This window comes from Engystomops pustulosus, chromosome 3, assembly GCF_040894005.1.
Source record: "Engystomops pustulosus chromosome 3, aEngPut4.maternal, whole genome shotgun sequence".
Classification (NCBI taxonomy): Eukaryota; Metazoa; Chordata; class Amphibia; order Anura; family Leptodactylidae; genus Engystomops; species Engystomops pustulosus.
This window is the reverse complement of record NC_092413.1, coordinates 102,049,170-102,121,258: the sequence shown is the minus strand read 5'-3', so window position 1 is coordinate 102,121,258 and position 72,089 is coordinate 102,049,170. Positions and strand designations below refer to the sequence as shown.

The 72,089-nt window shown below is 41.0% G+C and overlaps 2 protein-coding genes across 7 annotated transcripts; both read left to right on the top strand.

Annotated features, from left to right (window-relative positions):
* The first annotated feature begins 21,290 nt into the window (after positions 1-21,290).
* On the top strand, positions 21,291-43,302 carry LOC140121705 (uncharacterized). Of its 3 annotated transcripts, XR_011854162.1 has the most exons (13): positions 21,294-21,562; positions 24,303-24,411; positions 28,893-29,065; positions 31,628-31,761; positions 34,211-34,274; positions 35,675-35,724; positions 36,744-36,816; positions 37,202-37,326; positions 37,878-38,006; positions 39,547-39,598; positions 39,927-39,996; positions 40,419-40,523; positions 42,298-42,435. XR_011854162.1 is itself a non-coding variant. In XM_072141676.1 (12 exons), the coding sequence occupies exons 1-12, from the start codon at positions 21,470-21,472 to the stop codon at positions 42,600-42,602; spliced, it is 1,332 nt and encodes a 443-aa protein (XP_071997777.1). In that variant the 5' UTR covers positions 21,291-21,469; the 3' UTR covers positions 42,603-43,302. The 3 variants fall into 3 exon arrangements, 2 of the variants coding, with proteins under 2 accessions (XP_071997777.1, XP_071997776.1); XM_072141676.1 differs by lacking the exon at positions 40,419-40,523 and having other exon boundaries at positions 21,291-21,562; positions 28,893-29,020; positions 42,298-43,302; XM_072141675.1 differs by lacking the exon at positions 40,419-40,523 and having other exon boundaries at positions 21,293-21,562; positions 42,298-43,302.
* Positions 43,303-46,767: 3,465 nt separating this feature from the next.
* HSF2 (heat shock transcription factor 2) lies at positions 46,768-71,686 on the top strand. Of its 4 annotated transcripts, none has more exons than XM_072141672.1 (13): positions 46,768-47,006; positions 49,332-49,440; positions 50,552-50,679; positions 52,987-53,111; positions 53,875-53,950; positions 56,641-56,702; positions 56,789-56,873; positions 58,498-58,643; positions 58,763-59,020; positions 62,300-62,399; positions 65,624-65,677; positions 69,814-69,898; positions 70,821-71,686. In XM_072141672.1, exons 1-13 carry the CDS (start codon positions 46,914-46,916, stop codon positions 71,084-71,086), a joined length of 1,587 nt encoding a protein of 528 aa, XP_071997773.1. In that variant the 5' UTR covers positions 46,768-46,913; the 3' UTR covers positions 71,087-71,686. The 4 variants fall into 4 exon arrangements, with proteins under 4 accessions (XP_071997773.1, XP_071997772.1, XP_071997775.1 ...); XM_072141671.1 differs by having other exon boundaries at positions 62,300-62,405; XM_072141674.1 differs by lacking the exon at positions 65,624-65,677 and having other exon boundaries at positions 46,769-47,006.
* The last annotated feature ends 403 nt before the right edge of the window (positions 71,687-72,089 follow it).

Genomic DNA, 72,089 nt, shown 5'->3' with positions numbered 1-72,089 from the left:
CCCTCAAACGTTGTGTTTTTCTCTCAGTGCTTCATTTGTATCCATGCCTGAAGAAGGGGCCTGTGTGCCCTGAAAGCTTGGACCAAATATAATTTTTCTGGTTAGTCATTAATGTTATCATTCCTTAAGCACTTTTGTAGTTTTTACACAAAATTATTTACATCAGATTTTTGACAAATGCCATTGAGATGTTACACTAGTATGGTACAAAGTGTGCCAGAACAGGAGCTGTTTTCACACATCTAAATTCTGTTGAGCCTCAGAGAATGGATTCTAGGCATTTGACCCCACTCTATGACATCTGTATGCCATAATGTGACCAGAACCCCTTTACATACCTGTCCTCTGATTCCAGTTGCTGTTTGCCACATAAATGATTCCACATCCTTCACTAATTCATACCTATCTTTTTAACAATGGCACCATCTAGTGTTAAGCAGGGTAACTTCTAACTAACATGATAGAAACTCCTGTATTTCATCTGACATATAAGGTTACACTTACAGTGGTCATGGCATGGTATGATGCCAAACTGAGATTTGTTTTATTAGGAACTGATACATTTTTGATTTTCTTTGAGGTCCCTCTGTTTCAGCCATATAAAAACATGAGCTTAAAGAGGTCTATTCACCAGACATATTTTACTGAACATTCCATAGGGGCTTGCAAGTGGGTTTGGGGGCATTTTAAATTTTCTTTCTAGCCCCCACTATCATATCAGCTGCAGTATCCGACAATTGTATTGATGTCTACTGCCACAGAGGAGGTGCTGTAGCAGTAGAGTGGGCATGCATTTATGCAGCCATTGTGTGTGATCTTGATATGCTACAGCTTGTGAGACCACTCTGCCTCCACTGCTGCACACTCCCTGGGGGCAGCAGCATCACTGCATGCTGTATTCCACCTGATGCTGACAGGAGTGTGCAGCAGAGAGTAGAGAGACACCAATGAGGAGAGAAGGAGCTGTGAAGAGCAATGTGTAAAACCTCTCTGCAACAAGAAAGTTCTTCACAGTAATGTGACACAGCATTAGCGACCCTAGGGAATGAGCATTTGAAAGAGTTGAGCCCGAGCGACAAGCATTTTATATTGGCAACAAGCATGTTACACAGTATTACCCCCCAGAAACAAATATTTTCCACTGGCAACAAACATGTTACATAATATTATCCCTTAACCTCCTGGCAACAAGAATTTTACCTTGGCAACAAGCATATCACTTACTATTAGACCCCTGGCAACAAGCATTTTCTCTTGGCAAATGAGCATTTGCCCGTAGGCAGAAAAATTTTGCCTTGGTAAGCATGTAATATATTATATGCTCGTTTTTAATAGGCAATCCTGGCAATGAGCAGTTTCCATTGACAACAAACCTGTTACACAGTATTGGCCCCCTGGTAATGAGCATTTTCCCTTGGTAACAATCATTTTCCCTTAGCAATAAGCATGTAACATAGCATTTTCCCTTGTTACATAGTACTACCCTGCTAGAAACAAGAATGTTGGTTACTATAAGCTCCCTGGCAATGAAAATTTTAAATAGATCTAGCCCCTAGGCAACAAGCAGGCTATTTTTCCCCCTACAACAGATCTGTGTATGCAGTGGATTCCTTCAGATTCGGTGAACTCGATGGTGGGGATTTATTTTTTAAATAAAATGGTTAACAAAGATGTTTTCAGGAGTATTTATTTAAACAACATATTTTAAAAAGTTGTGTGTTTTTATTTTAATTAAAATTTTACCTTAGTAATGGTCAGGGGTGTAAATAGGAGAGACAGCAGGGGTGTACCAAGCCTGTCTGCTGCCTGAGGCGAGCCATAGAGAGACGCCCCCCGCCCATATATGTAATATATCAGGGAGTGTCAGGACCAGATGCATCATATTGGTTTGATGTGAAAATAAAGCAATGCAAAATGCATACAGCGTAACACCATGTAGTATAAAATGCATACAGTGTACCGCCATGTAGTATAAAATGCATACAGTGTGCCACCATGTAGTATAAAATGCATACAGCATACCGCCATGTAGTATAAAATTCATACAGTGTGCCACCATGTAGTATAAAATGCATACAGTGTGCCACCATCTAGTATAAAATCCATACAGCGTGCCACGTAGTATAAAATGCATACAGCATCCCCCCATGTAGTATAAAATACATACAGCGTCCCCCCATGTAGTATAAAATGCATACAGCATATCGGAATGTAGTATAAAATACATACAGCATATCACCGTGTAGTATAAAATGCATATAGCATATCGCCATGTAGTACAAAATGCATATAGCATACCGCCATGTAGTATAAAATGCATACAGTGTACCGCCATGTAGTATAAAATGCATACAGCGTGCCACGTAGTATAAAATGCATACAGCATCCCCCATGTAGTATAAAATACATACAGCGTCCCCCCATGTAGTATAAAATGCATACAGCATATCGGAATGTAGTATAAAATACATACAGCATATCACCGTGTAGTATAAAATGCATATAGCATGTCGCCATGTAGTACAAAATGCATATAGCATACCGCCATGTAGTATAAAATGCATACGGCGTAACGCCATGTAGTATAAAATGCATACAGTGTAGTGCCATGTAGTATAAAATGCATACAGTGTACCACCATGTAGTATAAAATGCATACAGTGTGCCGCCATGTAGTATACAATACATACAGTGTGCCATCCATATACACATACACACATCACATCCATATACACATACACACATCATATCCATATACACATACACACATCACATCATATCCATATACACCTACACACATCATATCCATATACACATACAAACATCACATCCACATACACATACAAACATCATATACATATACACATACACACATCACATCCATTTACACATACACACATCATATACACATACACACATCACATACATATGTTTTTTTATTTATTTCCAGACCCTCTTCAGTTGTCAGTAGTCAATGCTATTTTGGACACCAAATTAGTCCTTAAATGTTCATCCTGCTCTTCCTGAACCTATGGTATTTCCAGGTAAAACTTTAAGGCCACATGTAGAGTATTTATAAAATTAGGTAAGAAGACAGCTACCTTTGCCAGGCTGTGAGCATCTCCTGTGGAACGATATCGAACCAACCATCTTAATTGTTTTGGCCGTTGCTGAGTTCCAAAAAACAAACTGGAAGTTGAATGCTCTACAAACTCTGCCTCTGAGGGATCCCTTTGCAAGGCGGTTACCACAAAGGGCGCCCCATTCACCATTACCACATCCACATTGGGGCTGCCCGAGGGAGAAACCTACATCTTCAGCCTCTCCCTCCATTTCTTGCACTTCTCCCTGCAAGACACCTGCCATGCTATGAACGAAGCCTCTGTTCCCTAGTACCCAGCACTGAGCACTAGGCCACGCTCAGCCAGCCACTCAGGTACCTAGGGATCCACTGCCCCCGGGTCACAGGGGGGGGGGGGGGATTGTTGCACCATGCCATCATGGCTACCATAAGGGGTGGAATACTGGGACTCACAGTATCCCCCTCTCCATTCGACTTGGGAGAAGCTGGGCCCTGGACCACACTACATTTTAGTTTATATTTCAGATCCCGGTTTTCCATCTCACAAGCCACATGATGTTGGCCTGTGAGTTGCAGGAAATGCAGAACAGGTGACGTTAAATGACACAGGTCACAGGCTTCTTAGGGCTTTGGCCGGAGCAGACCCGGTGCCGGCAAGTGCATGATGAGAAGAGATAAAAATTAGGTACATATTTTTCTCTTAAACTCTGTAGATACTGCGTGGGACTTGCCTAATGTGGAGAGAACTCGGATTGGCGTAATGTAGGTGGGAACTGGGACTTGGCTACTGTGGGGGGAGACTGGGACTATTGGCTACTGTGGGGTGTAGTGAATAAATATATCAATGGTAATACAATACAAAAATAATTGTGGTACCACAAGAACCAGTACGGTAGGTCACAAAAGTGTTGGGGGCTTAAAGGGGTTGGCCACTTTACCTCATGTTTTTGTAATGTGTGTGTAACTGTGGGGGGCAGAATATTAGGTAATTTATCAATACATATCTATTAAAAGTTCTGCTCTGCTTTCTTGATATGTGAAGTGAAGCCTCCTGTCTTTTACCTCATCAGCCAGACATTCCTGATCATAAAATGGCTGCAGATGGAGGATCATGTGATCAACTGTCCATGAACACTTGCCAGTTAGAGATCACATGACATTCCATATGTTGCCATTTTATGGTCAGGTGTGTCTGGCTAATGAGGTTTGTTGACTTGAGCTCAAAGCTTGAGAATCTAGAAAGGTGGCGCTTGGAGAATCAAGAGGAATGCCACTTGGAACAGGAAATTTGGAGTGCCTGGAACCGGTTACCAGACACTTTTAGCACCCTGAAAAATATAGCAGTGGCTTTACTTAGTATTTTATCCTCTACATACTTTTGTGAGACCTTATTCTCAGCATTAAATAATATCAAAACCAACAAAAGAAACAGATTGACGGATGAACTTAATAGCGCTTGCCTGGGCTTGAAGTGTACAAAATACCAACCTTCAATTGAAGATTTAACAAATGAAATTCAGCAACAAAGAAGTCACTAGGACTCATTATACGTACAGAATAGCTGCATATAGACTACTGATGGCGAACCTGTGGCAGTCCAGCTGTCACTGGACTGCCACAGGTTCGCCATCACTGGAAGAATTCCCCCTCCACCTCACTTTTTTTAGTTCATGTCACCCCACACAAGTTAACCCCTTAACGACTTGGCCTTTTTTTAGTTTTTTCACTTCCATTTTTCACTCCCCACCTTCAAAAATCTATAGCTTTTTTTATTTTTCCACACAAAGAGCTCTGTTATGGCTTATTTTCTGCGTAACAAATTGCACTTCGTAGTGACGGTATTTAATATTCCATGTCGCGTACTGGGAAGCGGGAAAAAAAATTCAAATGCAGTGAAAATGGTGAAAAAACGCATTTGCAATGTTTTCTTGTGGGCTTGGATTTTACAGCTTTCACTGTGTGCCCCAAATGACATGTCTACTTTATTCTTTGGGTTGCTACGATTACGTGGTTACCAAATTTGTATAGGTTTTATAATGTTTTCATACATTTAAAAAAATTAAAACCTCCTGTACACATTTTTTTTTTTATTTTGCCATCTTCTGGCGGCAATAACTTTTTCATACTTTGGTGTACGGAGCTGTGGGTGGTGTAATTTTTTGCGACTTTTGATGATGTTTTCATTTTTAGGACTGTTCAACCTTTTGATCACTTTTTATAAATTTTTTAATATTTTCCAAAATGGCAAAAAATGTCATTTTTGACTTTGGACGCTATTTTCCGTTACGGGGTTAAACGCAGTGAAAAACCGTTATTATATTCTGATAGATCGGACATTTTCGGACGCGGCGATACCTAATGTGTTTATGATTTTTACTGTTTATTAATATTATTATCAGTTCTAGGGAAAGGGGTGTGATTTGAATTTTTAGGTTTTTTTATTATAATTTTGTTTTTTTAAACTTTTTTTTACTTTTACTATTTTTCAGACTCCCTAGGGTACTTTAACCCTAGGTTGTCTGATCGATCCTACCATATACTGCCATACTGCAATATGGCAGTATATGGGGATTTTACTCCTCATTCATTACAATGTGCTGATAGCACATTGTAATGAATGGGTTAAAACGAGACAGCTTCGGGCCTTCGTGAGACACGAAGCTGTCATGGCAACGGATCACTGCTCCCCGTGACCTCATCTTTTTGAAGCCTCCGGCAGCATTGCCGGCGGAGATCGGTGCTAGCACCGATCGCGGGTGTTACAAGTAAGCCTCGGCCTGCGAGCCCTCTCCATGCACCGGGACCCATCGTGCCCGCCATACTAATACAGCGCGCGTCGGGAAGGGGTTAAATAACAGCAAGACCAACAAAAGAAACCAACTGACAGATTAACAAAGAAGTCACTAGGCAGGTAAGTTACATAATTATACATATTTGTTATTTAAACTCTAAATATCACAAAATTAGTTTTTTTTCTAAAGGTGACACATCACCCGAGTTATGCTCGGTTTTTTGGTGAATTTTCACACGCCAAGCTCAAAAGGTTGCCCATCACTGCCTTAATTCAAAAGTCTATAACATGTATTATTTTTCCATTTAAAGAGCTGTGTTTTTTTTTTCTGTGTAACAAATTGCAACTCGCAGAGAAAAGCCAGTGGCTCATTGTAATGATTGAGCTGCAAAAATGCCATATATTGCAATACAGAAGTATTGCAGTATATGGTAGGAACGATCTGACCATCTAGGGTTAATGTACCCTAGATCAGTGATTTTCAACCTGTGGGCCACGGGGAAAGTTCCCCAAACTAAGCTGCCCCTGTGTCGAGCTGCCGCCGCGCCCCCGTATTTCTGCGCCCATACTTACCTCCAAGCCCTGCGTCGGCGATCCGCCCATCTTCTGTAGCTCCTGCACCGCGCGGCCCATGTCACGTGACTGACACGACCTGACGTCAGGTCGCGTAAGTCACGTGACCAGAGGCGCGCGGTACAGGAGCTACAGAAGGTGGGCGGATCGCCATTAGGAGTGAAGGTACGTGGAAGAAGACATCAAGGGTAAGTATATAAAGTTATTATTTGTATAGGGAAGGCAGCTAGGGTCTTTTTTTTATTAGTAAAGGTAGGCTGGGGCTTTTTATTTGTTAAGGGAGGCCTCTAGGGCCTTTTAATTAGTAAGGGAGGCCTCTAGGGCCTTTTAATTAGTAAGGGAGGCCTCTAGGGCCTTTTAATTAGTAAAGGGAGGCCGCTAGGGGCTTTTAACTAGTAAAGAGAGGCCGCTAGGGGCTCTTAATTAGTAAAGGGAGGCCGCTGGGGTCTTTTAATTAGTAAAGGGAGGCCGCTAGAGGTTTTTATTAGTAAAGGGAGGCAGCTAGGGCCTTTTTATTAGTAAAGGGAGGCAGCTAGGGCCTTTTTATTAGTAAAGGGAGGCCGCTAGGGGCTTTTTATTAGTAAAGGGAGGCCGCTAGGGGCTTTTAATTAGTAAAGGGAGGCCGCCAGGGGCTTTTTATTAGTAAAGGGAGGCAGCTAGGGCCTTTTTATTAGTAAAGGGAGGCCGCTAGGGGCTTTTTATTAGTAAAGGGAGGCAGCAGGGGGCTTTTTATTAGTAAAGGGAGGCCGCCAGGGGCTTTTTATTAGTAAAGGGAGGCCGCTAGGGGCTTTTTATTAGTAAAGGGAGGCAGCAGGGGGCTTTTTATTAGTAAAGGGAGGCCGCCAGGGGCTTTTTATTAGTAAAGGGAGGCCGCTAGGGGCTTTTTATTAGTAAAGGGAGGCCGCTAGGGGCTTTTTATTAGTAAAGGGAGGCCGCAGGGGGCTTTTTATTAGTAAAGGGAGGCCGCCAGGGGCTTTTTATTAGTAAAGGGAGGCCGCTAGGGGCTTTTTATTAGTAAAGGGAGGCCGCCAAGGGCTTTTTATTAGTAAAGGGAGGCAGCTAGGGCCTTTTTATTAGTAAAGGGAGGCAGCTAGGGCCTTTTTATTAGTAAAGGGAGGCCGCTAGGGACTTTTTATTAGTAAAGGGAGGCCGCTAGGGGCTTTTTATTAGTAAAGGGAGGCCGCTAGGGGCTTTTTATCAGTAAAGGGAGGCCGCTAGGGGCATTTTATTAGTAAAGTGAGGCAGCTAGGGACTTTTTATTAGTAAAGGGAGGTCGCTAGGGACTTTTTATTAGTAAAGGGAGGCCGCTAGGGGCATTTTATTAGTAAAGTGAGGCAGCTAGGGACTTTTTATTAGTAAAGGGAGGCCGCTAGGGACTTTTTATTAGAAAAGGGAGGCAGCTAGGGGCATTTTATTAGTGAAAGGAGGCCACTGCTGGGACATGTTATTAGTGAAGGGAGGCTGCTGCTGGGCAAGTTTTCAGTGAGGGGTCTCCCCTCACTAATAACATATATATATATATATATATATATATATATATATATATATATATATATATAATTATCTGATGCCTTTTCTTTCTTTATTTTTTTCAGATCTGGGTATGCTGATTCATACTTCGCCTGATTCGGTGGACTACATCAATGACCTGGATTATTTTTTTTTAATAAAATGGTTAACAAGGGTTGTTGGGGAGTTTTCATTTTAATAAAATATATTTCTTTTAAAAAAAATTGTGTGTTTTTTTTTTCTACTCAAAATTTGCCTTAGTAATGGTGCTGTCTAATAGACGGCACCCATTACTAAGAGCGGGGCCTAGTGTTAGCCGGTAAAAAAGGCTTAACAGTAACCCCCTAATCATTACCCTGGTACCCACCGCCACCAGGGGTGCCAGGAAGAGCTGGGTACAATCCAGAACCTGACCGTCTATAGATGGTCAGGTGCTGGGGCGGCTGCAGGCTAGTATTATTGGGCTGTGATGGCCCTATATCAATGGGCACTCACACCCCAGTAATGTCAGGGTGCTGCTGCTGTATTGTATCTGGCTGGTTATGAAAATGAGGGGGGACCCCACATCATTTTTTTTTTAATTATTTGACAAAAACGGTACGGAGACCCTCATTTTCTATAACCAGCCAGATATAATACAGCTGCAGCACCCTGATATTACTCGAATTTGAGCACCCACTGTTTCTGGCCAGAGCCCAATACCAGCCTGCAACCGCCCTAGTACCTGATCATCTGTAGACGGTCAGGTACTGGATTGTATCAAGCACTTCTGTTGGTGGTGGGTACCTGGGTAATAATTAGGGGGTTCATATCAGCCTTTTTTACCAGCTAACACAAGGCCCCAGTCCAGCACCATTACTGAGGCAAGTTTTGAGTTAAAAAAAAAAAGCATTTTTTAAGAAATATTTTTTATTAAAATAAAACCTCCTCGAAACACGCTTGTCAACCATTTTATTAAAACAAACTATCCACATAACTAAAGTAATCCACTTAATAAGAAGATGTATAAAGCATTCACAGATCTGAAAAACATTTTATAAAAAAGGTTAATAAAAAGAAGTATACGGGCAGTCCCCGGGTTACATACAAGATAGGTTCCTTGGGTTTGTACTTTTGTGCTATGTCACTAATGTCAATTCAAGCAGGAAATGCAGACCATAGTAATATAAGTTATTATCACACACATACAGCTCTCACGAAGTTCACTCTTGGGGGGTTTAAATCATCTTCTTGTCGCCACAAGAGCTGCTTTTTAAGCCCTCAGGAATGAAATATGCCTAGCAGAGGTCCTTTTAAGTGTGGCAGATAATGTAATACTCCTCTATTTTAGTGTGTGGCTGCGCACACTATCTCAGGAGTGATGGAGAAGTATTTGAGAATGGAAAAGGCAAATGCCGAACAGGACCCTGGACACAATTCTAACCCAAATGAAGGCCCTAGTCTGAGAGTTGGACAAAAGAAAAAAGACAAGACGGTGAGCTCAAGGCAATACAGTGAAAGCTATCTTTCATTTGGATTTACTTCCACTGGGGATGCGACAGCACCAACACCACTGTCCACCACCAACATCTCCAAACGAAACACCCTTCCGTTCAAAATAAACCGATGGAGTATTTTGTACGCTTACGTACAAAAAATGAGAAAGGAGCAACTTTTTTGAGAAAAAGCACAAAGGTAAATAAGAGAGCCCTCAAAGCTAGCTACCTTGTTGATGAACGCATAGCTAAATCAAAAAAAGTCCCACACTGTGGCAGAAACATTAATACTACCAGCTTGTAAAGATATTGTAAATGAGATGCTTGGCCCTGAAGCAGCTAAAGAGATCGCTAAAGTGCCTCTTTCTGATAACACAATTGCCAGACGGATTAATGACATGTCTGCGGACATTGAAACAGTTGTTTTGGAAAAGGTGCGCATCAGTAAGAAATTTGCCTTGCAACTTGATGAGTCAACGGATATCAGTGGACATTGTCAGTTGTTGGCCAATGTGCGATTTGTGGATGGTGAAGCCATTAGAGAAAACTTCCTATTTTGCAAGGCACTGCCAGAAAAATCAACAGGAGAGGCAATATTCCAAGTCACATCGGAATATCTTGATAAAAGTGGACTTACATGGGAAAACTGCATAGGTGTCTGCACTGATGGAGCCTCAGCCATGGTCGGGCGCATCAAAGGCTTTGTAAGTAGGGTTAAAGAAAGAAACCCAGATGTTCTTGCTACCCACTGTTTCTTGCACCGTGAGGCCCTCGTTGCAAAGACCTTACCAGCAGATCTAGCTCCTGTGTTGGATGATGTTGTGCGCATAGGGAACTTTGTGAAGACGCGACCTTTGAGATGTCGCTTATTTGCGTCTTTGTGTACAGAAATGGGAGCGGAACATAAAATCCTATTGCTCCACACGGAGGTCAGGTAGCTATCACGCGGCAAAGTGCTGGCTCGTGTGTATGAGTTGCGAGAGGAGCTTAAAATATTTCTTACAAACGAGAGGTCCGATTATTCAAAGCTGCTTGCAAGTGATGAGTGGTGTGCAAAGCTGGCATACCTGGCTGATATATTTCAACATCTGAATGAACTAAACACGCGGATGCAAGGTCGAAATGGAAACCTGCTTACAAGCACTGATAAAATGAACGGATTCCGTTTAAAGGTGCAGCTCTGGCAACAACATGTGCAGGGTGGCAACCTTCACATGTTCCCACTCACCGAGAAACTGCATGATGACAATACTGCTGCAATGTGCGAAGCGATTGGCAGACATTTGAAAACTCTTGAGGAGAAGTTATCGTTCTATTTCTCTTCAGCCTTCACAGAATGCCTTGACTGGGTTAGGGACCCATACAGCTCATTATCCGTTGCTGGAAAGGACATGACTTTAAAGGAGCAAGAGGAACTCATTGAACTGAAGCAAGATCGCGGTTTAAAGCTAAAGTTTGCTGATCTTCCTTTGGACAGTTTTTGGTTATCTGTTGCCAAGGAGTTCCCCATTCTGGCCAACAAAGCTATTTTGACATTGCTCCCATTTTCAACCACATATCTATGTGAGCTGGGCTTCTCAAGCTTGACTGCGATAAAAACTAAAAACAGGGAGAAACTGAGAACTGTTGAGGAAGAGCTTTGTGTGTGTCTTTCCACCATTCCTGCCAGGATATCCCTTTTGTGTTCATTGAAACAGGCCCAGGGTTCACACTGAGTGAGTAAAATAAATTTAGAATCTATATTATTAACTACAGGCAGTCCCCGGGTTACATACAAGATAGGGTCTGGAGGTTTGTTCTTAAGTTGAATTTGTATGGAAGTCGAAACTGTATATTTTATAATGGAAGTTCTAGACAATTTTTTTTCTTTTGCCCCAGTGACAATTGGAGTTTCAAAATTTTTGGTGTAATTGGACCAAGAATTATCAATAAAGCTTCATTACAGACATCTTACAGCTGATCATTGCAGTCTGGGACTATAGTAAAGCATCAAGAGAGCTTCACCAGAGGTCAGAGGGGTCTGTCTGTAACTATGGGTTGTCTGTAAGTCGGGTGTCCTTAAGTAGGGGACCGCCTGTATATGTATAATATGACTGTTTTAGTGTCATTTTGTGCTATTTTGGTTGGTGGTGTGCCCCAGGATTTTCTAAGTATAAAAAGTGTGCCGCGGCTCAAAAAAGGTTGAAAATCACTGCCCTAGATGGTCTAAGAATTAATGAAAAAAAAAAAAAGTTAAAAAAAAAAAATTAATAAAATATTAAAATTAAAATCACCCCCCTTGCGCTAGAACTGATATAAAAACATAATAAACAGTAAAAATCACAGACACATTAGGTATCACCCCGTCCCAAAATGCCTGATCTATCAAAATATAAAAACGGTTACGGCCGGCGGTGACCTCCGAGACGGGAAATGGCGCCCAAATGTCCGAAATGCGACGTTTACACCTTTTTACATCACATAAAAAATGGAATAAAAAATTATCAAAATGTCGCACAGACCTCTAAATGATAGCAATGCAAACATCGGCTCATTTCGCAAAAAATTACACCTCACACAGCTCCGTGCGCCAAAGTATGAAAAAGTTATTAGCTTCAGAAAATGGCAAAATTTTTTTTTTCTTTTTTGTACACATTCGTTTAATTTTTGAAAATGTATTAAAACACAATAAAACCTATATAAATTTGGTATCACCGCGATCGCACCAAACCAAAGAATAAAGTAGGAGTGTTATTTGGAGCGAAGAGTGAAAGTCGTAAAAACTGAGCCCACAAGAACGTTTTTTTAAAAAGATTTTTCCATATTTGGAATTTTTTTTCAGCTTCGCAGTACACGGCATGTTAAAATAAATAACATTACTGGAAAGTAAAATTTGTTATGCAACAAATAAGCCCTCACACAGGTCTGTACACGTAAAAATGAAAAAGTTATGGATTTTTGAAGGTGGAGAGCGAGAAATGAGCGAAAAAAACCCTGCGTCCTTAAGGGGTTAAAGTCACCTTTCAGTATTAGGACCTTTAAATCCTCCTCGCTGTGGCCTGGTCCAGAAAAGTGTTTTCCCACAGGTGTGTCCATCCCCTCGCTTATGGTGTGTCTGTGAGAATTCATCCTGCTCTGAAGTTTTTGTTGAGTCCCCAATGTATATATTATTTTTGTGCCTGTCTGTGTTGGTGGTGAGAGGGCACTTCTTACCAGGAGATTCCTTATGTTTGGTGGCTGTTTGTAAGCAAGGAGGGGTAGGTCCGGGAAGATGTCCTTTAGCCTGTTGTCTTTATGAAGAATGGCTTGGAGATCTGCTGCAATTTTCTTTAAAATCTTCATTTGGGGGTTGTACATGACCACCAGGGGTACTCTGCACTTGTCCTCTTTCTGTTCTCCTTGGAATCCATGTAGCTCTGTGGATCTGTCTATCTATAACCAGTGGGTGATACCCCTGTTGTAAGAATGTTCTTCTTAGTGATAGAAGGTGTTGTTCTCTATCCTCACTCTCTGAGCAGATCCGGATGTATCTCAGAGCTTGGCTGTAGACAATAGATTTCTTGATATGTTTTGGATGAAAACTGTTCCACTTTAGGTAAGCTGGACGACCTGTAGGTTTTCGATAAATTGTAGTTTGTATGCTGTTGTCCTTAATGTATATGGTGTGTCCAGAAAATGTACATTAGATTTTGAGTAGTCCAGGGAGAGTTTTATGGTAGGATGGAATTTGTTATAACTTTTGTGGAAAGACAACAGTTCATCCTCAGATCCTGACCAGATAATAAGCAGGTCATCAATATAGCGGAAGTATGCTAGAGGTTGAGTGGTGCAGGTTGTTAGAAACTCCTCCTCTAGTTTTGCCATGAACAGGATGGTATACTGTGGTGACATTCTGCTTCCCATGGCACTTCCCTTACACTGCAAGTAAATATCCTCACCAAAGGAGAAATAATTGTGATGCAGTACAAACCTGATGAGCTGTAGCTGTAGCTGTGGCCATGTTGTTCTTCTGCAGAAAGTATTTACAGGCAGCTATACCATCTTCATGTGGGATGTTGGAATAGAGGGATGCCACATCCATAGTTGCCAATATTGTGCCATCTGGTAGTGGACCCAGGTTGTAAAGTTTGCGGAGGATGTCGGTGGTGTCTTGGACATAGCTAGGCGTCTCCTTCACTAAAGGTTTTAAAATGTTCTCCACCCAGCCAGAGATACCTTCAGTTAGAGTTCCAACACCAGAAATGATTGGTCTCCTTGGATTGCCATCTTTATGTATTTTTGGGAGCATGTAGAATGTACCTATTCTGGGAGTGTTTGGTATTAAGTCCAGTAGAGAGTCAGATATTGGGTCAAAGCCATTAATGATCTCAGTAAGTTCTCTCGTGTATATATATATATATACAGTGGGATCTTCCCTCAATGGTGTGTAGTATCTTTCATCAGAAAGTTGTCTGTTTGCTTCTTGAATGTAATCCGAAGTGTTGATAATTACCACAGCTCCACCTTTGTCTGCTGGTTTGATGACAATATCTTTGTTGGATTTTAATGATCATATGGCTTTCCTTTCTTGTATGCTTAGGTTGTCCGTGATGTTGTGATTTCTGTCTAACAATTCTGATTTCACTTTTTTTCTGAAACAATCTATGTAGTAATCCAAGGTTTGATTAAATCCGGGCTGTGGGGTCCAATTAGACATTTTCCTCTTTCTTGATGTTTCGTGTCCTGGGTTAGTCTGTAATGTGGTCTCACTTTTGTCATAAAAGAATTCTTTCAGTCGTAATCTGCGGAAAAATTCTTCTAAATCACTGCAGAATTGTACCTTTAAGGACAACAGAGAAAGGAAAACCTGGGAGTTCAAACTGATGATGACCTTCCAGTCACTGACACAAGGCCTCAATATTACACCTGGGTTTATGGCTCATTACATGGACTCGCTTCAATCCCCACAAGAGACTTACTCCAGACCCCTGCCATCCTAGCCCCCCTCCCCATCACCTTTCTCAGTGTAACATAACCTCCACTTTTATTGCCCCAGCTTATCTTCATTGGGTCTCACCTTATGTACTAATTATCTTGTTGTAACATCCCTCAAACGTTGTGTTTTTCTCTCAGTGCTTCATTTGTATCCATGCCTGAAGAAGGGGCCTGTGTGCCCTGAAAGCTTGGACCAAATATAATTTTTCTGGTTAGTCATTAATGTTATCATTCCTTAAGCACTTTTGTAGTTTTTACACAAAATTATTTACATCAGATTTTTGACAAATGCCATTGAGATGTTACACTAGTATGGTACAAAGTGTGCCAGAACAGGAGCTGTTTTCACACATCTAAATTCTGTTGAGCCTCAGAGAATGGATTCTAGGCATTTGACCCCACTCTATGACATCTGTATGCCATAATGTGACCAGAACCCCTTTACATACCTGTCCTCTGATTCCAGTTGCTGTTTGCCACATAAATGATTCCACATCCTTCACTAATTCATACCTATCTTTTTAACAATGGCACCATCTAGTGTTAAGCAGGGTAACTTCTAACTAACATGATAGAAACTCCTGTATTTCATCTGACATATAAGGTTACACTTACAGTGGTCATGGCATGGTATGATGCCAAACTGAGATTTGTTTTATTAGGAACTGATACATTTTTGATTTTCTTTGAGGTCCCTCTGTTTCAGCCATATAAAAACATGAGCTTAAAGAGGTCTATTCACCAGACATATTTTACTGAACATTCCATAGGGGCTTGCAAGTGGGTTTGGGGGCATTTTAAATTTTCTTTCTAGCCCCCACTATCATATCAGCTGCAGTATCCGACAATTGTATTGATGTCTACTGCCACAGAGGAGGTGCTGTAGCAGTAGAGTGGGCATGCATTTATGCAGCCATTGTGTGTGATCTTGATATGCTACAGCTTGTGAGACCACTCTGCCTCCACTGCTGCACACTCCCTGGGGGCAGCAGCATCACTGCATGCTGTATTCCACCTGATGCTGACAGGAGTGTGCAGCAGAGAGTAGAGAGACACCAATGAGGAGAGAAGGAGCTGTGAAGAGCAATGTGTAAAACCTCTCTGCAACAAGAAAGTTCTTCACAGTAATGTGACACAGCATTAGCGACCCTAGGGAATGAGCATTTGAAAGAGTTGAGCCCGAGCGACAAGCATTTTATATTGGCAACAAGCATGTTACACAGTATTACCCCCCAGAAACAAATATTTTCCACTGGCAACAAACATGTTACATAATATTATCCCTTAACCTCCTGGCAACAAGAATTTTACCTTGGCAACAAGCATATCACTTACTATTAGACCCCTGGCAACAAGCATTTTCTCTTGGCAAATGAGCATTTGCCCGTAGGCAGAAAAATTTTGCCTTGGTAAGCATGTAATATATTATATGCTCGTTTTTAATAGGCAATCCTGGCAATGAGCAGTTTCCATTGACAACAAACCTGTTACACAGTATTGGCCCCCTGGTAATGAGCATTTTCCCTTGGTAACAATCATTTTCCCTTAGCAATAAGCATGTAACATAGCATTTTCCCTTGTTACATAGTACTACCCTGCTAGAAACAAGAATGTTGGTTACTATAAGCTCCCTGGCAATGAAAATTTTAAATAGATCTAGCCCCTAGGCAACAAGCAGGCTATTTTTCCCCCTACAACAGATCTGTGTATGCAGTGGATTCCTTCAGATTCGGTGAACTCGATGGTGGGGATTTATTTTTTAAATAAAATGGTTAACAAAGATGTTTTCAGGAGTATTTATTTAAACAACATATTTTAAAAAGTTGTGTGTTTTTATTTTAATTAAAATTTTACCTTAGTAATGGTCAGGGGTGTAAATAGGAGAGACAGCAGGGGTGTACCAAGCCTGTCTGCTGCCTGAGGCGAGCCATAGAGAGACGCCCCCCGCCCATATATGTAATATATCAGGGAGTGTCAGGACCAGATGCATCATATTGGTTTGATGTGAAAATAAAGCAATGCAAAATGCATACAGCGTAACACCATGTAGTATAAAATGCATACAGTGTACCGCCATGTAGTATAAAATGCATACAGTGTGCCACCATGTAGTATAAAATGCATACAGCATACCGCCATGTAGTATAAAATTCATACAGTGTGCCACCATGTAGTATAAAATGCATACAGTGTGCCACCATCTAGTATAAAATCCATACAGCGTGCCACGTAGTATAAAATGCATACAGCATCCCCCCATGTAGTATAAAATACATACAGCGTCCCCCCATGTAGTATAAAATGCATACAGCATATCGGAATGTAGTATAAAATACATACAGCATATCACCGTGTAGTATAAAATGCATATAGCATATCGCCATGTAGTACAAAATGCATATAGCATACCGCCATGTAGTATAAAATGCATACAGTGTACCGCCATGTAGTATAAAATGCATACAGCGTGCCACGTAGTATAAAATGCATACAGCATCCCCCATGTAGTATAAAATACATACAGCGTCCCCCCATGTAGTATAAAATGCATACAGCATATCGGAATGTAGTATAAAATACATACAGCATATCACCGTGTAGTATAAAATGCATATAGCATGTCGCCATGTAGTACAAAATGCATATAGCATACCGCCATGTAGTATAAAATGCATACGGCGTAACGCCATGTAGTATAAAATGCATACAGTGTAGTGCCATGTAGTATAAAATGCATACAGTGTACCACCATGTAGTATAAAATGCATACAGTGTGCCGCCATGTAGTATACAATACATACAGTGTGCCATCCATATACACATACACACATCACATCCATATACACATACACACATCATATCCATATACACATACACACATCACATCATATCCATATACACCTACACACATCATATCCATATACACATACAAACATCACATCCACATACACATACAAACATCATATACATATACACATACACACATCACATCCATTTACACATACACACATCATATACACATACACACATCACATACATATGTTTTTTTATTTATTTCCAGACCCTCTTCAGTTGTCAGTAGTCAATGCTATTTTGGACACCAAATTAGTCCTTAAATGTTCATCCTGCTCTTCCTGAACCTATGGTATTTCCAGGTAAAACTTTAAGGCCACATGTAGAGTATTTATAAAATTAGGTAAGAAGACAGCTACCTTTGCCAGGCTGTGAGCATCTCCTGTGGAACGATATCGAACCAACCATCTTAATTGTTTTGGCCGTTGCTGAGTTCCAAAAAACAAACTGGAAGTTGAATGCTCTACAAACTCTGCCTCTGAGGGATCCCTTTGCAAGGCGGTTACCACAAAGGGCGCCCCATTCACCATTACCACATCCACATTGGGGCTGCCCGAGGGAGAAACCTACATCTTCAGCCTCTCCCTCCATTTCTTGCACTTCTCCCTGCAAGACACCTGCCATGCTATGAACGAAGCCTCTGTTCCCTAGTACCCAGCACTGAGCACTAGGCCACGCTCAGCCAGCCACTCAGGTACCTAGGGATCCACTGCCCCCGGGTCACAGGGGGGGGGGGGGGATTGTTGCACCATGCCATCATGGCTACCATAAGGGGTGGAATACTGGGACTCACAGTATCCCCCTCTCCATTCGACTTGGGAGAAGCTGGGCCCTGGACCACACTACATTTTAGTTTATATTTCAGATCCCGGTTTTCCATCTCACAAGCCACATGATGTTGGCCTGTGAGTTGCAGGAAATGCAGAACAGGTGACGTTAAATGACACAGGTCACAGGCTTCTTAGGGCTTTGGCCGGAGCAGACCCGGTGCCGGCAAGTGCATGATGAGAAGAGATAAAAATTAGGTACATATTTTTCTCTTAAACTCTGTAGATACTGCGTGGGACTTGCCTAATGTGGAGAGAACTCGGATTGGCGTAATGTAGGTGGGAACTGGGACTTGGCTACTGTGGGGGGAGACTGGGACTATTGGCTACTGTGGGGTGTAGTGAATAAATATATCAATGGTAATACAATACAAAAATAATTGTGGTACCACAAGAACCAGTACGGTAGGTCACAAAAGTGTTGGGGGCTTAAAGGGGTTGGCCACTTTACCTCATGTTTTTGTAATGTGTGTGTAACTGTGGGGGGCAGAATATTAGGTAATTTATCAATACATATCTATTAAAAGTTCTGCTCTGCTTTCTTGATATGTGAAGTGAAGCCTCCTGTCTTTTACCTCATCAGCCAGACATTCCTGATCATAAAATGGCTGCAGATGGAGGATCATGTGATCAACTGTCCATGAACACTTGCCAGTTAGAGATCACATGACATTCCATATGTTGCCATTTTATGGTCAGGTGTGTCTGGCTAATGAGGTATAATACAGGAGGCTTCACTTTACATATCAAGGAAGCAGTGCAGCACTATTAACCCCTTTGTGACCAATCTCATTTGGGTCCTGGTGACCAAGGCCTATTTTTGAAAACCAGTATGTGCCACTTTATCTGGTTATAACTTTAGGAGGCTTTAACTAACACAAGTGTTTGTTTTTCTGTGACATTTTGTACTTCAAGTTAGTGGGAAATTTTGGTTGATAAGGGCGGGAGCTAATTTGTACGTGGGTGACAGTGGCAGCTGTAGGTATAGTGCAAGTCCTTACACGTTATCCTACCGCATGCAGGTATGTCTACTGTCACCATAAATGCTCCTGTCCGTGCATGTTCCTGACATGAAGACAGTCCAGCTGACGTACGGGCACTATTGATCATCACTTAACCAACATCGCACATCAGATTCGGTAAGAGCTGTCTGTTTTTATTTTAAGGTGAATCTCATATGGTATGGTGTTTGGCACTTTTGAGACCATAGGGTACGAGTGTGTCCCCATTGTTCTTGTCACAGTCACTGGTGGCTGTGGTATTTAACCCCTTAACGCTCTGCGCCGTAGCTCTACGGCGCAGAGGTATAAGGGATGTATGAAGAGGGCTCACGGGCTGAGTCCTCTTCATACAAAGGTGGGGGTTTTTGCAAAATGCATAAAACCCCCACCGCTAATAACCGCGGTCGGTGCTAGCACCGATCGCGGCTATTAACCCCCCCGTTGCCGCCGGCAAAGTCGCCGGCGGCGTTTAAAAGACGGCGGCGCGCGGGCGCCGCCATCTTTTTTTCGATCGCCACGCCCCCGAACGTCATCGGGGGGCGGCGATCGGTTGCCATGGTAGCCTCGTGTCTTCTTTTGACGCGAGGCTATCTGGCAGCTGCAGATTCGTTACAATGAGCCAGTGGCTCATTGTAATGAATGTGCTGCAAAAATGCCATATATTGCAATACAGAAGTATTGCAGTATATGGTAGCAGCGATCTGACTATCTAGGGTTAATGTACCCTAGATGGTCTAAAAGATAGTGAAAAAAAAAAGAAAAAAAAAAAGTTTAAAAAATAAAAAAAATTAATAAAATATTAAAAGTTCAAATCACCCCCCTTTCCCTAGAACGGATATAAAACATAACAAACAGTAAAAATCACAAACATATTAGGTATCGCCGCGTCCCAAAATGCCCGATCTATCAAAATATAAAAACGGTTACGGCCGGCGGTGACCTCCGAGACGGGAAATGGCGCCCAAATGTCCGAAATGCGACTTTTACACCTTTTTACATAACATAAAAAATGAAATAAAAAATGATCAAAATATCGCACAGACCTCAAAATGGAAGCAATGAAAACGTCGCCTCATTTCGCAAAAAATGACACCTCACACATCTCCATGCGCCAAAGTATGAAAAAGTTATTAGCATCAGAAGATGGCAAAAATTTTTTTTTCTTTTTTGTACACATTCGTTTAATTTTTGAAAATGTATTAAAACACAATAAAACCTATATAAATTTGGTATCACCGCGATCGCACCGAACCAAAGAATAAAGTAGGCATGTTATTTGGGGCGAAGAGTGAAAGTCGTAAAAACTGAGCCCACAAGAACGTGACGCACGTGACAATTTTTTTCAATTTTTCCACATTTGGAATTTTTTTTCAGCTACGCAGTACACGGCATGTTAAAATAAATAACATCACGGGAAAGTAAAATTTGTTACGCACAAAATAAGCCCTCACACAGGTCTGTACACGTAAAAATGAAAAAGTTATGGATTTTTGAAGTTGGAGAGCGAGAAATCGGCCGAAAAACCCTGCGTCCTTAAGGGGTTAATATAGATGCATTGTTTTGCTTCTATATATTTGATTTATGGTTTTAATACTTTGTCGCACTTTCGTCAGGTTTCCCAAATGTTTCCGATTTGAGCCGAATTGCCCCGGGATTTTGGCGCACGCAATAGGATTGTGTCGCATCGGCATGGGCTTTCACAGAAATCGGGGGGCGTGTCCATCGAACAACCTGACGGATTCAGAAAAAACGCAGAAATTAAAAAAGAATTTGTGTCGCAAGATCAGCACTTACATGCACCTGGGAGAAGGTGAACTCCGGCGGACCTCGGCGCAGCAGCAACACCTGCTGGATATCGGGCGCACAGACCTTAGTGAATCCCGGCAGAACCCGAATCAGCGTCGGACAACGCACCGCGGGATCGTGACTGGACCGGGTAAGTAAATATGCCCCATTGTGTTTGTGCAATATTTGCACATATATTCCTTTGTTTTAAGAGTGCATTTTTTCACCATGCATCTTGCAGGTTTATTACAGGACCTTTCACTGAATACACAAGTATTAGCAGAGTAATGAATACTCATGGCCTTGTCAGCATTATGGCTCACATTGACATCCTTGACTACATTGTTTGTATAATGTGCTGTCCGCTCCACTGTTGATAAAGCTTTGTGAATACGAAAAAAGAGGGGGAAGCGTTGAGCAGCACGCAGAGCGGCATAGGATAGGAGTCACGTGAGGGGGCGGCGCGCGGTGTGAATAACGGTCACGTGAGGGGGAGGGAGTCCCGTGTGTTGTTAGTGTATGGAAGGCATGTAAATGATTGGGAATAGCATCAGGCAGAGACTTCCAGGCTCCAGAGCGGCTAAAAGAGGAGGGATCAGAGATATTGGCGCACTGCTACCATGAAGGCCAGCGCCAGTGTTCCCAAATTCCTCACCAAAATTTGGGCTCTGGTAGAGGATCAGCGGAACAGCGAATACATCTGCTGGAGCCAAGTAAGGACGCGCAGCCGCTCTATTGTGGCGTGTTTACATGCGCCTCCATGATGCGGCCTGAGCACTGCCCTCCATCCCGGTGCTGCAGGTTATTGTAGCGGTGCCCGGCTGCCGGTGTGCTGTGCTGCCTGAGCCGCTAGAGAGCAGGGCGGCCTGATGGGGAGGCATCGGTGCTGACAATAGCATCACATATGGAGCTATGAGAGATGCGGCATTCTCCATAGTTATCACCTACCTGTGGGGCTCTGCACTGTTACCTGCTGCCCCCACCGATGGGGTAGTATAACCATATTTAAGTAATTTTTAAAGGGACGGTATCTGTGTGGTATTGCATTGGCACTACTCATGATCCATGATGCTCCCTGCGGGATAACGACCCAGGACTAAAAAGATGACTACAGTACAGATCAGGGGCTCCTGGCATCATGGGTGACTAAGGTGCAATGCCCTAAGGCATTTTACAGAGCAGGCATGACCCCTATGCTGAGGTACATGGATGTGCATCAAACCTTCACCTTTTCTTCAGGGTCTTTAGAATCTTATGTTTTTCTTTGTAAAGATATATTGTTAGTTGGCTAAATGCTAATTCAGCAGACTTTCCTGTAAGGTGAGATACTCTGCCAGAGGTGTTTTAATAACCCCGGAACAAAAAAAATCAAGCGGGTGAAATCAGACTGTCCAATATTTATTTCTGACATCAGCTGTCAGAGGCCCTATACACAATAGATGGATAACCAAGCCCATTAGATGCTGTCCTACCCAAACACGCTGCTGCTTAGATGAGAAAAATAAATCTATAAATCTTACGGCCAAGTTCACACCTGCACTAGGGCTTATCTTACTCCAGTTTTAGAAGAATGTGACAAAGGGTCTCAGGTTCCCCACTTTGTTAATATGGATGGTCATCTTCCTTATGGTCTCATTATTTATAGTAGAAAAAAAGTGGGCTGCTTTGTGTTTTCTCTACTTAATGTAAAGAGGAATGGAACCTCCTTAACGCAGTTGTGAACTTGGCCTTAACAATTTTGGCAAGCTTTGTGCAGCGCTGCGTAATGTGTAGGCGCTGTATAAATGAAGATTTATTTTTACCGTATTTTTCGGACTGTAAGGCGCACCGGATTATAAGGTGCACCATCAATAAATGCCTGCTAAAACATCTAGGTTCATATAGGTTTGCACCTGATTACAAAGATGAATGACAGGCAGGTGGCAGACCTGTGCACAGTTCAAGGTAGCTGTTGTCTGTAAGTACAGTTCATATATAAGGCGCACCTTTTGATTTCAGAGAAAATAAAAGGATTTTTTGTGCGCCTTATAGTCCACAAAATACGTTAACTTGCCTGTCCATCCTGCGAGGTTTGGTGTGGAGTGTTGCGCTGGCAGTGGTTGAATTCCAGCTTGACCAATAACTGGGCTCAATGTTCACGTCCAAAAACACCTTGTCACTGAGATGAGCTGACGTTCAGGTTCGTCCACATGACCAAGGCATACTGCTGGATCAGTGGGCGAACAGCCAATCCGACAAATTGATGTATGTAGCAATGAGCCATAGCTATGATTTACCTGGAGGATATTAAAGCTTTATTTGCACATTCTGCATTCAACCTCTATAAGTTTGCTTGTCAGGTAAAACTAAGAATAGCAGAAATGTTGGTTTGTCATTTCAGTGATGGGTCATGCCTTTATTGGTGTTCCTGGCAGAGGTGTCCTCTTCTTGGTTACAATGGTGATGTGCCTATACAACATGTGCATGTTTCTATTGAGCACGTAAAGGCATCTGCTCCAAGCAATTTCACATTAACTGGGGAGCCATCAGCTATTTGAGGGGTGGCCTCAGTTCCCTCTTTGGAGAGTGGGGGGTTGGAGAATCAGGTTGTTTTTCACCAGCATGATCCAGATGAGATCCTGAGGTGTCTAGCAGCACCTAGTTTGCCTTTTTCCATTACATGCCGGCTTGCCCAATGGTTATTAAAAATACTGGACCAGCCACAGACTAGAGTTTAGAATCGGTTCCAGTGCAGTTACAATATAAATAGGTAGATGGATATTTGTTTTACTAATGATCCACTATCAAGCTGGAATCGCACATAAAGGGTTTTTCCAGTTCCCTACACTGTACTGATGAGCTGCAAATAACTGCACTGTATACAGTTGTGGACCTGTTCTTTATGGAATAGATAAACTGGTTTGGCTTTCATCTTGCATCATGACCAAGAGGCAATGTTTTCATTATCCCGTCCTGGAAAACTTATTTGGATATTTCCTAGTTGTGGAGGAGAAGACATGGTAGGAGCATTTTCATGTAGACTGGACATTTCATACCCTACCTGAGGGGGGTGGTAGTTTAATTGGGTAAAATCTGGCGACTGAGTCCCTTCAAGGGCTTTGAGTTTGTAGCCTGACGTTGCAGTGTTTGGTAGCAGCTGGCAGATCAGAAATCTCCCAGTCTAATATTTCACGATCCTCCCTCTCCTTGTATCGCCCTGTAAATCATCAATCACACAGACATATGTTAGAGCCCTCAATACAATAAAAGGCAGTTAGACCCATCTTGGAACAATAGCTTGGATGTGTGGTCTAATGTTGATATGTGTGGATGTTCCTTATATGTCAAAGATGTCTTACAGACCAGAAAAAATAGAATGAAAAAAAGTCAAATCCTGCCTTGTTCAGTACTGATTTAATATGTTTCACCTCCTTTGTGCCTCCTATATTGTAACACCCATCTGTTTTGTTTCAGGATGGAAACAGCTTCATCGTGTTGGATGAAGAAAGATTTGCAAAAGAAATCCTGCCTAGACATTTCAAACATAACAACATGGCAAGTTTTGTGAGACAGCTGAACTGGTGTAAGTGGCATGGCAGCTTCCTAAATATAAGAGACATTGGGGGACATTTATAGAAAGTGTCATTATCTCTGCTGGCTTGTTTTCCCACTAGCTGTCGGTAATGAGGTAGATATTTAATATTTTTGTCCTGGGATAAAAGCGCCAGTTTCTGTTCTAGACCATTTTTCTTTTGCACTACTTTCTGGAGCGAGGTTGTAGGATGCAAAAAAAGGCACTGGGAGCGCCACAAAAAGGCAGAAACACCATAGTAAATGTCACCCAATGTGACTGAATTTCAAAATCTAGGGACATTATGAAATGGGCATCTTTCCTTTTCAGTTTCCACTTATGTTGGGGAGAGACCCTGCTGGCATTATACTTGCCAAACTATCCCAGTGATTTGGTTCTGGAGGTCCCATCATTTCTCATGTTACGGGTTGTACCTAATGCATTGTAATGGAGAGGGGAGGGGTCACCCCTCCTCCTCGCATCGCAGCTGACGTATGCTCGCCCGGTCGTAGCCGTCCGTCAGTGTAAATGCAGCTTTAGAGTGTAGTAAAGGAAATAATAAAATGCACAGGAAAGATATACTTGTTGGGGTAAAGCCGCTTCTTTGTGCCTTTTTCTGCTCCAATGTATCTGAAGTTCTGTACACAGAATCGTAACAACAAAAGGAGGCTAAAGATTAACAATTTTCATACCTAGAAAATAGTTCACGTGTTATATTCTAAAAGGAGATAAGGCTATTCAAGTCATTAGGTATATTATCAGGGTTATTTATCTTCCAGCTGTCAGTGGATACAGGGCAGAAATCTGATTTATAGAAACTACTTAAAGGAAACCTACCACTTACAAGTGGTAGGTTTAGACACGTATACATGGCACCAGCTCAGAGTGAGCTGGTGCCAGAGCATATTTTTGTTAGGGGAACAAAGCCCCTATCGCCGTTTTATAAGTTATATTAACTTATAACTCGGCGCACCGCACTTGGGCACGGCGCACCATGCGCGTGCCCGTGCGTGCGCCGGATTCTAACGTGCTGGAGAGCCGGTGACGTCACCGAGCTCTCCAGCACGTTAGAATCCGGCGCACGCCTGTTTCCCCGTGCTAAGTTGCGCAGGCGCGCGTGTGCCGGGGAGATCGGTGACGTCACCGGCTCTCCAGCACGTTAGAATCCGGCGCACCCACGGGCATGCGCATGGTGCGCCGTGCCCAAGTGCGGTGCGCCGAGTTATAAGGTAATATAACTTATAAAACGGCGATAGGGGCTTTGTTCCCCTAACAAAAATATGATCTGGCACCAGCTCACCCTGAGCTGGTGCCATATATATGTGTCTAAACCTTGTAAGTGGTAGGTTTCCTTTAAATGAGGAAGAACAGCAGGGGAAAATGGACGCATGAACAGATTTCTTTACTAAACTAAATATTACAAAGTTTACTATTATCATCTGCTCTGTTGATTTATACCATTTTAAGTGGTATTCTCATCTTGGCATTCACATTTAAAGGGGTATTCCGGGAATATGATCGTCTGACACAAAAACCCATGATGATATAAATAAATGAATACAACAATACTCAATGTCATTAGTCACAAAACGGAGCTTAAATAGTTTGATTTTATGATTTACAAAATGTATGGCCTCTCTAAAGTAGGTGGAATTATCTCCAAGATGGCCGCCACTATAAACTACAAGTTCCATGATCCTTTAGTTCTCAGTAACTCCTACCTCTTATGCTCTGTTCCCAGTGATGATGTAACAGACTTTCTTCCTCTGTTACCGTAGTAATGATGTGTAACTGCCATCACCACAACACTGGCCATACTGGATGCATTGCAACCAACCAGCTACAGCCAAATGTAGTGGTGATCACATGACCTGCCCAGGCAGCTGCAGGACATGTGATGTGGACATGTGACCAGCGGCCATCTTCTGTCCTGTGTATGCTCTGCAACGGACCGTGCGGAGGAAATTAACGGACTGATTAAAGGGCCAGTAGCATTATAATTCTTCATTGCAGTCTATGTTACCAGCATTTTCTGCTAAGGGGAGCAAAATTTTAAATAACAACTAATTACATATTAGCTTTTAAAGGAAACCTACCACTTGAAGTGGCAGGTTTCCGATGGCAATACCGAGCACCAGCTCAGGGTGAGCTGGTGCCGGAGCTTATTTTAGTTAGTGTTTTAAACCGCGGTATCGCGGTTTAAAACACTTTTTAAGCTTTATAGCCGGCGCAGGCAGGTACGCGCTCGGCGCTTACCGTGCGCGCGGCTACATAGGAAGTGAATGAGAGCCGCGCGCATGGTAAGCACCGAGCGCGTACCTCCATGCGCCGGCTATACAGTTTAAAAAGTGTTTTAAACCGCGATACCGCGGTTTAAAACACTAACGAAAATAAGCTCCGGCACCAGCTCACCCTGAGCTGGTGCTCAGTATTGCCATCGGAAACCTGCCACTTCAAGTGGTAGGTTTCCTTTAAGGACCCATTTGTATATGAATTATGCTGATTCCTGGAATACCCCTTTAATTTACTTCATCTGCTATATATACATTTCTTCAATTGGATGTTATTTTAAAAAATGCGTAGCGGTGCTCCCATTGGCTCTGACGGAGCTGCTGTGCATGCACAGAGCTTCAAAGTAGCCAGGATCGCTACAGAAGTGTGAGGAGCCCACAGAGGCTACTGGGGCATGAAATAGCCTTTGCCCCCAGAGGCTAATCTGTGACTCATTAGCCACTACAGAAAATTGGCATATTAGGTAGATGAAATGTAGTTTAGAAAGTATTTTAAACTACACTTTGGTACTAGTTTAGTATTACAACCCACCATCAGATCTACCTTACTGGTTAAATTTTCGATGGTAGGTTTCCTTTAAGAAGGCAACGTTGCATCGGGAAGACTCTAAAACTGTATACAGGGATCGGGAACCTTTTTTTGGCTGAGAGATCCATAAACGCCACATATTTTTAAAATGTAATTCTGTTAGAGGCATGGAATATGCAGTAGATGGGTAGTCACTCCAAAAAAAAAAAGAAAATTCTCTCCTACCTGCACTCTGATCCTCGTTGCTCCTGCACTCTATATGACTCAGGCGCCAGCGTCGTTGCTTAGGCACGGATAGCATCGCTGCCTGTGTGATTGGCGCTGTACACAACTATTTATTAAAGAACCTACGACTCGTGAGCCAGGTGCAGCCATCAAAATATTGTCCCTTCTATCTGATGCTGACAGCAGATAAAGAGGATAAGGCCCCTTTAACACTAATGGTTTTCATGCATGAGTTCAGCACATTTTTGACGTGCGTAACTTTCATTGCACTTTTTTTTTTTTTTCATGAAAATATCAGCACACTCCACTTTTGCAAGTCATGTACGTAAAAAACCCCATACAAGTCTGTGGAGTCTCATCAAAAACACATTGCACTCTGAGAATCATGCAATGTGTTTTTCACTGATCTATTGCCATAGAAAAGATAGATCGTAGTCATGAGTCTTTTTCACGCGTTTTGTCTGTGCGTGAAAAACACATTGAAAATGCATCGAAAAACATGTGAGAAACGCTAATGAATCCTAGTAAAAACCTCATCAAATATGCAGGCAAAAATGTCAGTTTTTCACGCATGGCACTCTGAACTGATCTGCAACACAAGGTGTGAAAGAGGCCTCCGACAAGGAGCCGTATACTTGAAGGGGTATTCCCACGAAGACAAGTTTCTTAAATGTACTCAGGATAACAAAATTCTCTGGTTCACTGTTATCAAAAAATACAGCATTTCACAGATATTAGTGCAACCTGTCTCTATCAGTACTGGTGCATACAATATTGATTGCCCCTAGACACGACCCTGTAACTTCTGACTTTGGGTCGGGGAAGCCATCCTGGATTTCTGTGTGAGGAGTAGAGTTTCTCTCTGCTCCCAGCACTATAGCCCTGCCCCCTGTAGTCCAGGGCGAAGCTCACACTGTCGCATACACTAACATCCTGCTGGCAGCATGAGGAGAACTACAAGCTACAGACAGATAAGTTATTTATTGGGGAAGAAGGCACAGCAGATCTAGTGTGTTGTGGAATAACAGAGATCTAGGAGAGCTGACTGTGTCATTGCGTGCAATAGGCATCTCATTAATCTCATCATCTCTGATCTGTCATCTCCCTTTCTATGTGTCAGATACTAGTACAATGTTCAGAAGGTAAATGAAAGTGTAATTAAACTTGTAGCCAGATAATTTTACCACATTGTCAGTTCACTGAACTAGATAGATCATAATGTGTCTGCTTAGAGAGTCTCTGCCCACACCCTGGACCTTTACACTGACTATCACTGAGCTAAAACAGCAATACAACTGAGTAAAGTAAAGGGATAAAAATGATCTTTATTGTGTTAACCCCACCAGGGGATTTGAGAATTTTCTTTCATGGGAAAACTCCTTTAAGAAGGAGGGGTGTATTTTCCTTGTATTTTCTACTATTGAAATACTCATTAATTTTAATTTCAGATGGCTTTCATAAAGTAATGCAGGATGAGACTGGTGCAGCCAGGCATGATAAATATTGTTCAGGCAGATACCAGCACCACTTTTTCAAGCGTGGTCATGAAGAGCTACTGATAAAGATAAAACGGAAGGTAACGTCAAGTACGGGAGATAAGCGGGTGTTCCGGAAGGCTAAGGTTTGTTTGCTTGTTTGTTCTTTACAAATTTCAGGTATAGTAAGTAGTAACTGCAGGTAAAGCATGAAAAGCTTAGAACAAATATGGCCAAATGTAAACTTAAGTCAGAAAAAGGGTTTTGTGCTTCAGAATAAGACAATCCTCCTCATGCTGCTGACTTGCCTATCAATTAAGAAGCTTTAGCACTAATGATTTTTTTTACCCTTATTAAGGTTCACACTTGCTTCATGGCTTTAGTTTATGACCAAAGCCATGCAGCTTTAATGGTAGTCTACATGTGGTGTCGGGGTTCTGGCAGTCAAGGCTAGTTTCTAGGCTACAACCTGTGCTACAGCCTTTGGTGCCGCCTTCCAATACAAATGTGTAACAGAAGAGAACGCCCATATGGTTTTTTTAATACTACATATCCACCACCATCCACTTTCAGCAAAGGATTAATTGTTTGTGTAACAAAAAGTTATACAATTTACCAATATACTTTCTTTAATTCCTTACGGTTTGCTAGATCTGTCCTGTTATAGGAAACTTCATTATTTTTTTGGGAAGTGGATAGAAATCTGTCAATGGTCATGTGATGACGGGTGCACACAAAGCTCTGTGTATTGTCATTCTACCAAGCTGTGCACCTGTGTCACATCACATGACCAGGCATTGGTTTTTATCCTCTAGAAGTGAACTATAAGGGTGCAGCCACACGCACAGCTAGCACTGCGCTTACAAGTCCGGTAACCTGAACCCAGTGTCTTGTATCAAAATAATGCAAGAGACACCGTGTTCTGGTTACCGATCGCTTGCGTTTCCACAGAAACTCTTATGTGATCAGCCTGCATTTGTACAGCAGAGATCTAGAAGACTGATAGAATTTTCCAATATACTTTCTGTATTAATTTCTAACCTTTTATTATACGATAACTTTTTATTTTCTGGACGTGGACAACCCCGTAGATCAAAATATGTATTGCTTTTTAATGAGATCCTGTTAGCAACTTGTGCCCTGTGCAATAAACTGTAACAAGTATAACTAGGACTAGTCTATAAATCTATCAACAAATTTTGTCTTGATAAATCAGCATCTTTTGGGATACATACATACATAAACATGGATCTGTGTTTATGTATGGCTTCCTTTAGCTAAAATTCTACTACAAATATGCCCCTCCGGGCTCCAGTTTCACGGGCTATTACTCGCTCTGTTCCTGCGGACGTCTGCGCAGTAGCTCACTCTCTGGCTGCTTCACTGACTCAAGCCCATAGCAGCCGGTGAGCACTCAAATACAATCCGCTAATGAAAGAGTGATCTACTGCGCAGACGGGACATTTCCGATGCGTTGGCAGTGTGGCTGGAGGGGGTGAGTAATGGTAATATAATTGTAATTTATAAAGAAAATTTTGGATAAAGGAAGCCATAAATAAAGAATATAAACACAGATCAATAATCACTGTGCCCAGATGCCCCCAAGACATTCTGATTTATCGACACACAATTTGATTTTCTTATAAGTGTGTTACAGTTACTGACCGGTTCACTGTAAGGTGCTTTTTATATTTGTCTGCATATTTTATGATCTGCATAACTTCAATACATAAATTATATATTATAGCACACTATCTTTTCACCAACAAAGTGCTGTATCAGTAGAACATTACTTATTTGATCTAATGAATGCTGAGATTTGTGTGTCTGATACTACAACCAATTGCATTTTATGAAGAGAATTTGTATAACTCCTATAGATGTTGTTGTTAATTTTCTATTACATAATGTTACACTTGCTTTAGTGATTTTTTTTTTTTTCTTTTTCTGTTTTTCAATAAATTCATGAAATTCCTTAAGATATTGAAGAAATGATAGCAGTTCTGTAACATTAGGGAAATCCTTCAGAAGGTATTTTTGAGGAGTTGATTTTGCCCAGCAGCTCCCGAGGCGTGGTAGAGCGCTTGTGCACGTGCTTATCTTGCCTCCTAGGTTCAGTAAAACAATGTTTATTGTTATGTAGAAATATGGAGCTATATGCAAAGGACCCGGCAAATACAGGTTCCTACGTAGGTGTAGAGTTAATCCAATTGTCCATGAGCAAATTCGCGGTGCGAGTCTCTAAGCGAGACCCAGGAGCGGCTGCTGGGTTCATATTTCATACTTCTGGAAACGTATTTTTCCCTGAGGGGTGTGTGTATAAATATAATATATACATCCAAAGTAGCATAAGGTTCCCCCTGTCCCATGCTACTTTGGATGTTTAATAATGCAGTCATAAATGTTACCTGTATTTGTTGGGTCTCCCCTCCCTCCCAACAGTTTACTGCTTTATGTAAATACAACTTTTACTAGGTTTTAATCACATAGTGAATTTACCTAGAGAAATTCTTAAAGATGAGATCTAAGATCTTCAAGTTAGTTTTTTTTAAATATAAGAATAATTGTCCTCACCGCTGCAGCTCTACATTAGTTCAGGTCATGTTTCTGACACCCCAACGATTGCAACAAAGCTCTAACTCTCACTACCAAAGTAATGTAATTTGTAAAGACTCCTTCACTTATTATGCACAATACCTTTCTACCAGGTTTCGGTTCCCCGTATTGAGCATGTTGAAGAAGGTAAAACTGGTCCAGATGACATGCAGAAAATACTAACATTTCTTCACCAGCTCCAAGCAAGACAAGATATCCTTGATACAGCAGTTGAATCTCTGAAGAGGTACTCTGGAGCTAAATGGATAAGACTGTAAATAGGTTGTTTGCAGATGTATAAAATGAATTGTAAAGAGGAAGGGATGTACATGCTGATGTGTTGTCATATTGAAGTGTTCCCCTCAACCTTTCTCGTGGTAATTGTTGAAGTTCTGCAATGTTTTTTTTTTTTTGACAGGTAAAGCAGGTTTGACAGGCGATGCGCTAATTTCCAGGCAGGTTTCCAAAACCTCCGCACAAATTTGCAGTGTTAAAACATGGTTCTTTCCTGTGTATTAGGCCACAATACCATATTGCATTGTAGAAATAACTCTATCCTTCCCAGAATCTCCCATGGCCTTTATGGCTAAAGCATATGACACTAGTCACTTCATAAATCGCAGACCAGGAAATTCAAAATTCTTTGTAGTGTATATTGGGCTGTGAGCAAGCCACCAGTGTCCTATAATGTCCTTAAAGGACACCTGTCATCAGGTCTGTGTAACTTGTCGTGTCACCTCTACCTGTTGGAGCAGCTCACATGGATCCCATCCCAGCCTTTAATCTAGTTATTTCATACATTATTCATTGTAAAATCATCTATTTTTTATCATGTAAATGAGGCTGGTCACATGGTCAGAGGCAGTGATGTCACCCCTGTTACCCCTCCCCTCTCCTCCCCCTGCTCATGTCTGTGTGTAATGTATAGTAAAGCTGCATCTGCTGACATGCTGCATCCTCCTAATACACAGGTGAGAGACACAGACATCAGCTACACATGAATCTGACATGTTCTGCTTTAACATGGCTGCCTGGAGCTGTTGTATCTCTCTTATACACAAACACACATGCACACACAGGCTGCAGGGGGTGCCAGCACCAGGAAGCACATCATTATACAGCCTCACATCATTACACAGGCTGTCAGTCATGCACTGGGGTTGTGGCTGTGCCTCCCACTCATGAATAGAGTGGACAGCTTGAATATGCTAATGCTTCATTGGACATTTCACAGGTCATTTGCATACAGCTTTAGGACCTCATTGCTTAGGTTTACAGGCATGTAGAGGGACAATGAAGGGATAGAGGCAATGCTCTCTAATGGCAGTTTATGAAAATATATTTAGTTTAGGGGGTTATTTTGCATGACGGGTTCTCTTTAAGATGTCTTCCTATTGAACACTGATGCGGGTATAGGTAATAGTTACCACACTTGTTTTTCTCTTTTTAGAACTTCCCCCACATCTGTTAATTGTCATAGATGGATTGTTTTATGAGCTCTCTGGTCTTCCCTGGCTTTACAGGGTGGTAATATTTTGTGCTTGCATTCTTTGATGGGTTGCATAGTATAATATTATGACAAGTAAGCTGCAGTTACACATTGTAGTTAGGCCAGGAGATGGGTAAGATGGCCGAGAGAAACTAACAATTTTGTTTGTCTAAAAATCTTTTCTGTTTTCTCTCTGTATGCGATGGTTGTTTAACTTGCCTACCACCCAACTATCCACATTACTACTTCACTGACCTCTGTACACTACTCACACACTTTATACTTTATGTAACCACACTTCACAATGTTCTGTTGTGAAGCAAAAAATAACTTTTATCTGTCTTATTTGTCCCTTCTGCTTGCTGTAGGGGAGGCCCACATTTTGCTCCCTTCACACAGAAATCCTGCTAACCTTTGTCTAGATTTAGTGTATCCCCTCTTCTCTTCCACCCCTAGCCCCAGGGAATGCCTAATGTGTGCAATAAACTAGAATGTGTTCATGACCTATTACTATCTAAGTCCTTTGACCTGTTGGCCATCACAGAAACCTGGATCTCCTCGATCCCCCACAGCAGTGGTGGCAAACCTATGGCACGAGTGCCAGAGGCGGCTCTCTTAGCCCTTTCTGTGGGCACCCAGACCATCACTATCGGGTTCCTCAGGGCTCAGTCCTAGGTCCTCTTCATTTTACTAGTGATTGTCTCTCTGCCATCTCTACATGTCCTCTCTTGAAATCTTTCTAAGACTGAACTTGTCATTCCACCATCTACTGACTCAGGCCTAACCTCTCCCTCTCTGTGGAATCCCTATAACCCCGAGGCAGCAGGCCTCTGTCTTGGGGTTGTTCAGGACTCCGACCTCTCCCTTGCACCACATATTCATTCTATTGCTCACTGTTGCATAAAGCCTGTGAGCCCCCTCCAAATAGGGGGAGCCGACGTGTGTCGTACAGGTATGTCACACATTGGTAAGAGGTTGAAAAAAGCCCTGAAAGGGTTAACTATCATGGCACTATGTTTGTAGCATTCACTGTTTCTGCCCTTCTTATACCACACTAGTGATAGATCTAGGAGTTCTGGCCTTTAGACCAGTCTGCTCAATGTTCAAGCTCCGTTTTATATATTCATTTCAGCAAATAAGTAAAGCTACATAATAATTTAACTTCAGGAGTTATATATGTATATAATTCATTATTTTGTTATTAAAGGGAAAATGAGTCCTTGTGGAAGGAGGTCCTCCAGCTACGACCGGCACAGCCGCCATTTGAAACTGTGAGTATAACATGGGTTTTGGCTGAAGCTGAACTTAGAAAAATGAAAGCGGTTATCCAGCCAAATAGAGAAATGTCTGCAAATTATGACCTGCTGCCATATGAACACTCATTTATTGGATTGAAAGTTTTGTGATCTTAAACTTTAAAGCGGACCTGTCACCCTGAAATAGCCCCCCACCAAATGGGCCCCCCATAACCCTCTCTCTTGCCCCTTTCTCCCCCGCAATTTTTTTTTTTTAATCTATGGTCAGAAATGTGGTTTAAACAGATCCGACCTCTTACAAAATAAGAGGTCGGATCCTCATATCTGGTGGGCTGCAGTCGGCGTTAGGGTGTTAGGACCTATAGGAGAAGCCGGCAGCATGTATTGCATAGTCGCAATATATATATTGCGACTATGCAATACATGTTTGCCCTGGAAAGCTATATGTTTCCAACATAAAATCAAAACGTTGATAAATGTATGGTCAAAGCTTCTAGACTGGTATTCTGGTATATATATATATTGCGACTATGCAACACATGCTGCCGGCTTCTCCTATAGGTCCAAGGTGACAGGGGGCGTGCTGGGGGATTGTCGGCCGGCCCCCTTATGAATAACTCTGACTACAGCCCACCAGATATGAGGATCTGTTTAAACGACGTTTCTGACCATAGATTTAAAAAAAAATTGCGGGGGAGAAAGGGGCTAGGGAGAGGGCTATGTGGGGCACATTTGGTGGGGCCTTTTTTGGGGTGATAGGTCCTCTTTAACAAGATGGCAAGAAATCCCCCCCCCCTTGCCCCCCCCCCCCCCCTCTTACTTCTGTGCTTGAGGACAGTTTTTTTTTTTTTGGTCACAGATGGTGTAATATTAACTAATACTTGCCCTAGTGCTTACTTCTGGTCCATCATGACTCCTTCTGTCACTGCAGTGCTGATGTATCAACTGTGGATGCATACACACTGTGGTATGGAGTGAACTAGGCCAGGCTAGGTTCAGTGGCCTTTTACTCTGTATATCCCCCACTCTATGTTTAGTTTATAACTTTTGCTCATGCTGACAGACTCCCTACAAGCAGCTATTATGTAAAGTAAAAAGTAGAAGATCCAGAGCAGCACAGCTAGCGGTGGGTGCAGAAGCCGGTGATCCCTTGGCCAGGGTCTCCAATATAGGTTCAGTGAAGAGGCAGCACTCCTTGTAGTAGTGAAAGGGGTGAAGCTTTATTCCATAAAAAGCATGCTTGATAAAGGTGTAACAGTACACCGAAACGTCGCTTTTTATGGAATAAAGCTTCACCCCTTTCACTACTACAAGGAGTGCTGCCTCTTCACTGAACCTATTAAGTAAAGTAGGGAGGACCATATTCTGTGCATTTTAAGAAAAATCTGCTAATAGTGTTTTGGTTTTATTTCTAGGTCACAGCCTCACAGTCTTTTGAACAAATAGCTACGATGCAAACCAATCAGTAAGTGCTTCATAAAAAGTAATGACTCTAAAAATGTTATGGTCCAATGTAAAACCTGCCAATAGGAGGCACTGGCTCTTTACACTTGCTTCATGGGCGAGAAACTATCTGTGCCAAAAATTATTCTACCCCATTTGGTTTTATTGCAACAAATCCCTGTAAAGATTGGTAACATGACTGTCTTGCTGCTTTTATACAACATAAAAGATGCAGTGGGCCCTGAAGGCACATGTTTGCCCTGGAAATCTATATGTTTCCAACATAAAATCAAAACGTTGATAAATGTATGGTCAAAGCTCTTAGACTGGTATTCTACAAGAAAAAATAGGATTGTGCTACCATAGAGTAGTAATTGCACAGTAAATGTAGGATGGCTCACTAGTACCCATCCCCTGAGATAAGGAGGTTACCCGAGGCTTAATTAAAGCCTGTAGTAATGGAGGCAGCACAGCGTCCTAAATTCTGGAATGGAATTCATGGAATGTCCAGTATAGTAGATCATCAGTAAGGAGAAAAAAAATGGATGAGAGGTGCCAATCCAATAGGTAGATTTAAGATTTTTATTTGTAAAAACCATGGGTAGTGTAATAGCCAAGGGTGGGCCTTCCTCTTCTTCAGTTCCTAAAGGTTTGCACATCATATAGTTAAGAAAACATTAGAGAAGACTGGATAAATAAGCCAAATAGTATAAAACAACACTTCTAGACCAGGGTTCTCTAGCACTTTGTTGACTCATCTGGCTGTTTGAGAGAAGTGTTTCCTCTCGTGTAATCTCTTTCGCGACTTGATCGCGTGACAGCCAACACCTCAGGCTGGTGGCATGACTGTGTAAAGCTCGGCAGACAATGGTGCACTCCAGATCACCACAAAATGATGTATGATGCATAATATACTGGACAACCTCTTCAATGTAAGCACATATGCACATAGAATAATATGAGAATGATAGTAGCGTTAACTTTTTTTTTTTTCTTTGTTGCACATTAATAGCTGAAAAATAATGCATTTACTCTGCTTAGGCCACTCATGATTGATAGCACTGGAAACTACAACCAACTGGGAATGTCCAAATCTACACAAAATGTTGATCAGGTAAATGTGTTATTTAGCTGTTACATATTCAACAGTAAAATCCATTGATCTGGTTTCTTATACCTTCTGTGAATTTGAAGGCCTTTAATGATGAAAACAATCTTCTTCTTGCAAGTCTGGAAGCAACGCATACGAATCTCTCAGCCCAACTTGAGTTTCGGCAGGCAGTTAGTTCGGCATCAGGGGAATGTTTGCTTCCTATTCCTAACACACCTCTTATAGTTTTAACTCCATTAATGAGTACAAGCAGTCACTCTGAGCAGTTCACCACTGATTCAACGTCCATGTGGTCTAAAATATATTGGAAGAACTTGCAGAAAATGTAAAATACGCTTGGGGTAACATTGTAATAATGGCCTATCAATTGACTACTCTATTATGTCAGGCCTATGACAACAGATCAGCATGGACCACCGATAGAAAATCCAGCAGGGGCACCAAGCGATCCTTAAGAGAAGATCCTGACAGCTCTGCAGAGGAGCCCAGTAATGAAATGTTGAAGATTTCTATGTAAGTTAATCTATTACAGTGTATCAGCATTTTGCCATTGAGCCAGGATTGGTCTTTACCATTTGTGGGGAATTGAGGAAAAAAAAACATCTTTCCATTAGGTCTAACTTATCCAGTTCATGAAATGAGGCTGGTATATTTGTACATAAATGCTTAATTTTGTATGATCTATCTGTAGTGCAAATTAATGCCTGAAATGGCCTTTGTAGATATAATTTCTGCACAGCTGGCCAGCGACACCTTCACCATACACTGGCGCACAAAAATGTCCCCCAATATCCTATCAGAAAGACTTCCTTTTGATGTGGGACATTATTGTTTGAACTGATGCATGAATATTATATATACTGCATGTGTTGCTCCATGAAGGGCCCTCCTTTTACTGTTCATAGAGCTAGGTACACAGTGCTTGGCCTTGTATGCTATCCAAAGATACGGGAGAGTGTACGGGAGAGTGTACTTCTTTGCTTATGAGGTCTATTGTACAATGTGATTTCTTGGCTCCTGTTAACATGGTGATGACCATAACAATCACTGGTTGTTTTTTCAAGACCCCACGATTATGAAAGTTACCAGACAGATGAATCTGATGATGTCTCTGATCTATCGTCGTGTGAAAGTGAAGAAATCATTAATGAAGAAACTGCCTCCAACCACTCATTTACAAAGTCATGTGATAAGTAAGTGGGGACATGTAAGACCTTACAACATTATCATTGGCAACAGAACTACTTATTTTGTGGATGTTTTGGGCAAGTCTCCAATGCATCCAGAGAAAAGCCTCAGCAGTAACCCCCCCCCCCCCCTACACTCATGGCATATCACTGAATGTCCATCACCTAGCTACATAAGGATTAATTAAAATTAAGTTAGGATAAGGTTGGTGTATAATAGTACTGTTTAGGAGTACAAAATGCATTCAATCTCTCAATCTTTGTACAGTACTGCCAAAGATTATACCAGTCAGTTTCACAAATAAAGAGGCACAAAGCCGCCATTTGTTGGCCCACTGTACACAGAAGAACTCCTCCCCCCTCCAAATGATCTTTTACTCTGCTCTGCCACCTTTAACCTCCTTACAACCTGACTCTGCTTTTGTTTGTATTTTTGTTTTTTTTTTCAAAAAAACGTTACTTTTTCCCCCATGTACAGAGCTTATATATAAGGAGGGGGTTTTCTGCGTAACATAATGTACTTTCTAATGATGGCATTTAATATTTCATGGTGTTTACACCATTTTCATGTGGGCTCTGTTTCTACGCCTTTTACTGTGTGTAGAAGTGGGTGTGCTGAAGGAGAGGCAGCATTTCCTTTTAACCCCTTAATTATCATAGTATCATGCTTTTAAGGGTACTTCTTCTGGCATGCCGCATTTCTATGTCGGTGCGGGACATAGGATCCTGCTGGTTTCGGGGCTAGGCTGTGTGTGGGGAGGGCGGCGATGGGTTGCCATGACAGCCTTGGGTCTTCTTCTGGTTTTAGCCTATTCATTACAATGTGCGATTTGAGGAGGAAAATCCCTATATACTGCCGTACTGTAGTATGGTAGGATCAGACAACCCAGGGTTAAAGTACCCTGGGGGGGGTCTTAAAAATAAATATAAAAACTGTAAAAATCATAAACAAGTTGGGTATCACAGCATCCCAAAGTGTCCGATCTATCCAAATATAACTTTCAAAAGGCTGTACAGTCCTAAAAATTGAAGCATTGAAAACTTCATCAAAAGTCACAAAAAATGACACCACCCACTGCTCCGTACACCGTATTAAAAAGTTATTAGCACAAGAAGGTGACAAAATAGAATTTGTACAGGTAAATGTATAAAAACATTATAAAACCTGTACAAATTTTGGTATCCCTGTGATTACACCGACCCAAAGAATAAAGTGGACATGTCATTTGGGGCGCATAGTGAAAACCTTAAAATCCAAGTCCACAAGAATATGGCGCAAATGTGGTTTTTTTTACCAATTTTACTGCATTTGGAATTTTTTTTTTCTGCTTCCCCCGTACACGGCATGGAATAGTAGATAACATCACTATGAAGTGCAATTTGTTATGAAGAAAACAAGCCTTCACACAGCTCTTTACATGGAAAAATAAAAAGTTATAGATTTTTGAAGGTGGGGAGTAAAAAATGGAAACTCAAATGAAAAAGGCCTAGTCGTTAAGGGGTTAAGTCCTGCCATATAAACTTTTTTTTTTTTAATTGGATTTAGGACACCAGTAACGCGCAAAAGAACGAAAAATGGCATAGAGAAGCATATTGTGGTAAGTAGAGGCTTGAATGCGGAGCAGCATTGTTTCATATAACCATGATGATGGACAGATAAATCACTCTGTAGCATCTGGGGGCCGTGTAAGGTCACTCCGTGATGGACAGGGCATTGAAAAGATTCCCTTGTGCATCCGCCAAGTTCCTAAATATTCATCCTTTTGTAATCTTTCAGCGCTCTTTTACCCACAATATTTTTGTGCTCTTTGGTATGATTGGCTGCCTTTTTACTCTGGGAAGCATGGTGTAAGCACAGATGTGATGAAGTGTTACTTGTACTTACCATTGTCAAAGCCCAAATAAAATAATCTCTTCTAACATCAGGTGACAAAGCGCAGAGTGGAATACAGCGACTCTGAGGAGGAGGAACACAAGAATTATTATGGGGAATCTGGTAAAGCACATTTTATGCTATTAATATCATCTTCACAAGTATAAATTGACGCAAAACCTGTCTTGTTTTCACAGTAAATCTTGTAGCATTTTCAGACTGGTGGGAGCTGTTACATGTTCATAAAAGTAATAAGGCAAATGAATTCCCTGAAAAAGGAAATGACTATAGTCACCCCCCCCCCTTCCTCTCTGATGGTTCACACATGGTCTAAACCTGTTCCTAAATTTCATTCTCTTCATTTGTCACAATACATTGAAGCACAATAAACAGAATGGAGATGATTTTGCAGGTAGTTTGTGATGTACATGGTAGAGCTTACGAGAACCATTAGCATCACAGCTTTTATATTGACCCTCCCTCATTTAGTATAGATCTATATAGAGGGGTTCCAGGGAAGTGCAAGACTTCTAACATCCCCAAAGGTTCAGCTTCTTATAGGGTGGCAAAAAGGGGGTTGCGGAAGCAACCTGAATAAGTGAAGGACCAAGTGTGACGGAAAGAAGCCCACGATGCAAAGACATAGCAAGGTACACACCTCGTACTCTAAGGAAAGGTGTAACACGTGTATGGATGTGATCATGGAAAGCTTTAATTTCATACTGAAAAGTAGTTTCTGAGGCAGATGCATTATAGTGTATAGAAAACCTCTGTAACCAGCAACAATGTCATTAGTGATGGATATTATAAATGTCAGGTGTAATATGGCATAATACAGTGAAAACAGTGACTGCTAATATAAATGGCAATGGGTCGGAGCAAGTGTCTCTTCCATAACTATATATCCGTGTGCAGAAATCTAGGGAGAACAGCTGAGCAGATGGGAAGACCATGAGAATGCAGTGCAAACTGCAGTCAGCATGCCACAGAGCAGGAGCAGCCAGGCAGATTCATAGTCTGTAGATAAATATTCTGTATGATTCGCCATGCTTAAATTTATACCGGCTTTTATATGTTAGAAACTATATCAGAGACGGCTGTCAGTTGCTGACCATCCCTGTTACTACATAAATAGTAGAAAAGAAAGTGAGTGAATGATGCTGAATCTTTTCAATTGACCAGTTCTTTTTGCACTATAGCATGCTGCCTGCAGAGCACACCGCAGTGTCATGATAGCAGGGTTACCTCTTCCACCCCAGCTGAGGGGGCTAGTTGTTTATTGGGGTAAAACTTGGTATGAAAGATCCTTTCTAGAATTCTATCTTTTATGAAATCTTACCTGTTGGGGGATTATCTGATGAGAGTCCCTTTAAAATCTGACATTTTAAAGGGATAACCTGATGGTAGATGTTTATACTCTCTTCCCTGTCTCATCCCAAACAGAAATAACCTCCCTTTTTCCATGTTTTAGAAGGCCCAGGTTCCTAGAAAGGGAGCTTTATTAACTATGCAAATGAGCCTGAGGTGCTTTGCTGAGCGCTTAGTGGCTCCACCGGTAATTAATTAATGCACACCCCAGGGCCAATTGACATGCAGACACAATCCTGAGTGAGCTGGTGACGTCACCGGCTCTCTTAGCATTGTGTTTGTGTGTCAGTCGGCCCGGGGTGCGCGCATAAATTATCGGCAGAGTGCTCAGGCTCAATTGGATAGTAAATCAAGCTCTTTTTCTGGGAAAACCCGGTCAAATTGGCATTCGGGATGGGACAGGGAGGTAAGTATAAACCTTTACCCTCTGATGGATGTCCTTTAAAGGTTCTTTATACATATTCTTTTCTATGACCAGTTACCTCTATGCAGTCCATAAATATAATAATTTTGCTGGAAACAAGTGTCTGACAGCAGACTTTCTGGAGTATTAGATTCTGATAATTGCAATTTTAAGGAGTTTTCAAGGTTTGGGCAATTTACTGGGAGGGTGCCCATGGTCATTATCTGATTTATGGGGTAAATGGGGGGGGGGGGGGGCTGAGATGGTGACCTAACACTGTAAGCTGTTCATGCCCAGCATGATCTTGTCTATAACTTGTATAACGGACTTTTTTTTTGTAAATTTGAGCTGGTGTCTTACTACTACAGCGAGAATAGAACTATCTGCTCCCAGCTCTTTGGTCTATGCTTTTTAGGACCCACCATTATATTTCGATGACCTATTTTTAGGTCACCTTCCTTTGTTGTGGGATTTAGACAAAACTCAGGCAAGGCAGGACTTGTTTCCTGGTGGCTTGTGACTAAATAATCACTCTATCAAAAGTGCAGCGTAAACATAAAGTCATCACTGATAAAATCTCCCTAATTGTTCTTATCCATATGTTGTGAAGCAGGAGCTTTCTGTTAATGCAATACATATTCTTTATTTTGAAGGCCCCACAAAGAAGACAGACAAATCTTGCAGAATATCCTGTGCCAAAATGGGACGAATGCTTAAACGAATTCACCAGGACAATATTCTACTGAATGAGAAGGTGTTGGTAGTGGAGCAACAGTCTCTCCAGAAACTTTCTGAAATCTCAACAGTATTGAACGGTTTAGCCAACTACATGATGAACACACAGAATTCACAAAGACCTGGACGTCCAGCTTCTTTTGAAGCATCAAGAGCTTATAACTCCCAGAGAATTCACCATGGATTGTTTTCTGATACAACCAAGAAAGAGTACGACTCGTAGCTTCCATTCTAGACCTATGACTACGTGCATATTGGACATAATCTCTTATCAATATGTGTCATGTTAGGCACTGTGCAAGTCTTTTAGCTGTATCTAGTAGTAGTGATTTTAAAGTTGCCAGAGAACCGGTTTTCAGAAGGCAAGAAGTACTTTTAACTGAAAGAAGATTGAAATTTCCATTACATACATCATATACTTCCGTGACTGTGGAGGAAAGCCAACTCCCTTTAGCATTGAACGTTCCCTGAAGGTCTATAAGCCCCACCATGTATATGAAACGTAAGAACGTACGTCATGAGAGAAGCCACACAACTACTCAGAGGCTGATAACTGGACTCTTAAGAGACGTCCCATCCTTACTGTCCATCTGAAAGTTCTGATAATCCAGCTCCTGCCTGGTCCTACTCGTGCATGATTATCAGGGTTTTACTGTGTTCCCATGCGTCTTTCATATCAGACTATGTCCCGTGGATGTTTTTAATTAATTTAGGCATTTTTTAGTTCATTGAAGACTTTAGAGTTGCAGAAGAGCTTAGACCTGGAAGATGGCATTAGTTGCATAATAGATGAGAGTAAGCACTGGACTATATGTCTTTGTGTACTATTGTTATCACTGCTTATGTGATGCATATTATGTAGCTCTCTTGGTTCTGTGGATGCTTTCTGGACACTATGCCCATAAAAGTGTTTTTATTACCCAGTTGCTGTTTTTTTTTATTTATTTTACATCCACTTTAACATGTTTGTTAGTATTTCTTTAGTAATCAATGCAGCTTTTACCCAGCTTTTTACCCTATTGATGGGATGTTGTTCAGCATCTGTGCAGTATCCTCTCACTGACTCACTGAATTTTTATTATATTACCTCTAATGAAAGGGGTTGTGAAAAGGGCTTATAATAATGATGACCTACCCAAGGTTATCCGAGATTCCGATCCTGACACCATTAGCCTAAGGACCCTTTCTCTGCCTTGGCAGCATTAAACGTGCCATGTAGCTAAAATGGACTATAGAACTGGGACCTGTACTGTAATGCCTCTGTCAGCATTCTGAATCATTTCAGTACTTTTTGAAACTTTATTTCACATCACTTGGCTCCCTGCATGTAGTGAGTGCTGGGGGGTGGCGGGTAATTGTGTCTCCTCATGCATTCTTCCTCTCCTCCACACCATTTTTCTCCCTCCCCTGTGGACATGACGGGAAGTGAAGAGGGAGCTGGATGAGAGTGGAAGAGAGGAGACTGTGGCCTGGGACATGCTGCGGGCAGGGTAATGGGTAATAAAGTTTTATAAAGAAGTGGCAGTATTCAGCATGCTGGCAGGCATTTTTAAAATCTGCATAGCATAGGAACCTGACACCCCCTAAAAATTATATTCCTGGAGACAGGTGCACTTGTAGGCCTCCTGCCAAAAAGCAGGTGTAGTCAGTGAAAATTGACCCATGAACTGAAGGGATCTTCTGACACAAAACTGATCACTGGAATGAACACGGCACGTCCGTTCATTCCCGTGCTCAGAGGTTCGGGAGATCCTTTCAGCACACAGAACGATTTTCACTGACTGTACTTGATTGTGGGCAAGAGGCCTAAAGGTGTTGTCTGAGGCTTATGAAAAAACTACAGCACTAGTATGAGCCCTGTCAGCCAGACACACTGCTTAAGTAGTATGGGGGTTGTGCTATGTTCTGCATCAAACTGAATGAGATTAAAACTGGGAACCCGCTTTCTGCACTGCTGTGACCACATCTGCTATTTGATCACTGGGGTGATCAATCTACGCCCGCCACAAGCTACTATAGATTCCAGCTGTTTAATACAGTTTACTGGCATAATTAGCTTGCCTGCTCAACAACGCCCACTTTTTAAGGATTGGCGACTTTCTCCTTTTTAATGTGGACTTTTTCTTGTGTTTGGAAAATGGTTGCATACTGTTTTAATGAATTTGTTTCAGCCCAAACAAGAAGTGGGTTGTATAGGTGGTAGTAGAACAGCTTCCATTGTATTACACATTCCTTTAGCATTTGCTTGCACTGTTACTTTCCCTGCCAAGGATGTATGTCCTCACAGGGTGTCAGTGCTATGGCTGAGGACCTAAGCAATATTTAACTTTGGAACCCTGCCACCTAGACTGTCATTTTGGGTGTGATATGAGATATATCTATATATCACTCCCGACTGTCACGTTAACTGTTAGAACTTGTCACCTCATTTTCACTGAAGACCGGCTGCAGAAGCCCATTACAGCTGCATTGCAAATCTGCCTTCTCTCAAGCATTTGCATTACAATATAATTGTATGTTTTAACTTGCCCGACAGAATCATCTTGAGTCCCAGGGTTTGGTTTGTATGCTGCTTCCTCACTCCTTAGCCGCCAGCTTTCTACTCCTGTACAACTTTCCACACTGGGATTGGTCCCTGTGTGACTGAAGGAGCAGCAGGAGGGAGGAGTTGTAGAGGAGCTTAAAGCTTGGGGGCTGAGGAGTGAGTGAACAGCACAGACAACATTTATTTATTTTTTTTAATTTGTGTTTGTCACAAAGTTGCATGATAGTAGTACAGGCCAGGTTGTCTGCTTTCAAAAATCTATAGGTTTAAGGGATGCCTTTTTAATCTGTTTTATTGCTATAATTTGCAGGTTGTGACTGTCTTATCATTTCTAGCTAAAAAGCTGATTTTGATTATTTCAGTTTTGGTGATTTTTATAATGAATTATGTGACCATATGACTATGAGGTATCTATGAACTCTACACAAGTCCATCTACTAACTACATTTAGGAGGTATGAAGTAAATTCTTTTCAGTTTGGGGCATATATTTTGCCATCCAGTCAGTTTTTATGCATTTTACACTTTGAATCAAAATTGCATGAAGCTGCCTATGTCTATAAACTGTGTCTGCTTTTATAAAATGATATGGTTTGTTGGGGTTTAGTATAATTCTTTATGTAATAACTTCAGTTTTATTTGTACTGCAAAAATTGTTCTGGCCAATAACCTGACAAAATTTTCAGAAATACCTGGTAGAGAGTGTTAAACTGCAACCAAACCTGTAATTGTGGTTTTCCAAAACTAGGAATATAAGCCAAATAGATGGTACAGTTGGAAGTAAGTTAGACTAAAAGGATGTATCAGGTTCACTATCATCTTATATTTATTCATGACCTCCTTCCTTCTAGAAGCCCAAGGGATGGGTGGGTTACTCCCCTTTTTACTACAGTTACAAGCTGTTAGGCTGTATTGACACCGCTGTTGCACGGCGGAGGAGGAGGTAAGTTCTGCTCACCCCTGCCCCTCTCCGAATAGTAACATGGTGCACGGCGCCGTACCACTCCCCTAGGGCGCCCATTGCAATCTATGGGGGCGTATATAGGCCTCATATATGTCCCCCATACGGCAGTGTGAATGCAGCCTTAGACTGTGTCAACCCCCTTCCTGATAAAATCTCACTGCAGCATTGGAAATTTCAGCACACAGTGTGAAGGGGGGGAAGTGCTTCTGTACAGTGTAACGGCCTGTGCAGCTACTGCACTGAGTGACTCTTAACACCATCATGGGCTCTTCTGGCTCATAAGCATAATTTTAAAAGTTGATTTTAGATGGAATCAATAATAAATATGCACAGATTACCACCGTTAGTGTCTTGAGCTATGAGTAAGGGCATACGGCCAATTTCCTCCGTTATACTACAGTTTCCTCCCACCTGTGCAGAAGACTATCCTCTCTCACTCCATAGACTTATAAGGGCAGGGGGAAGCGGAAAAAAAAAAAGAATATCTGAGAGGATGGAGGTTAGAATGGGGGCCATTGCGCACACCCTCCTCTATTCTGCGTTATAACTGGCTCGTTGTGTTTGGTGCCCGCCACAGCTCCCGCTCACATGAAGGAATGGCTGCAGGCAAGGTCCATGTCTTTCTATTGCTCATGCACTTCAGGCTGCCGCTAGGGGCACACTTGTATGTGCTCCTTGCCCTAGTCCTGTACCGGACGTCCCCCATAGGAGACCGCGGCCTTCTGCTCAGTGCAGCCCCAGTTTCAGTCATTTCATTGGACAGCGCTGCTGCAGGCAGAATTGCAGTGTCCAATCAAGTGCAGTGGTCTCCCTAAGCCCTCCCCACACCTGTCCCTCCACGTGAGATTGTACCCGTTATGTAAAGGCGGAGCCCCGGCTCCTTGCTCCAGCCAGTGTGGACTCGCTGCGTCATCACTACGGGGCGTATTCTATGAGGTGTAGAGTTCGGGCATGCGCGGTTGGGTGCTTGTGGTCCACTCATTCTCCGGGCGACATTGTGTTTACTTGTGAGCGGACATCGGGACAATGAAGCAGAACTCTAACGTGCCGGCGTTCCTGAGCAAACTGTGGACGCTGGTGGAGGATTCCGACACCAACGAGTTCATTACTTGGAGCCAGGTAATGGCGGGTGTGATACGGCTACCATCTTGTGGCCCTGATGCCATCATGTTGGCATCTCCGGCCACAGGCTGCTGGCTCTAATCCTCAGGGGTGAGGTAGCGCCTATTCTAAGCTGCCACTACCATATAAAGGCACAGGGCAGGGCCATTCACCAGCCCTATGTCACAGGCTGCAGGCTGTAAACCGTATAGACCCAAGCTACATGAGGGCGAGATGATGTGTACAGGCCTCATGACATACCCTGTACTCGCACCGTGGGATCCTATAGAGCAGGAGGAGCTGTGCACACTGATTTCTAGTGTAGGAAATACTCTGAGAGGGCCCATCGGTGATTGACAGCTATCCCCTTGCACACAGGCTGCCAGTCACTGGCCTCCTATGGATATTGTAATATACCACTACATCTTTTCCCATGTAACATCATACTGCACACATGCTGGTATGTTATATAGCACTTTAATTTGGGTGACGGACCTTCTGCAGAGGAACTGTACTGTGATCTGATGAATAGAGCCACAAAGACTATACTATCAGAGTCTACAGCATTCTCATATTCTGGCATAGATCAGAAATAGGACAGACATGATTGCTAAGGATTTGGACCAATAAATGTTGTTAAGCCCTGGCTAAGGGGCCGCATCAGTAAACAATAAATACCTACAAGTAGGCTATGCACTTTACATTCCGTAAATTAAAAAAAAATCAATACAATCCAAAATTGTATATTTTGTTACGTATACAAAAACAATTTCATCGTCACTATGACTTAAAAAAAGTATCACAAACGGTGGTAAAAAGTGGTGGTCTCAAAAGTATAACTGCATGTGCATATTCATAAAGCATACCAACCAGACGGCATGTTGTATTGGACCAGAGGAACCACAGAACCCGGAAGTGTGTTTGCTGTCACTTTCTCAAGGGGTGCAGTTAGCACCACAGTACAGCACTAGATACCACCCTAGAAACCAAATAATGCATTTAGAGCAGACAATGATAATACAGCCGAGACTTCCATAGCATAATACAATAGTAATACTGGAGACCCCCCAGTGCAGACAAACATAAATCCTATCCTGCCCCCTCTGCTCTCTGTCCTGTGCTGGTTGTTGCACCTGGACCAAAAGTTTGCTAGGAGTAGGAGAGCACCTGGGTACAGTACAATACAGCTGACAAGTACAGGCGGTCCCCTACTTAAGTACACCTGACTTACATACGACCCCTAGTTACAAACGGACCTCTGGATTTTGGTAATTTTACTGTACTTTAGCCCTGGACTACAATAAACAACTATAACAGTTATCAATGGTGCCTGTAATTAAGATTTATTGTTTATCCTGGTTTTTATGACAACCCAACATTTTAAATCCAATTGTCAAAAATTTTGACTGGGGGTTACAATAATAAAGTATACGGTTCTGACTGTACTTGCCACTTCCAGGTCCTCTCCTGCCACACAGCTCCGTGTCCCCATGCAACCAGTGTCAGGACACAGAGCAGTGAGAGCTTCTTAGCTGCACTCACCGCTACCCGGCCTCTTGTACCCACAAACGCTTCTGTCAGTTATGGAAGTGCTCACTGGAGTCTGGCTGCCAGCTGAGTGTGGACTGTATCTCATGGCCTGACAGGCTGAATGTGACTTCTAGTTGAGAAGACTGTGGCTAGCTACATGATAGGTAGTGAAGCTCCTCTGCTACACATCAGAGGAATAATCTACCGGGAAGGAATGGCCATGTTTACCTCAGCTCTGCTAGAATGACCAGGAAAACAGGACTTTGGAGGGGGGGGGGGGCAGAGATCATTTTGCTGGAGTCTAAGTTGGAAGTTTGGCCTACCTATGTCACAGCCCGGAGGCTAATTCAGTTGAGAATGAGCCCAACTGCTCCAGTCATTCTTCATGGTACTGCTGATAACAGCTGAGGACTGTACTCGCTCTCTCTCATAGCCCCACAGGGATGTAATGAAGGCCCTTCTCCTTGGAATATCTTTATTACTGACCTGGATACTCTTCAGTGTATTTGGGCTGGGTACAAAGTACTCCTGTTATTTGTGGTGATCCCAGAGGTCTCTTTTGCCATGAGTGGTTACAGAGGGCACCAGGGATTGTTGTATAATGGGCACAATTGCTGTGACCATTCACTACTATGGTCTGATTCTTACCACTGGGAGGACAAGACTCAAGTGACATATTGTTATACCCAGTATGATATAGTTTATTCTGGAGGGCCTTGTGCCTCAGTACATGAATTCTTTATAAAAATCCCAGCTGTGACCTCTATTTGCTCTATTGATACGTGACTGACCTTTTGTGGGCTTATTTTTCAGAATGGCCAGAGTTTCTTGGTCCTCGATGAACAACGGTTTGCAAAGGAAATCCTCCCAAAGTACTTCAAGCACAATAACATGGCCAGCTTTGTGCGGCAGCTCAATATGTGTAAGTCCAATGGCTACTGTACACTTGTAAATTGCTGCTTAATTTATTACATGAGGCAGGAGAGTAACTACTTCACCACCAGGCCATTTTGCACCTTCCTGACACTCCTTTTTTTTTTTTTTTTTTTTTTTTCAAATCTGCTCTGTTAGCTTAAGTGGTTATAAATTTGGAACGCTTTAACATAATCCAGTGAATTTGAGAATTTTTCTTCTGACGCATTGCACTTCACGATAGTTGAAATATTTAGATAACGTGTTTTGCGTTTATGAAAAAACTGATATTTGACAAATTTTTAAAAATTCTCGAATTTCGAAATTTATTTATTTTATTTTTTACTTTAGTCATAACGCCACTTACATTTATCAACTGTTCGCTTTATGTTGACGTGGGATTTTTTTTCCTTTTTTTTTGTTAGTAAAAAGAAAATATTTCATTTTGGTGGGTTTTAGCTTATTGATGAAATCTTATTATCTCTTGAATGCATGGAGGAAAAGAAAATCCAATTTTTTTCCATTTTTATTTGGCCATTCACTGGAATGTAAAGTTGATTTGTTATTTTTATGTAATGGATCCCTACAATAACGGTGATACCTCATTTATATAGTTTTTTTTTATATTTTAGTTTTTCTGAAGAAAAACTAATAGAGAAAACCTTATGTGTTTTCGTATTGACTTCTTGTCAGAGACCTAACTTTTTTGTTTCGTAAATTTTTGTTTAACAGAGTTGATTTAGGGCTTATTTTTTCCATGAGGAGTTGTTCTTTTCAGTGGTACTATTGTGGCACACAACTTTTTTGATCCCTTTTTGGAACATTTTTGTACAGGGATTGTATGAAATTTTTTAAATTTCACATTACATGGTTTGTTTTGTTTTAGCGTACACCTAGCATGTTCAATAACGTTTACGATTTATTCACCTAACATTGGAATATAGATGTGTGTTACAGTTGTGTCTTGCCTAGACGTAATAGTATGGCAAGTGTTGTCAGGTCACTGCCATCTGTGCGGTACTATTGCGTCAAGCAGCGGGAAGGGGTTAAACATTAACATTTATACGTTATTTGTGAATGAGATAATAGGGTCAGGGACACATCCTATCTCTTTCTTTCAGATGGATTCAGGAAGGTGGTCCATGTGGACTCGGGCATTGTGAAGCAGGAGAGGGACGGGCCAGTTGAGTTTCAACATCCTTTCTTTATCCAGGGGCAAGATGAGTTATTGGAGAATATAAAAAGGAAGGTAAGACCAGGACCTAGGACACCTACAACCAAAATCCACTTATTCACTGTGAAGTGCTAACATGGCATTTTAAGCAGTAACTTATTGCTACTTGCTCTTCAGCCCTGTCCACACCTCACTTTTGCCACAGTTCCAAACAGCCAATGAAGTGTTGCTTTAAAATAGCGCGAGAGAACCATCTCTTAAGTTGCCTGGGACTGCAGGAAATTTCGGTGGATTTTTTTCCTGTCTGGTGAACTCTGTCCCGGAGTGATGGTCTGAGTGCCCACAGAAATGGCTCTAAGTTCCTCCTCTGGCACCCGTGCTGTAGGTTCGCCACCACTGGCCAAGGAGAAAGCATTTTGGTCCTGTAAAACTGTTGTAAAAATATGGCAGAATCAGGGCCCATTCGGTGGGGGAAAATTAAATTGATTTCCCCCCCCCCCTAACCTATTTAAAAAAGCCAACTGCTATGGGATGATCTACAATTCAGTCTACCAGGAGTAAAACTAGTCCAAATGGAAGCCTGGCTCATGCTCCCAGGGGAATAGGTATAGCTAGCGCTAACTTCATGCTGCCTGTGTCCAGTGATCTGCTGTATGTGAGTCTTCAAGATGCACATAATGCTCACTAGTATTTGGAGCACGGATGGCACCCCCGAGGATGGGAGGCGAGCATAACAATCTAGGTGATCGCCTACTCAGTGTCCCAGACCTCAATCTGCTTATCCCTCTGCTAAAACTCCCATTGCTGAGCAGATGTCACTATCACTCAATGAAGACTTTTGCCCCAAATCTACCACCAGGATGAAAGACTGTAAGAAAATGGGCTCCATGCTTCATAGGTGTTAATGGACCCTGAAGCCCGTTCCTAGTATGGACAGGTGCAACTATATGCTTAGTGGCTGGGTTGCCGAGGCTGTCCAGGTCAGTAAATGTTTACACCTCTGCACAATGGTTAAATAGTGGGTTTTGGCTGTTTGAACCCCCCTTTCTCCTTGCAAGCAGAAAATGGGGGGTGGCAGTGTACCCTGATCTGCTGTTGACTTTGGGATTTTAGGCCTCTTGTTTTCCAACGATAAGTCAGATGGAACTCGAGGTGAGCACAGGACAGAGCTGGTTGACTTTTATTGGTCTTTTGGGTCAACATACAAGTTGTCTGAAACCTGGAAGTCAAGAGCTCGTCTGAGAAATTCTTTCTGCCGACTGTGGGCGGGTCAAACAGCCAATACCCTCTGCCATTATATACTTATCGGGCTTTTATAGACTTTATCCAGGATTGGAGACCCTTTAGTATTTTTTTTTTCTTAATGTATTTTGTTGCTGCTTATGTTACTGAACTGCAGGACCTATGCAGTTATTTTTTCAAGGTTGGGAAAAGGAGACGTATAACCATTGATGCTTTACTAGGGGATTCTGGGAGATATGCAAATATGTTTTTCAGGACAACGCACAAAAGGAGACAACATGTTCTTCTAATACAAGACAACGCATTTAACTTATCCCAGTGGCTAGAGGATAATGTTCAGATCCCATTATACCATTGGACTTATTACCTTTTCAGGTTTTTCATAACCAGGATAAGGTCGTTATGAAAGAGAATACAATTGATACATTGGGAAGCTGGATAAGGTAGTTGAGACAGAACTTTGTCCACCGCTTAGACTTTATAGAGGTGAGCTAAGTTCCTGACGAGGAAAAACAAAGACCCAATTGTCTGAATTGCCACTTTTTTCAGTTTTACAACATATAAAAACTTAAAAAGTGATCAAAAGGTTATACAGTTCCCAAAGTTGAAAAGTGAGCTTGACCCACAAAAATGATACATTACACAGCACTGTACACTGAACAATGAAAAAGTTATTGGTGTGAGAATACAGAAAAACTAAGAATTGGTTTAATTCTTAAATGTATATGTATATTAAATATAAATTTGGTATCTCTGTGATTTGTACCAAGCCAATGAATAAAGGGGAGGTGTTATTTGGACCTCACAGGAAAATATAAAAACACAACCCATGGGAATATAGCACAACTGTGTGTTGTATGTATTTTTTTCAATTGTACACTAAACAAAATATTAAAGGGTGCCACTAGAAAGTACAATTTGTCCCGCAAATAAGGCTTCATATTTATCTGTAAATGTAAAAAATAATAAAGCTGGAAAGGGGAGTAAAAAGCAGTAATGCAAAAATGAAATGGGTATGGAATGGGTTAAGAGAACTATCGCCACCTCTTGAGTTTCAATATTTTTAATGTTCTTGAAGTCCTTTTATCAGGGTTTTATTTTTTTTCTTTTCACCCCTTTCACTGGACTTTTTTACACTAGGTGTCTTCTGCCCGACCTGAAGAAACCAAAGTGAGACAGGAGGATATATCCAAAATCTTGAGCAGCGCAGCTAAAGTTCAGGTCAAACAAGACACCATTGATTCAAGATTATTATCTATGAAAAGGTAAGTGGACTTGGTGGGAGCTGTGCATTATGAGGGCTATATGGGCATCTTAGTAATGGCCCCCCTGCCTCTAAGAAAGAACTGGGATGGAGCCTGTACTTTAGCTCTATATGACATGATTACCTGTTTTATCGAGGTATATACAATAGGACAGCACTGTGCCAGCATGAGTAGCAATAGCAGAGCGGTATACCTGAAAAGATGTTACCATGTGTAAAGCAAAGGTGGGGCAGCAAGATCCCTATGTGTATCGTCACGTGGCCACAGTGACTTCTACCACCAGGATGAAGGACTGTTTGCAAATCAGCCTGAGGGGCTGTAGGCTCCATATGTGTTAAATTGAGCCTGGACCCCCACAGTCTCACTTGCATACAGTCGTTCAGCCTGGTGATAGATGCCATTTAAATACCTTATTACCTAACATGCCCAGGATCAGCTGTGTGATGCCGCTGGATAACGGCAAACTGCGTGTGCGCACAGAACCCTACACTTAGACTGTCTAGTCTGACTCTGCACCACCAATGAGTTGGCTTTATGTGCCTGAAATATATTGTACCAATATATTAGTGGCTTTCTGACTCTGGACACTAATCAGCTGTCTCTAGGGGGTCACAGGTTTTGTGCTCCTATCAGCAGCACCATAGGATTCCAGGCAGATGAATACCATTGTCTAGCTGATTCATATTTTTCTCCTACTTGCTGTAAATTGATTTTCCATTTGGCTTTTTCTTTTGTGCACAGAACTTTTGTTTATTTCTTGCAGGGAAAATGAAGCCTTATGGAGAGAAATTTCAGAGTTGCGTACCAAACATGCCCAACAACAGCAAGTTATTCGAAAAGTAAGATTTATTCATAGTTTGGGAATCGGGCTGGACAGTACTATTCTGAATACCCAAACACTACACTAACCATCTTTTTTGCTGTGTGTTTCTGGAAATTTTGTTGCATTATTGGCCTGAGCAATTTTTATATTGTATTTTGTGTTTTCTTGTACATGTCGAAATTGTAAAGAGTTATTCTAAACCCCATAAAACTATATACCAAGTAAAACTATAGGTTTATGAAAGCAAACACTTGCATTAAAGAGAACCCGTCATGCAAAATAACCCCCCTAAACTAAATATATTTTCATAAACTGCCATTAGAGAGCATTGCCTCTATCCCTTCATTGTCCCTCTATATGCCTGTAACCCTAAGCAATGAGGTCCTAAAGCTGTATGCAAATGACCTGTGAAATGTCCAATGAAGCATTAGCATATTCAAGCTGTCCACTCTATTCATGAGTGGGAGGCACAGACACACCCCCAGTGCATGACTGACAGCCTGTATAATGATGTGAGGCTGTATAATGATGTGCTTCCTGGTGCTGGTGGCCACGCCCCCTGCAGCCTGTGTGTGTGCATGTGTGTGTGTTTAGGAGAGATACAGCAGCTCCAGGCAGCCATGTTACAGCAGAACATGTCAGATTCATGTGTAGCTGATGTCTGTGTCTCTCACCTGTATATTAGGAGGATGCAGCATGTCAGCAGATGCACTAACTATGCTTTACTATACATTACACACAGACATGAGCAGGGGGAGGAGAGGGGAGGGGTAACAGGGGTGACATCACTGCCTCTGACCATGTGACCAGCCTCATTTACATGATAAAAAAATAGATGATTTTACAATGAATAATGTATGAAATAACTAGATAAAGGCTGGGATGGGATCCTTGTGAGCTGCTCCAACAGGTAGTAGTGACAGGACTAGTGACACAGACCTGATGACAGGTGTCCTTTAAGGAGTTTATAGACCTAGGTGCTTAATAAATGAAAATATGGAAGAGTGCAGTGGGGCTCCGTTAATGCCCCACGTGCTCAATTTTTACATATTTTCTACAACTTTCTTTTTCTTCAAGTTGCAGGCAAACAAAACAAATAATAGAGGACAATTTTAATTGGTGAAATACATGTGTTTTCATATTAGCAATGCAAGAACTGTACCTCCCATGGTTTTTAAGAATCTGAGTTGGAGAGCCATAATGTAGATATAAAACATGAAGGGACTATGTAAAATAAACTTTATTGAGGAATGTGTATAACCTTTATGTGGTTGGACATGTTCTGGGCAGCAGTGTTTATATATAACCAGATTAGGAGCGACGGATCAAATGTTTGTCGTCCACTCCAATTAATGAAAATTAAGGAAAGCTTAATATATGGATGTGAGGGAGCAAATGTGCTTTCTGATTGTTCTGGGCAGATAAGGGGCAATAACATGAACATAAATCCATGTTTTCCTTTGCCTAGATTGTCAAATATTTACTTTACAGTGGGCAATAGCCTTTGATAGGTGGCGTCTTCATGAAATTTTGATTCACAGGTTCTGGTGCATTATAGTGTTCTGGTGCAATGGTCTTCTATTTCTTATGATAACAGTATTGTTTCTAGGTTTCATAGACCTGAGATAATATCTGTTAAAGTGCAAGTCGGGAGTGGTATCTATATATGAAGATCACATACCTGAACTTCACTTTAACCCCTTGCAGCATTAGGGCGTACATGTACGTCGGAAAATGCGGTTTGTTGCCGCATCCCGACATATATGCAAGTGTTGGCGATTTCCCTGGCTCAGTAACCGAGCCTGTGTGATAGCTGCTGGAGCCCGTGGTATGTTAAAGCCGGGTTCCCGTAGTAACGGCTGGGATCATGATACTCACAATCCCGGCTGTTGAACCCCATAAACGCCACAATCGGTGACTATGGAGCAGTGCCTACAATTTCTGTGGCAGCCCTGGGGTTCTATGAAGGTCCCCAGGACTGCCGACAGTAAGTACTTGCTTTCAGCATTCTGCATAGGCTGACCAATGTAACACACTGCAATACTAATGTATTGCAGTATATTACATTAAATGTGATCATAAGTAAAACGGTAAGATAAAAAGTTTTTTAAAAAGTCTTAAAATCAATAAAGATGCCCTAATGCCCCATCCTATATAAAAATAAATTTTTACATGAAAAAAGTTAAAATTGCCACAAAATACTCTCAGTATTTGGAGTCAGTAACAACCCATACGGACATCCCACCATGTCCGTAACAACCCATAAAATAAAATAGAATTGTTACTGAACCCGTAGGTGAACGCTGTATAAAAAAAAATTTTAAAAACTTATATTTTCACATCCAACCTCATTAAAAAAAAAGCATAAAAAGTGATCAAAAAGTAGCATTTGCCTTTAATATGATACCAATAAAGAGCACAGCTTGTCCTGCAAAAAAAAGTCAATGATAATAGGGGTATCGCTGTAATCATGGTGACATATAGAATAAAGATAACATGTTATTTTTATGGTACAGTGAACGGTCTACAAAGAAGAAACTAAAAATCCTAGACAGTAATTATTTTAACCCAGCAACAAAACATCAGTCCTACATACCTGAATTCATGTTGCACGTTGACATTGATCTTGAAGAGAAGACAAAAGACTTTTTCATTTTTTTCATTGAAGTCTTTTGTTTTCCCCTTTTTGTTCCCTTATTATTTCAGATTGTACAGTTCATTGTGACCTTGGTGCAGAATAACCGATTAGTCAGCTTAAAGAGGAAACAGTAAGTGCAGTTTTTACACTACTTCTGCTCTGTGTCCTAAGAATATGATCAATTTGTAACTAATGTTTTTGATTCTGCTGTTGAAGGCCATTACTTCTGAATACAAAAAGCTCCCCCAAAGGTACTATACTACAGACAATGGTGAAAGAAACTGGAGAAGACAGCTGCCATGTAAGTCTTCCCTCTACGTATTCTCTTATGTCGTTTGTTGGCTATGTGTAGACAAAAGTGTGTTTTTTGTTTTTGATATTTCCTATTTAGACACCATTTTTATTAACGTGTTCCATATTATTTGGACTATCATAAACAAAATCCATCATTTTTATAATTGGATAAAAAAAAAACCTGAATATTTATTCTTGCAGTACAAATTCAGTGGGTAATAATCAAACAGTGGGGTAAAAATACAGAACTACATAGTTCAAAGTTGCCTTTCCCATATTCAAAGTTGTGGGGAAGCAACAATTAAAGGGGTTGGCAAGATATCCTGTGTAAGATGATCTGAGGTTCCATCTGCTGGGACAACCAGCAATCCGTAAATTGGGGATCCCGTTTACAATATTATGTGCCGTGACAGTACAAACCTAGTCTGGGAGTGACAGAAATTGCCAGGTACAGCATGCGAGTGTCTGAGATAGATGAGTGTGTAGTGCTTGGCAATTTTCAACACTCCAATACAATTCAATGGATGCATGCTCCACCCATTAGTGAGTAACTTGTTACAACTGAGCTTTGAGCTAGTACAGCCTTGAATCGTCTTTGGATTGATGCAACAAGTTTTTCACGCCTGGATTTGGGGATCCTCTACCACTCTTCCTTGCAGATCCTCTCCAGTTCCCTCAGATTATATGGTGAATGTTGGTGGAAGCCATTTTCATGTCTCTCCAGAGATGCTCAATTGGGTTCAGTTCGGGGCTCTGACTGGGCCAGTCAGGAATGGTCACAGAGATGTCCTAAAGCCTTTGTTATTTTAGCTGTGTGCTTCGTGTCATTGTATTGTTGGAAGGTGAATCTTTGTCCCAGTCTGAGGTCCAGAAAAGAGGTTTTCATCCAGGATATTTCCATATTTGGCTGCATTAATTTTTCCCTCAATTACAACCTGTCCCTGCAGCTGAAAAACACCCCCATAGGATGATGCTGCCACCACCATTTGTCCCTATTGGGATTGTATTTGGCAGGTGATGAGCAGTGCCTTGTTTTCTCCATAAATACTGCTTAGAATTAACACCAAAAAGTTCAATCTTTGTCTCATCAGACCAGCAAATCTTACTTCTCATAGTCTGGGAGTCCTTTAGTGTTTGTTTTCCTCAGCTTTTCTCATCACACTCTGCATAAAGCTCTGACTGTATAGTTGATGTAACTTTCTCCCATCTCCATACTGCATCTCTAGAGCTCAGCCACTGTGATATTGGAGTTATTCTTTATCTCTCTTCTCTCTCCTTTTCATGCTCCTTGCATCTGGACTACTAGATCCACCAGAAAACCTGACCATATATATTTACTATGCAATACAGACCCTTTATACTGCATCCGATGTGTTGAAGGAAGGAAGACCTCAGATAAATATTGTTTCATTGCGGTGGCCGTTTTAGGCTTAGTTCACAGCTTGCAGAATTTTACAAATTGGCAAACAGTACCCAATACAGTTATCATGAGCAGCACAGGATATATTTCATCTTGATGGAAAATATCAACCAACGACTTGGGGATGGGGACATTTTGTTTCCAACATGTTTGGACTTTATGCACCTTTATTCAGCTATTTGTTTTTTAATTGTTCTCTAATGTTTTGCAGGTCCCACTTAGGACAGAAGTGTTAGACAGAGGAGAGATTTCTGATGACATAGTTATTTATGACATAACGGACAACATGGAGGAAGAAAGTGAGAAAAGCTGCCCCACCCCGGAAAATCCAGATAATTTGTCTCCTGAAATGATTAAGTGAGACCCCTTAAATTTCAGTATATCAACATCTATTTTTTGTTCTTGATTCTATTCTACTTTTTAGAGAGTCCATGAACTAATTCTTCTTGTGTGTGTGTTTTTTTTTTCCTTACCAGTGGTGATCATTTATCTGATATTGTAATAGTAGAGGATGACAGCGAAGATGAAGATGACCCAGTTGTTCAAGCAGATAGAATTGCAGATAGCATAGGGCCACTGAGCCCAGTCCGTGAGGATGTTTCAAGCCCATTGATGTCTGGTCCTCTGCTGTTAAATAACCAGTCCTCCCTAAATACGGAAGACCCCGTCACCATGATGGATTCTATTCTTAATGAGAGTGGAGTCATTTCACAAAATATTAATCTCCTTGGAAAGTAAGTAGTAAAACTGTTTAGATGTATTCTACTTTGTAGGTTATCATAGTATAATATAGTATAGATAATTGTGTTGGTTCTGAGAAAAGCAAAAAAAAAACCTATAAGGCTTGTAACCCCAGACAATTTTTTTTTTTTTTGGACATCACTGGGAAATGGCCTCTGAACATATATTGCAAGCACCCTTATACATGTATAGTGGATATACTGTTTTTTTTTTTTTTTTTTTTTTTGTTTTAGCTCTCCCCCTTCTCCTCTCCCTGGCGCCGATGTATGCACGCTGTGCTACGGTACAGCAGGCATACATCTTGTGCATGTAGCCTTAATAGAAGAAGAGCAGTAACAAGTGATCAGAGCGTCACTTGTGCAACCTAACCTGTAAAAATAAAAGAAACACTTTTTAAAACGCTTAATAAAGTCTTTTTAATAACATAAACTCATTAAATCTGTAACCTTATTGGATCTGCTCTGTGAATGCCGTATAACCAAAACCTGAAAAACTTACCAAAAATGTAAATTTTTCAGAAAATCCCTTTTCAAAAGTGTTCCAAAAAGAGATTAAAAAAAAAGGTTTTTGCACCAAAATGGTACCACTGAAAAGGACAACTCAGAAATAAGCTCTAAACCAGCTCTGTTAACCAAGAAATATTAGTTATGTCTATGAAAAGATGGTGACACGGAAATAAATTAGATTTTTCTCTATATTAGTTTTTCTTCAGTAAAATTATATTAAAAAAAAACTATATAAATTGGGTATCAACGTAATCGTAGGGATCTATAGAATAAAGATAATATAACTATATTATGGTACAGTTAACGGCCCCCAAAAAAATCAAAGGAAACCAAAATTGTAGATTTTCTTTTCTTCCATACACTCAAAAGTAAGTACTGCCTGTTAGATGGTGTCAGTGACGTCATCTTACAGGCACAGTGTCAGCCTAAGCATAGGCTGACACTGCTAATACCCTGCAATACAATAGTATTGTCCAATGGTGGAAGTAGTAAAAAAAAAAAAAAAAGTTATTCAATAAAAAATAAAGTAATCAATAAAAATGCCCATAATCCCCATAACACATAAAAAGACATAAAAAAGTTTACATCTTAACACAAACCCCACATATATAGTATCACCGCGTCCGTAACAACCCGTAGAATAACAGCAAAGCATTTTTTAACCCGCACAATAAACACCGTTTTAAAAAAAAACCCTATTCAATCCCACAAAAAATGCTATAAAAAGTGATCAAAAAAACATATGTACTCCAGAATGATACTGGTGCAAAGTACAACATGTCCCGCAAAAAATAAGCCATCAACCAGCTCCGTAGCCAAAAAGTAACAATGTTATGTCACTTCGAAGACGGCAATGCAAAAATTATAGATTTTTCCCACATTAGGTTTTTGACAAATTTAGTAAAACGTAAGAAAAAATATTAATGTCTGGTATCCCCGTAATCGTGCTGACCCATAGAATAAAGATGATTATTAGGCTACACGGTAAACACCAAAAAAAAAACAAGAGTAAAAAAATCCAGTACAGAATTGATGCTTTTCTACTCCTGTTCTCAAAAAAAAAGTTCCTAAATTTTCAATAATAGGGGATACCAACCCAAAAATGGCAACACTGTAAAAAGCATCTCATCCCGCAAAAAAATGCCTGTTAGCTGCAGTGCCCTCCTTCCCTTCTGCACCTCGCTGTGCGCCCATAAAACAAGTCACGGCCACAGGAGTACTTATAGAACAAGTTGTATGGTGGGTTTTATCTTTTGGAAATGTGTAAATTTTAGGGCTAAATGAACGTATAACCGGCACAATTTGAACATTCTAAATTTTACCTCCATTTTGATTCAATTATTATGAAGATCTCAAGGGGTTAACAATTTTCCTAAAAGCTGTTACTCATAGTTTGAGGGTGCAGCTTTGAAAATGGGTTGAATATATAGGGGGTTTTGATGCCAAATATGTAAAATTTCATTCAAAACTGTATTTATCCCCAAAATAGTCAATTCTGAAAAGTGATATTCGATTTGTAAGCCTTGTGACATCAAAATAAATTATCCAGACATATCAAAAATGATGAAAAAGTAGAAATATGGAAAATGTTAATCAGCAACTTATTTAGGTGGTAAATCTATCTACCTGAAAACGCAATGATTTCGAAAATGGCAAATTTTTCCAAAAAAATCATCCTTTTTTTTCTTAAGTTTTGTGTTTTATTTACAAAAAAAAAAAAAATCAGTCAAAATTTACCACTAAAATAAAGCACAACATGTGGGGAAAAAAAACAATCTCAGAATCGCTTTGATAAGTAAGTGTTCAAAAGTTATAACCATATAAAGAGATGCAAGTCAGAAATGACCAACTCAAATGAAGTATTTGTAAAGTGAATCTAATGTCATAGAAAATAAGCCCTTATGTCCAAATTACCCCAAAAAATAAAGATTGTATAGATTGAATGGCGCAGCTTCCCTTCGATGCCCTGGCGTGTGCCCATACAGCAGTCGCCACCACATAGGGAATCAAACTTTGGAGTATTTTGGTATTTTATCCACTAAGAATGTGTACATTTTATGAAAAACACATTCATTTGGCCAAAGAAAAAAAAAATTCAAAATTGCAACTGATATTGTTTTTAGCACTGTAAAACAGTTAAAGGGTTAACACACTTAATAGAAGTTGTTTTACTTACATTGAGGGTGTAGTTTCTATAATGGAGTAATTTGTGAGGTTTTACTATTATTTAAGTCTCTCAAAGTGACTTGAAACCTGAGCAGGTCCCTCGAAAACAGGATTTTGCGGTTTTATAAAAAAGTGAAAAATCGTACCTAAAGTTCAAAGCCCCATAACATCCTAAAAAAATAAGAGGGCACATAAAAAACTATGTCCACATAAAGTAGACATTCCTTGAATGTTAATTATCAAGTCTTTTTGCTGTTATTGTGTGTTGAAAAGCTAGAACATTTTAAATTTAAGAAAAAATTGAGAATTTTTCCAAATTTTCACCTAATATTTGTGTTTTTCATAAATAAACGCAAAACATGGCACCAAAATTTTTCATACAAAGTACATACAGTACAAAGTGTCACAAGAAAACAATTTCAACTTGGATATGTTAAAGCGTTCCAAAGCTATAACCACTTATAGTGACACTGGGCAGATATGAAAAAATGGGCCGTGTCAGGAAGGGGAAAAGTGGCTTTGGCGGCAGGGGGTTAAAGACATTTCAGAATAATAAAGACACTGTTCTGTTGAGTTTCTTATACCCTTTCTCTTTTTCAGAGTGGAGCTGATAGATTATCTAGATAGCATTGACTGCACATTAGAAGATTTCAAAGCACTACTATCTGGACGTCAATTCAGCATAGACCGAGATCTGCTGGTAGATGTATGAACTATTATTTTAATGTTTTTTTTGCTTATATTGTGTAATTAATAGTTATAATTATCAATATCAGAATTTACAACACTTAGTTGAACTAAGATAACAAGGATGGATATATCCTATGGACATGGTGTAATGTATGCTGAAATGTCAATGTCCCTTTTTGAGTTTGGCAGGAGATGTCTATGAAGTCACATAGCGGTAAATGGAGTGCCGGTCCATTCCAATCCTCAATCTAATTCATAGGATAGAAGTGTGTTGTGGGAAATCCCTTAAAAGCCACTGCCTGTTTTTTTGGGGTTTTTTTATTCAGTTAAAGCCCTAACTTAATGAGGGCTTGTTTTTGACAAACCATATAGAATTCTGTACTATGTAACGGGAAGCAGAAGCAAAAAAAATTAAGTGCCATGAAATTGACAACGCAGTTGGGCCCTTTTCTTATAAGCTTGTTTTTAACAGCTTCACTGTGTAGTCCACATCTGTAGGAGGTTTTTTTTTTTTTTTTGTGTAACTAATTGTACTTTCCAGTGACCGTATTTAAGATCCCATTTATTGGGAAGCATTATCAAAAATTCCTAATCTGGTGAAATTGGAAAATCACATTTTTGCGCAATGTAATCACAATTTTCACTTTTCATTCCAAATTGCACCTCCCCCTTTATTCCTTGGGTTAGTCGATCACGGGGACACCAAATTTATATAGGTTTTGTTGTGCTGTTTTTCTGTAGATTTTTAAAAATTATAACTTTTTTTGTACAAAAAATGTTTTTTTTAAAAATTTTGCCATGTATGATACTATTTACTTTTTCTTACTATGGCATGTGGAACTGTGCAAGGTGCAATTTTTGCAGCACGTGATGACATTTACATTGATGCCATTTGTGGGACTGTACGACTTTGATTACTTTTTATGAGTTTCCATATAAAAGAGGCATTTCGGACACTAGGACATTATTTTCCGTTAGAGGGTTCACTGCTTTGATTTTTACTGTTTATTTTTATATCAGTTCTAAGGAAAGTAGGGTAATTTGTACTAATCGATCCCATCACATTCTGCCATACTACAGTATGGCAGTATATGTGGACTTTGTACATGTGCCACCAACGCATTGTAACAGAACATCGTCATAAATGACAAGTCCTCAGTTCTTACAAAGACCTGAGGCTGTCATGGTGATGGATCTTCGCACCCCCATGACGTCAAGAGCAGCGACGACCACAGCCAAGATGGTGAAGCCCATGCCCCGCCAGCTGTAACATGCCAAAGCAAAGGGTTAACACCCACAATTGGTGCTGGAAGCGATCACGGTTGTTAACGGGGAGGGGAAGTGGAAGCCCTCTCCTTACATCCAGCGCTGCTTTGTAATAGGATATTGAGAACCGCAGTTTAACCCAACACCTGAAACTTTAATAATTCACTTTATGGACATGTGTAATTTGAAGAAAAAAAGTTTTGGTGGGACAAGTTCATATTTTCATCAATACTATTTTGGAAATTCCGCAATGTTTTGATCACTTTTTATTTTTTAGGGGTGGCAATTTGGACAATGGGATGTTTCTGTATTGACTGGTGTGTGAGTGTGGTATGTTTTTGTGTTGCGGCATTTAACATAAATTTTAATATTTTGTCGGGGGAATGTTGTGAACACATATTTCAAATCTACAATAAATTCTGTTCAGTTTGTAAAGCAACTGGCCATAAAGTGCTCCTTAATACCAGTGTTACTTCTCTGTTGTCAAGGTTAATCAAGAGGGAGCAATACAACTCATGTGGAATATAAAGTCTCCCATAGATCACACACTCTTCTTTCTTTCAGTGCATATGCAGGATTTGTTCCAGTAGGTCAGAACTCAAATTACAGCCATCATGGATACAGCTTTTATACATAAATTGTACAGTGAATAAGCATTAGATTATCCAATCAGAATATGTGCAAAAGGGGCTGAGTAATTACATCAGCATATTAATGTTGTCTAAAAGTTCTCATGTTTTTAAAACCACAAAGCAAAGTGGTGACGTTTCCGATCAGTCTGGACATTATATCTATTAGAGGGACCATAGACAAACAGGAGATGAGGTAAGGTAAATAATTTGGCTAGTGAGGTTGGTAACTCATTACAGCCTGCTAAAGGCACAAGAAAAGCAAACCTATGGAAAGCAAACTAAAACCTCCATCATCTACTTCTTGCGTACTGTAGTGCAAGAAGCAGCATTCTTCAAACGGATATCATTATTTTATCATGGTATTAATTTTTTTTGTATCAGCAGCCTGTTTCTTTACAAACTAAGCAGAAATGTTTAGTGAAGAATATATGAAAAATGTTCACAACCCCTACCCCGACACAATAATAAAAATTATTAAAGGCCTGTTACTTAAAATTTTTATGTGCTGTAGTCTGTGGCACTTGTATAGTTAACATGAGCCAGCAAAGAAAAGAGATGCCAAACTATAATCACAAATGTTTATTATGCATAATAATAAAATACAGACAACACAAGCACTTTAAAGAGGACCCGTCACCCATAAAAAGGCACTAGGAGCTGCTTCTAAAGAAAGAAGTCCCTAGTTCTACAACAGATGTAGCAGTGTTGCACTGCTAGTGTTATCGGAAACCCCCAATAACGCTAGCAGACACTGCCGCGGTGTACAATTTTTGAAATGCCGGACCGTGCGGTAAGCAGTTGGGGTATTCATGAGTCGGCGGGATTAGGGGTGGTGAGTGCCGCATGAAGCCTGGCAGTCACCGCTGGCCCATGGAGTGGGAGGGGCGCTCTGGGGGAGAAGCAGTGCCTCGGATCGGCCCCTTATGAATACGCCTTACAGGTCCTCTTTTTAAAAAAAAAAAAAAAAAATACACAAGGGTGCAATATAGCCCATACCTAAATCCCGTTCTCACTGTATGTGTTTTGTGTATTTTACATAGTGCTAAGTAGTATCATTAATTAAATAAAGATTTGTGAAATAACTTGGCCTCTGTACAGCATCTCTTTATTGGTGCTAGTATGGCATTCTGTGCACACTCCTTCTATTGTGCTCTACTAAAGTGGTTAACATCCAGCACAGAACAGCCCTATATGGTGAGGTGAACATATGTGTATCTGCCACTTACAGACTGGTGTGAATGAAATCCACAAAATCTGTTCCTTGGATTGTGGAGGAGGGGGGAACATTCATAAATTGAATTTTACTCACTTATTTTCTACATCTTTCCTTTTTCAGATTTTCTCCAATAATGTCCAAATGAGTCCTTCTGACTTTCTTAATGGTCCAAAGGTACGCATCTAAAAAAGGCGCCAATGGCCTGTATTCCCTCACTTTATGCATTTAACGACAGTGACTGCCAACTGTGCGGATAACTGCTGAGTGATATCTGTCTTCTGGGAATACATTCTGCATGGTAAAAGGGAAGCCTGTGGAGTCTGAATAATAAATACTTCTGGTTAGCGGGGTGAGGTTTATTCAGTCTCCCTCCCAACAGTCACATTTTAATGGGGAGAAGGAGTAACCTACACCTCCGGCCTAGACAGGGATCTGCCCGAGGCATGATAACCCTGCCAATATGATCAAAAGCCCTTGTCCATTTCTTGATTTATTCAGATTTTTATTGAAAATTTGTTCTGATTTCTAATGTTTTTCTTTTTCTAAATCTTCTACCCGTGTTGTGTTGATGGTGTGGCTAAAGGAGTCTTCTCATCTGGGCATTGACATTTAATGCATCTGCCATATACATTTCTTCAATTGGATGTTATTAAAAAAATGTACCTGTTAGAATATGATTTCCCATAAATGTTGTTGTATGAACCCATAGAAATTGATGTCCGTGGATACAACCGCAGCTGCTGAAGTGATTGCACAAAGAAACAAATAGTCCCACAACTGTCCTGCAATAGTGACCACTGAATCCAGGTGGTCAGGCAGGACTCAATAGCACGTGCATGGCTACTGCTGCCGGAGTGTGGGGGTGGTCGTATTCAAGGACATCTTTCTTGTCTTTTAAGACCAAGGTTTTTTTTTTGTTTGTTTTTTCATGCATTTCCATTTTTAATTTTTCAATATTTTTTTTAAATTTTTTCCTGTTAACAAAGCTATAGGATGTTGTTGTGTTGTTTTTTTTTTTTTTTTTTTTTTTATCTGCGAGACAAATTGTACTTTCCAGTGGCATCATTTTATATTCTGTGCCATGTACTAAGAAGCTATGAAACAAATTACAAATGTGGTGGAATTGGCAAAAAACCCACAGTTGTGCCATATTCATATGGGCTTTATTTTTATGGCTTTCAGCGTAAAGTCGGGATGCCCCCTGTCATTTATTTTTTGGATCAGTATAATTGTAGTAATACCACATTTATATAGTTTTGTTATGTCTTGATACCTTTTAAAAAAAAAAAAAAAAAAAATTGAAAACCTTTCATTGAAAAAAGCCTTGAACCATATTCTGTCACATGTAACTTTTTCACACTCCAGTTTATGGAGCTCTGTAAGGTGTCATTTTTTGCAGAATAGAATTACTTTTTCATTTAAACCATTTTAAAAACTGTACAACCATTTTTGCTCACTTTATTCAAATTTTTATTGGAGGCTAAATGGCAAAAAAGTGTATATTTGAGCGATATTCTCGTTACAGGGTTCACCACCGGGAACCCCCTCTGACCCCTCTCCCCTCGGATCCAGACTTTATGTTGTCTGTAGAGCTGCTTCTGTCTCCTCTGAACACTGCTAGTACAAGAGAAGTACACTCACTGGCCACTTTATTATCAGCCAATCACATGGTGCATTTAGGCATGTAGACATGGTCTAGACAAGCTTCTGCAGTTCAAACCGAGCATCAGTATGAGGAAGAAAGGTGATTTGAGTGCCTTTGAACGTGGCATGGTTGTTGGTGCCAGAAGGGCTGGTCTGAGTATTTCAGAAACTGCGGATCTACTGGGATTTTCACGCACAACCATCTCTAGGGTTTACAGAGAATTGTCCGAAAAAGAAAAAACATCCAGTGAGCGGCAATTCTGTGGGCGGAAATGCCTTGTTGATGCCAGAGGTCAGAGGAGAATGGGCAGACTGGTTCGAGCTGATAGAAAGGCAACAGTGACTCAATTCGCCACTCGTTACAACCAAGGTAGGCAGAAGAGCATCTCATCGAACTTTGAGGCAGATGGGCTACAGCAGCAGAAGACCACACCGGGTGCCACTCCTTTCAGCTAAGAACAGGAAACTGAGGCTATAATTTGCACAAGCTCATCGAAAATGGACAGTAGAAGATTGGAAAAACGTTGCCTGGTCTGATGAGTCTCGATTTCTGCTGCGACATTCGGATGGTAGGGTCAGAATTTGGCGTCAACAACATGAAAGCATGGATCCATCCTGCCTTGTATCAACGGTTCAGGCTGGTGGTGGTGGTGTCATGGTGTGGGGAATATTTTCTTGGCACTCTTTGGGCCCCCCTGGTACCAATTGAGCATTGTTGCAATGCCACAGGCTACCTGAGTATTGTTGCTGACCATGTCCATCCCTTTATGACCACAATGTACCCAACATCTGATGGCTACTTTCAGCAGGATTATGCGCCATGTCATAAAGCTGGAATCATCTCAGACTGGTTTCTTGAACATGACAATGAGATCACTGTACTCAAATGGCCTCCACAGTCACCAGATCTCAATCCAATAGAGCATCTTTGGGATGTGGTGGAACGGGAGATTCGCATCATGGATGTGCAGTCGACAAATCTGCGGCAACTGTGTGATGCCATCATGTCAATATGGACCAAAATCTCTGAGGAATGCTTCCAGCACCTTGTTGAATCTATGCCACGAAGAATTGAGGCAGTTCTGAAGGCAAAAGGGGGTCCCACCCGTTACTAGCATGGTGTACCTAATAAAGTGGCCGGTGAGTGTACAAGAGAAGCTATTAATATGAGAGGAATCTGCCCGACCATAGTCAGCAGTGTATGGTGAGGAGCAGCCAAAATATGAACATCAGAACTGATAGATACAGGTTGGAATTATATCTGTGTTTTTGTCAATAACGGTGAATTAGTGTTATTTTGTTATACTGAGTATATTTAAGAATCTTGTCCTCATGGGAATAACCAGTTTAAACCTTAAGAGGTCTGGTCTCTGAAAGACTGCAATACATGATTCCAACTGATATGGGAGCCTTTAAAAGGTTACCACCTGTTATGACAACCGATTGGCAGGACATCAAAGATGGTGACCGATTATGAAGATGTTAAACTAGTTGTCCACTAATAAAACTTTTAAATATGGTTTTGGGAGGGGGAAGGGTATAAGACAAATAGACCTCTTATACTCTCTGCACTTCCATTCATCCAAAGCATTAAGTGACATTGCCAGCCTCTTGTTTTTACTCAGGGGGTCCTAAGGTTGACCTAAGACTAAGTTGTGGCCTGAAAGATTGGTAGATCTGTAAAGTAGAATAACATATGCTTACATGCAACATAATTGGATTATTTTCAGATGTCTTTTCAAAAAGCAGAAGTGTGAATAATGTAAATGACCATTCAGATGTATGTTGGGTTACAATCACATGACCAGATTTTGAGGGGGAAGAGTTGTTAAACTCTTTTTATTAAAGCCATGAGACTAACAATAAAAGATCTGCAGTGGTGGGACTACATAAAATGACGGGACTCTAACATAGTGATGTATGATACAAGGAGTCCCTGCGGAACAGGCACCATAACTGTGGTAATCTTATCTTGACCTCTGAGGCCATGGATAACAGATCTATCGTCTTTACAAGCGTCTTGGATGCTTCTACAGGCAGTTTAGAACATTGAAAAAGACTGATGCAGATCAATCTGCACCACACTTTTTCCTACCCTCTTGGAGGCAGAGCAATGATGCTAATGCGTCATCCGTCCAATAATAAAGCTTTTCACTCACACCCAAATGAATTTTGACTCTTGTGATAAGAAATGAGCACCTTTTGTTTTGCATGTACAAAATCTAAAATCTAAAAAACTTTTATAATTATGCTAATGAGCCTGAATGACTACTGGCTTGTTTCCAGAGCATCTCGGTACACCCACCAGAGCCCCTCAAGCTCATTGTCCTAATTTTCAAAGTTAATTTTAGAAGGAGCTCATGGATAATAAATACGAGATTACCACAGTCACAGTGCCTGAATCTATAAGGAAGTGTCCTTGGTCTCTCCATGCTGGATTTTGATGGTAGAGGGGAGGAAGCACGTCTGGTGACGTCACAAACCAGCAATTATTTTCTCCACACATAAAGAACCCATGGTGTAGCAGCAAACTTACAAGTTATATCATTTTAAAAATTGGGAAAAGATTGCGTATATCTACACTATAACTTGCTATATACTTGTAGTTAATGCGGCAGCTTCCCTTTAACCTGATGGTACTAATAATAATCTCCATTGTTTTTCAGCTGGAGACCAAAGGAATGGAGCCTTTTAGAAACAGTGAAGCCTTTCCTGAATCTGTTAATTCCACTCTAGATAGCCGGAAATCTGGTAAGTAGTTCAGAAAGACCGAAAAATGGTTATTATAGCCAGAAATTCCACTGCATAATATATAGTAGCATTCATTTTAAAGGAATTTTGCTATACAATGCATTTTGGAAGTGGAGTGTTTTAAATTGTATCACTTTTATGGAGGGGGCTTCATTTTGATGTGGTTTTCTTGTATAAGTAGATTAAGTAGTAAAGGGTAAGTGCCACTTTTACATTAAAAAAAAAAAAACCTTTATTGTCACACAGGGAGGGGATTGAATTATTTCTTTTTGTGAAACTCCTAAATTTCCCACCTGTTTGGCCCCATGGCAACTGAGCTCCTCAGTAAAATCTCCACTTTCAAAAAAAGGGAGGGGAAAGTGTGAGTAACATTTGTCAGGAAACGGCGCTGCTCTTAGTTTCCATGATGACCCTCCCCTGTTAGGAATCACTGACATCAAGCAGGAGCAGTGTACACTGGATCTGTATACAGAAAACAGGGAGATCTGACACTAGCAATGGAAAAGTAAGAGACTATAGCTGGTTGAAGGATTGGAATGTGTTTGTAAGAACTGTAAGGTATAATAGAGTACATGCACTCCACTAGACCTACTAGATTTATATGGCATATAAGTAACCCAGGATTTTGGGCTCCCAGCTGTCGTGGCAACAAATGCAAGATGGCAGAGCCCTTTTGAAGTACTGTTAGGTGCTGCGGTGTCAGCAGTAAGTAAGTGGGTAAAGGACATTACCCTCAGACTGACTGGTAGATTCCTATTGGTAACCTGCTGTTTTCTTAATCTGTGCTAGGACTTGTGTCATTTTACATCAAGATACGGCTGTCTATTGTAAAAATAGAAGTTTGAAAAGTATGTAAATGAGTCTGAGTCACTCTGGGCTGTCGCCATGTCCGCCGACCTAACCGTGCGTTTTGCGTTTGCAGACCAACAACTTGTGCAGTATACGACATATCCACTTATGGCATTCCTGGATGGCGATTCTGGAAACTTCATATCGGATACACAGAACAGCAAAACCAATGAAACGGACAATCTTCTGGAATCTAGCTTGGACTCTCAACCTACACAGAGCAAACTAGTGCGTCTAGAGCCGCTGACTGAGGCCGAGGCCAATGAAGCCACCCTGTTTTATTTGTGTGAACTTGATCCTGCACCTCTGGACAGTGATATGCCTCTACTGGACAACTGACGTGGTGGAGATACCAAACCCCTGTATATATTCATCAAAATGATGAACTATTTATTTCAAGTATCATTTTGGTACTGTTCCTCCTTGTTTTTTTGCAATTTTCTGACACTGTGGCAATATACATTTTGTTTTATGCACAATAACCTGTTAGTTTTAGTTATAAAAAAGGGACAATTGTTTCATAATCCAGGTTTGTTTTTGCTCTATTTTATTGTAGCTTAGAACCTGAGCTCTACTTCTACCATGTTGCTTTCATATGTATAGGCCTGCTCCATGGGGAACTCTACCCCAGGCATTTTGCACCCATTTGATGCATTTTTCTTGGTCCGCATCTCTACATAAATGTGCAGAGTGCCTTGTAGGAGACGTGATTCTGGAGCAGAACACAATGCTGGCATTATATACTGTCTCTATGGAAAGTGCAAGGAAAATGTGAGCTCGGAACTAAAGTGCCTGTTGATCTTCATGTGCTTTCAATAAGTTTTTATTTCAAGGGACCAATGAATATCACTGTTCTATGATATCTTTTATGTGAACCTGTTAATGCACTACTTACTATGGCAGTGACAACTTTTACCCAATAAACCAATCTGTCCAGAATTTCCATTTTGCTATATGGGGGGGGGGGCACTGAAATGCTAAATTGCATATAAATATATCAGAAGTCTCCCTCTCTCTAACCTTTTTGGGGGCCAATTTAAAGGGGTTATGCCATGACCTAAGTTTCTTTTTAAATTCACCCCAAAAGCACTACATATTCAGAAAAATATAAACAATGGTTAACTGGAGTAAAAAATGTGTTTTTATTTGTTATCTTGGTGCTTGTTCGGCCTCTATTGTGTGTCTCATAGAAACAAATGTGGGAGGGGCCAAGAAGGCATGTGCACAGCACTTAGAGGCAGTTTTACCCATAATCCTTTGCAGGTTCTTCTCTCTGTGGCCATCCCCCACCTTGACAACACTGCTTGCAGTCTTCTTCCCCCTGCTGTGTTAAAATAGTCCC

Bases quoted from the DNA above. Each gene is read 5' to 3' on its own strand.
- HSF2 (XM_072141671.1), top strand. From the start codon at position 46,914: ATGAAGCAGAACTCTAACGTGCCGGCGTTCCTGAGCAAACTGTGGACG. The intron at 62,406-65,623 runs GTATGAACTATT...TTCCTTTTTCAG, and splicing joins ACCGAGATCTGCTGGTAGAT to ATTTTCTCCAATAATGTCCA. The intron at 65,678-69,813 runs GTACGCATCTAA...ATTGTTTTTCAG, and splicing joins ACTTTCTTAATGGTCCAAAG to CTGGAGACCAAAGGAATGGA.
- LOC140121705 (XM_072141675.1), top strand. From the start codon at position 21,470: ATGAAGGCCAGCGCCAGTGTTCCCAAATTCCTCACCAAAATTTGGGCT. The intron at 38,007-39,546 runs GTAAGTGGGGAC...AATTGGATTTAG, and splicing joins TTTACAAAGTCATGTGATAA to GACACCAGTAACGCGCAAAA. The intron at 39,599-39,926 runs GTAAGTAGAGGC...TTCTAACATCAG, and splicing joins GCATAGAGAAGCATATTGTG to GTGACAAAGCGCAGAGTGGA.